This window comes from Lytechinus variegatus, chromosome 2, assembly GCF_018143015.1.
Source record: "Lytechinus variegatus isolate NC3 chromosome 2, Lvar_3.0, whole genome shotgun sequence".
In the NCBI taxonomy this organism is placed as follows: domain Eukaryota; kingdom Metazoa; phylum Echinodermata; class Echinoidea; order Temnopleuroida; family Toxopneustidae; genus Lytechinus; species Lytechinus variegatus.
The window spans coordinates 52,662,842-52,721,154 of NC_054741.1; the positions used below are offsets into that span (position 1 = coordinate 52,662,842).

The following is a 58,313-nucleotide window of genomic DNA, read 5'->3' on the forward strand; positions in this document are numbered from 1 at the left end:
GAACTCCATCTACGGATAATTGATTATGAATTGTTGAAGATGAAGTAATTCTATATATATATAAGTATAAATTTATCTAAATAATTTAATTTAATCCAATCAGGTTTAACATTGATTTGTGTGTGTCTATTAAAATGCCTTCATGTTAAACATGGATTGTGGGTTTTAAAAGAAATAAAATACAAAAATGTATTGTAGATATTCATTCAAAGCACATTAAAATTTATGTAAAGTATAGGAAATTAATATAGTCTCTTTGTTAATGGGAAGATTTTTTTATAAGGAAAGGGCCATCACGTTGACTTTTATCAACGTAACAAGATTATGAATGGAATATTTTTATCTACAGAAATATCATGCTGCGAATTCTGATATATGTATTAGTCTTCTGATGTAATTTCAATGTCTTGAAGTGGCACAGTATCATAAAATGAGAATTTTTTTCCAATGTCTCAACAATAGACTTGTACACATGCCATATTACAGTTGCTGAATAAATGAAGCTGAAATGACAAAAAAAAATCTTTTTCGCTTTGTTTTATATTCGTAGACTTTATCCAAACTACAAACAATAACATCTTAAGAGTAAACGGCAAACTTGTCAAACACACACACACACACACCAAATACATCGTTATACGTCCACATTCCGAGCTAGGATGCCTGTAGACAAATTCGCATATTTTTAATGGACATTAAACTTGTCCTTCTTTTGGATAATTTTATGCTTGAATATTTCCAATTTGGAAATATAAAACAATTTTTTAGGCTTCCCCATAACTTAAAAAATTAATCCCTTTCCTTAAAAATTACAGAAATTACAGATTTTAGAGTTCTAGAATATGCACATGAAATGGATGTAAGAAGCTTGATTGCATTCCAAACAAATACTTAATTTTTCAGAGGATCAGAATAAATTGTCTTTCAGTGTTAGAATTTCTAATCGTTTTTCCTAAATGGTATGACTTTTCTAAACTCACAAGCAAGTATTTTAAGGTTGCGGAAATCTGAATAAAAATCATTTTTTGCAGAATATGTTCTTCGTCTTGAAAATATTGAGCGAAAAATCCTAACCACATTACGAGAGTTTTTCAAAAAATACCATTTTGTGGGGTAGTCTCATTTTCTTTCATCTCTGATATAGAAATGTCAAATTCAAGTACAATAATGACAGACGCGTATCGAACTTTGCGAGCGCGAAGAGAGAACTGTATTGTCCTACAAAAGACCGTCTGGGCCCCGCTGCATAAAAGTTACCACTATAACTTTGTCACGCAGTGGTAACATCCCTATAAAATCCTTGACTTGATTGGCTGTTGATCAGCCTTACCACTGGATGGCAATAAAGTTACCTTTTAATAGGTCTATAGTAACGTTTATGCAACGGAACCCAGTTACGGACTGTTTGCATTATCTAACAAAGAAGAGGACAATATTCTATCAATAGGCCTACAATAACGCAAGCGCTAGTGCGAGCTGAAAATTGTGAAAATTACGACCCCAAAAATGGACATTGCGAGCACTTTTTGTATCAATTTGTATAGGTATCTTACTACACTTTGATGCTAGTGCGAAACGCGTTCTGAAAATAATTGATATTCCGACCTAAGGGGCAGCAGAGCGAAGTTGAAAACGGGGGGGGGGGGGGGGGGGGGGGAGGGCACTTCATACCAGTCCTGTTGAGGGAAAAGGGCACATTTGCTTTCGAGAAGGGCACTACTTTTCTTGGCTTTTCTTAAAACAAAGAAAAAAAAGACTCAACTTCCCCACTACATGACTCATGAAACTTAAAGCACGTAGGATTATTCTTTACAAGTTTTTTCCTTCACAATAACATAAAAAATGATATTGTTTTCTTGTTTTTTTACCATGATTCTGTTCCTTCATGGTATGGGCATACAGGTGGGGGGGGGGGCTCTTGCTCTCCCCCCCAAAAAAAAAATCCCGACCAAGAAAAAAAAAGAAAAAGAAAGAAAAGGGAGGGGACATGGATAAAATATGATACCATTTTCCGTATTCATGTCAAAATTTATCACAAACTCGGATCAAATAAATAAATGAATAAATAAAAAATAACGCGATACGCCATATTGAGCTTCCTCAAAATTATTGACACATTACGTCACTGCTTCATGAGAATTTGCTAAAAAGTTGCAAACTAAACGCTGGTTGTTCCTCTGCGCAGCGTTTTGTTTCGAATAGCAAGGCGCCTTTTGCATTCTAAATTTAACTAAAATGGGTTTTTCCAGAATCATATGTGAAGAACACTTGTTCGAAAGGAAAATGGCCGCCATCAAACCATTAAAAGACTGAATATTAATTTGAACAAATTCGAAAAGAAAAGGGGCGTTTATCAAAAGTAAATACGGGGATAATAAAATAGGGCCCCCGGATCACCATCCCTGTCCGACCTAAAAAGTTGACTTTCTAGCACTTCTTGTAACCATGAACAGAATGCTTGTCTAACTGATGCGAATACAAAGCGCGAGCTGAAATGTGTATTCGGATAAGGAGATTTTCAAACTAGAATTCACACCGAGAGGAGACCTTATACATGTATAGGCCTACGCTATCTCATGATCGAGTGCGTAGTGATCGAGAGCTAGAAAAAAAATAACTTTAGCACTTTTTTGTAACCATGAACACGACGTGTATCTCGCTAAAACAATGTAATGAAACAAATTATGCATATTGACTTGAAAAAAAGTTAGATCTACGGCACGGATTAACAAATTAAGTATGAGTGAAAAAAAACCCAGCGATTTATAGCATTATCAAACTGACTAGACTGTCACTGCCTATATTCAACTTCGGGATTCTTCATGAGAAGTCAACAAGAGGCAAATGATTATTTTTTTCTCAAACTATAAATGCCTTCATCCAAGGTAGTATCCAAAATATTATCCGGGGATATTATTAAAATTCCCGGTAAAATTTCAACAACAGCAGAAATGCAGCAAATTGGTGTATGCGCTGTAGACTATCGATTAATTAAAGGTCCGATCACGTGACCAAATACCCCGCGCCAGTCCAAAACACAAAGCTGACGACTCGTTTACCGAACTAACGCAATCTATTTTCATTTTCAAGAGCAGTTGGTTTACTGAAAATCGCATCTTTGGACTGGATCATGGCACAGTCTAAAGTGACGGATTACTACAGTAGACGGAAGCTTAATTCTTCAATTAAAACAACAAAAAGGAGTGCTGGACGTCTGAAATCTGGCGACATCGAGATCACCCCGACAAAACGCCCGAGAAGGACGGCTGCCCTCCCAGACACTCTCCCGGTGAAAACTGCAGCGTTCGGATCTCGCCGCGGCACGGGTGAAGTTGATCTCTCTTGTCAACTTCGTGCATTCAATAAGTCCAAATCAGAATCAAATGCTGCTTTAGTAAGTAATATACTGACACGCACTTTCACAGGAACGACTGTTCAAGACAAGGAGAGAAAAGACAATGTTGTTTCTCCTAAATCTTCCTTCCCCGAAACGAGAAGAGAGTTGGAGAAGACGCCTCTCAAACGACAAGTATCGGATCCGGAGAGAGGAAACCCACCTCGAAGAAAAAGAACTAAAATTAATCTTGAGCAAGGTTCTGACAAAGGAGATGTTTCAAGATCAAGTACGAAAAGGGCAACTGCTGCAGTTCGATCTAGCAGGAGGCGTCTTGAAACAACATCAACAACAGATTCTACTTCAAAATCAGTCTCAGAAAAAATTGTGAGTGGCCTCGCCATTCATCGGCAATCTATTCAATAACAATAGTAATATAGGCTCTAACATTAGTAGCCTAAATGTTAATGATAATATCAAGAGTGTAAACAGGAAAAATGTTTTGAATTGAGTTTTTATCGTTAAACTTTTTTTTTTACTTCTTTGTTGCAAAAATTTGTCCTAACATTTATAGATCTAGTCCGAGACCTCTAATAATTATTCCAATATGTTTTTAATAAAAAAGAATGTCAAACTCTTTCATCATGAAATGTTGCAAGGGGAAAAGGAGCTTGCAGTATGTCTCATCATCCTGGTAATTCTATTGTTAAACGAAAGTTTGATGACACAAAGAGTAGCAGTACATGTAGTAGATCTAATAATAATAATAGGCATTTATAAAGCGCCATCTATCTAGAAATATTCTATTTCAAGGCGCACGCGAAAAGACAGAATGAGAAAGTTTGGATGAGTGTCAAAGTGCCAATATTTAATACTGTTAGAAAAGATGAGATTTCAGTTTCGATCTAGATCTAATTTTTAAAATAAATTTCCAGTGCACACATAAAAACAGTGCCACAAAATTATAGATTTGCCTCAGGCCTCCTAATGATTAATGGATTAGGCCTATATATATATATTTCTTCCTGCCTTTTTGTTACATGTAGTGAGTAAAACCAATTTTACCATATAGATACATGTATAGTATGTATGATGGGGGGACGTAAAGCTACGCACTTTGTTTTCAAACAATAAAAACTGTCCCAATTTTTATATTTCAACAAATTATATTTCACTAATTTGTGGCAAACATTCTAAAGATCATTAACCAAGAGGAAAATATCGCAAAACTCACTAATACGAAAATCCCGCCGTGTTTTCCGAACACCTCTTGATTTTGCCGCCCGATGTAGAAGGGGTCCTAAAGCTACGCACTCGGTTTATCATGCAAAAAATGGTATTTCCTGTGCCTCAATTTCTAAAATATATTCAAATTATTATAGGATAAAATGAAATTAAAGTGAATATAACTCCAAAATTCCAAACAGTTGTTGGTTTTCTCTGCATTTAAAGATTTACGGCAGCCTCTGTAGAAAAAATTGAATAGGAATCGTTCGCCACTGCAGTCACAGTTCCACACACAGAGTGCGCATTTGCCATAAAAACTGCATGCGCGATGAGTGGTGCGTAGCTTTAGGACCCGCATAGCTTTAGGAACCCCTACCATACAGGTTTATCCATGAAGCCTGGCATTTGAAAGGTCCATGTAATTGTGTCAGAAATCAGGTGTCGCCTTTTTACAACTGGAAAATGACTTTTTTTCAGTGGTTAAATGGACGGGTATAATCTATCTTGCCATGTACATATAACTCACTTCAGCTGTTTTGACATGACAAATTTTATTTGATTTTTGAAAAAATACATTTCATTTCAGGAGGATAATGACCCAACTCAGATGAAGGAAATGCTAAGTGGATGTGGAAAGTTAGCAGACCTTCAGGCGCGCCTTGCCCTTGTTAAGGATACAGCAGCAGACATCAGGAGACTCAAAGCCTCAAAACCTTTGCCAAAAGCAGTTCCAACGATCGCAAAGTAGGTTGATCTTTTTTAAAAGATTTATTTATCATTAGACGGAAGTCAATAAAATATTTGTAATTTTGGCCGCAAAATTGGCATAATTCTGTTTAATATTGTATATAGAGAAATGATACTACAGAGTTAACAGTAAATTAACAATGATTTTGCTTAGAAATAAAAGAAATTTCAATAATGTATCTGAGCTACAAGTGTTAGTGTAGATATGTAAAATACAATCTTATTTTTGTAACATATTCAAGAACTGCTACAGTAAAGGTTCCTAAAGGGGAATTCCATAAAATTTGTATGTCCAACCCCCTACTGTATATGTGGGATGTTCATGATATTTTCAGTCTCTGATTTCTTGTTCTTTTGACATATTGGAATGTTCTCAAAGGACCATGACTTGGTCAGTGTATAAAGTTAAGTAATACTTGACAAAAATGGGGGGCGGACATACAAAAAAGGGTTGATCATTTTATACAATTGCCCTCAACACTCGGGCCCAATCAGAAGGAATTTTAAAGTGGTACAGTATGATTCTGGTGTTGACTACAAGTGAGATTTGCCCCTCTAGTTGCAATGGGGCTTGTTTCATTGAACTGTCTGTGCAATTGATTAAGAAAAATACAAATTTTACAGAAAATAAGTTATGTGACTGCTGTAATGAGTTACATGTAAGACAGAACATATATGTAGCATACTGAGGAAATTTTCTGAATATGTGCAAGCAAAGCGAGCAAGCAATGAGTTAGACCTTTTTGATATTATGATCTTTTCAATGTCTTGATTGATACGCTTTTTGCTTTTATATTTTGCAAAAATTTAGTTTAAAAATGCTTTTGCTTTTTATTTGATAAGATTCATTTTATGTAAACCCAAACAACCTTTAATTCTAGTGATTTATGTGTGATTTAAATTCTGGGTGTTCAAATTTTTCTTTTTATGATATTATTCTCAAATTTACTTTTGTAGGAAAGAGCAGGAGAGTGTTCCAACAGTAGTTCCTGCATTTGAACGTTACCGGCACCTGATCCAGGCTGGTCCGTCAAGTCTTGCTCTTCCGTTCAGGTACAGATCATTAGAGGAAGTCTTCCGTTGCTCAGACACTGTTGTCAGCATGCTGCATAACCGGTCAGAGACCTGTACCTTCTCCAAGCTCAAGAGTGGCGTCCAGGAGATGAGTCGCAAGTAAGTGCTCTTGTAGAGTCACCTTCTGAAAATATTGGCCTTAAAGATTAGATGAAATTAAGGAATTGAACCGATAAGTTTAATAATTTGTTAACAAATTTTCGGCATTACTCCTATTTGTTTAAGATCAGTATGCTCGATCTGTAATGAAAATCATAAGATCAGTATGCTCGATCTGTATGAAAATCATAAATCATAAGTCAGAAAAAATTGGAACCAGTGGGATTCGAACCTGCCATCTACTGTTTTCCGGGCAGCGACTCAACCACCAGGCTATTCTGGTTCACGGCTAAGCCACGATGAACTGGAATTCAAATACCCTCAATCCTCTTCTTTCTGACTCATTACTATTCAAATGCTGTCCGCCGTGGACAATAGATAGTAAATTAAGAGGCTTTTATTGGAGGAAATTATAATTTGTTTAACAACTTTTCGGCATTACTCCTATTTGTTTAAGATCAGTATGCTCGATCTGTAATGAAAATCATAAGATCAGTATGCTCGATCTGTATGAAAATCATAAATGATAAGTCAGAAAAAATTCGAACCAGTGGGATTCGAACCTGCCATCTACTGCTTTCCGGGCAGCGACTCAACCACCAAGGCTATTCTGGTTCACGGCTAAGCCACGATGAACTGGACTACAAATACCCTCGATCCTCTTCTTTCAAATCCCACTGGTTCCAATTTTTATGATTTATGATTTTCATACAGATCAAGCATACTGATCTTATGATTTTCATTACAGATCGAGCATACTGATCTTAAACAAATAGGAGTAATGCCGAAAATTTGTTAAACAAATTATAATTTCCTCCTATAAAAGCCTCTTAATTTACTAAGTTAAATAATGTATTTAGAACTGCCAATGATTTCATGAGCAAGACTTTAAATTTGAACCAGTGGGATTCGAACCTGCCATCTACTGCTTTCCGGGCAGCGACTCAACCACAGCGACTCAACCACCAAGGCTATTCTGGTTCACGGCTAAGCCACGATGAACTGGACTACAAATACCCTCGATCCTCTTCTTTCAAATCCCACTGGTTCCAATTTTTATGATTTATGATTTTCATACAGATCAAGCATACTGATCTTATGATTTTCATTACAGATCGAGCATACTGATCTTAAACAAATAGGAGTAATGCCGAAAATTTGTTAAACAAATTATAATTTCCTCCTATAAAAGCCTCTTAATTTACTAAGTTAAATAATGTATTTAGAACTGACAATGATTTCATGAGGAAGACTTTAAATTTGAAAATTGTCAGTAGGTCTAGATGTTAAATTGCCATTTGTCCACTGCCAACTCATCCACTCACCACATGGTCTACTTTCATTTAGTCTAAAGCCATTTCGTCTAACAAGCATTTGGTCCAATCATCAATTTGTCTATGACCATTAAGTCTCATAACCAGTTGGTCTAATATTCGTTTAATTTTCATGCATTTTGCCTAATTAACACTTAGTATAATTAGACAAAACGGTATGTGGACTAAATGGCAATTGGACCAACTGGTTATTAGACGAAATGGCAAGTGAACGAATTGGCAATTAGACCATGGGGATATTGGACGAACTGATGTAAGAGCAAATGATATATTAAATGAGCTGGCAATTGGACGAATTAGCATTGGACCAAATGAAAATAAACCATATTTAAATCTAACTTTGTAAAATGATGAAATCTAAAATAAAAAAATGATAACACTGGAGACCACAAGCACAGATAAGTACATGGGACAGTGTATTATTTGTGCTTTGAAAAAAGACCCTACACTTGGCTGGAATGCCATGCTTCTTTTGCAAATTTCTCAACAATTGCAAATTTTTTATCAGAGTCCTTTGGCAAATATCTTTTGTAACATACAAAGACATAAAGTCATCTCTTTATTTTAATCCTGAAGTACTCGGTTTCAGATTGTTTACACAGCTGGCATGTATTTTTAATTTAAGCTTTAGATAAGTTCAATATCAGGTGCTCAAATATAATTTCTATCTGACAGTTTTGATGATTTCTGTAGATTCTAGCCTGAATACAAATGACCTTTTTTTAGAGCCACGTATGTCTACATGTATCTTAAATTATCCAAATACATGTTAAAGCTCTAAGTTTGTGTCAATTGATAATGATTGAATGTTGATCATTTTGTTTGTGGGCATGTTCAAGCAGGAATGTGATTTTTTATGTTGAAAACATTGATCATTTACACTTTTTTTTAAGGAACTTTGAGTTAGATCATCTGAAACAGATTAAGACAGTGTACCCATCTGCATATGACATGCACTGGAGAAAGAGCTTATCACAACAAAAGAGCAACTCTAAAGATGGCAATGTTCATCTTATTCTTGAAGCTAACCTAGCAGACATCCCAGTTGGAGAACCTCAAAACAAAGGTATGACAATGTGGACTAATGGAACCATATATCTTGTATTAGCACATCTCTTTAAACCTAAAAGTCACTGGTGTTCATGATCTAATAAATGTGAGTTCAATCAGAATCAAATACAATGACCAGTCAGTGGAAAATTTAAAATGATAAGGGATATATGTGTGACTGAAATAGTGTTGCCAGTGATTTATATTTAAAAAAATAAATAAATTTTAACAAAAGTAAAAACATACAACAAAGAAATGCGTGATAAATTTTAAAACAATGAAATCTTGGATCTTGAAGTCAAGAAATAAACACAGAAGTGATGTGATATAAATGATTTTTTTTCTTTTGAATTTGATCAGATGAAGCTGGGGGTTCTTTGATGAAAGACTTGATGCAAGGTAATAAGAACGGAAGTGCATTGTTTGAGAAGTTCACTCCTTCGATGCTCATAGCCAGGAAAACACTCTTCCACAATGGTTTAGTGGAGATCGTCAAATCACACCACAAGGTTAGTACATGACCACTGTCTGTCTTATCATGAAAATAGACCTTTATAATGTCATCATGCCACAGCGCCCTCCCTCAGAGGATGGAGGAATACATGTAAATGAAGTTGTCAGAAATGTGCCAGCTGCATGTCACCAATGCATGCAAAGCAATGGCTTCTGACTCTATATTTGGGGGGTTTTATGAAAGGGTATATAGACTATCCTAATGTTCATTGGCCAATGGTAGGAGATCACTCTGTCAGAAAGCTCATGAGAGTTATGTACATTTAAAAGATATCTTCATGCTTCGATGGCAGAATTACAGATTCTCTCAAAGAGTGGCACAATCACATAGTGAAAATTGCATCAATGAATAATAATTCAAAACCTCAAGTCAATATTGACAGTGTTAATTCCTTTAAGTTAAAATCCAAAACCAAAATAATTTTATGTCATGATGGAAATTGAATTGGTAGGCCACAATACTGTACGATTTTATGCTTTATTTAGGGGATTGGAAGCAATAAGCCTTTGTAGATTAATTGGTTCATACACTTAAGTATTTCAAATTCTGTAATGATTTATTATTGCTGTTTTTGTTTGTTTTTTTGCAAAATTTCAAGGAATACCTGGCTAGCCTGACTCCACCAATCACATCAATTCCTGATAATAAGCTTCATCGATGGCATCCTAAGTTTCCATTAGATAAGATCCCAGAGGTCCCAGCCTCAGACCTTCCAGAACCTCCAAAAGTTACGACCTTCAACACTGCAAAGGATGTCCTGGACAAGGCTCGACAAATGATGGTTAACCCGAAGGTAAAGATTAGGTTGGCTTTTAAATAGGCTTGAGCCATTATATTATGTTTTGAATAACTTTTATCCAGACGATTCTAATTAACCGGAAGGGGAATATTCTTAATTTCATATTTTACGTGCATTCGTGAAATGCCTGGCTATTGTCCAAATTGCTATGGAACTATTTTAATTTGGTTGTAAACTACCAGGAAAATATTCCCTTTGTTCATGACAGTGAAAGATACATTTCTAGAAATTTATGTTAGACTACATACTAACACTCAAGTGTAGGAAATAATTTTCATTTTTTAGGGGCTATTCCTTTAATTTGAAGGGCTACTTTTTTGGGGTAAAAAGTATTTGTGCAGTAAAACAAATAATATTCTTTGGCCACAATTTAGAGTATTGCTTTCCAAAAAATCTTGAATATTGTTTGGAACAGATCTTGGGGCGGCTCAAGAAAGAATGGTTGCCCCCAAGCATGCATTTTGGAGGAATTTTAGGGGCTATTTGGGCTGTCATGAGAGCAAATCGCCCTCATGTATTCCCTACACTGCTACTGCCTATACCTAAACTGATATTGAACAGGAAAATCGTCCAAACAAAAATATGCATTTTAATGCTCTGCAATACCCACAGTACGGATATTAATTTCTTTGTTTATTATTTGATGCAGGTGACAAAAGCTCTGGAACATGTCGCCAAGAATTCTGAGCTGAAAGCTGCGGTTGAAGCCAAGCGAGAGGATGATGCGAAGAAGAACAAGACCCCACAACCAAAGAAAGAGAGCAAAGCTCTGAAAGGGGTCTCCATGGATCTTGTGAACAGAGTAAGTACATGTACTATCCTTTGTCTTTCAGGGAGGATAGTTTATGTAGTAGAATATACAGACAATTCTGCCACCACCTGTGTATAGAATGACCAACTGTAAAGACCACAAATTTCATTTCCCATTAATACTTTGTCCCATTTAAATATGTATTACACAAACCTGTCCATAAAGGTCCAACTTTCTTATCGTTTGTAATTCTTGATTTGTAATTATGTTCATGCTTCACTGCAAACCTATTTTATTTTCGACTCTGTTGTCAACACTAGGGTAAAATGCAACAGAACACAAAATGAATCAATTATCCTATGTGGATCCTTGATATACATGTGTGTTTGTAACAGCACAGGGGATCTTGTGGTGTGCATGTAATCGAGGTGGATGGTTCTATAGTTCTTGCAAGGGTCTGGATCAGGGTTTACCAGCATATTTAAACATGTGTAGACTAATGTGAGCTAAGTGATGCAGACCCCAGAAAGTGCAGGCAAAGAGACAATAAGGTTTCATATTCATAAAGAGTATGATAATCATTACTCAAAAAACACAGGTTTTTTTACGATTCATGACCATTTCTTTAATAATCATTCATCTCAAGAAGTTAATGGTGAAAATATTTTCTTATAGTAAAGGCCTGGTCCCACTGGCGGACAGACATAAAACATATTCATAATGGATACATGGGACAAGCAAAATTTTTGGGTGGCTCCATCCGTTTTCATCCGCTCCAGACAATGGGTGAACAATGAAATCACAGTGGACGGATGCTTGATGGAAATAGAGCGTATGAAACATGTATGCAAAGAGTACACAAAGGATACATAAGATTTCCAACAGATTGCAAGATTCTTTTCAGTTTTACATCCTCTCTGCATCCAAAAGTACAGTGGGACCAAGCCTTAACCTTAAAAGCAACCCCTGAAGCCACATATTCTTTAAACTTCATCTTGTTTTTGGATGGTACTATTCATATAAACTTTGTGATAATATTTCTACTGTATTGTTTTAGATCAAAGCTAAAGAAGCCCGTAACACTGAGCTTGCCATGATGAGGAGCCCTGAGGAGGAATCTAGGATAGGAAGGTTGGAACGTCTTCCAGAACTCTGCAAGATTCTTAGAGTGTATCCTTTAAATAATAATGTCTACTCTCACCTTTGAAGGGAAATTTTACAACTATAGGGTGTATTAGTGTTCTCCAGCAATTGGAGTAGAATCAAGTTTTATGGCCATGGGATATTAATGTTGATATGGATGATGATGATATGGATCTGCAATGCAGGGTATATTTCATTCATTGCCTCATTTGTCAAGGTCATTATCAAACTCTCCCCGGCTGACAAAGCTAAAGTCATATCTCTGAATTAATTGAACCCCACACTGGAACTTTACCATTTGAATTAAGTGATTTCTTTGACGTAAATCAAATCAGATTTTTTCTAGCAGAGAAGAAAGCAGCTTTGCCGATTGACAGTATTATCCAGAAACTAATGGAGAGCTATCGATCTGCCCTCTCAAGAGGTAAGTGTCCTATATCTCTATCAATCTGCTTTGTTATTATTTGATATATAAGCAGACAGATAAGAAAAAAAATTGCAGATTAAGAGAGAGAAAATTTTAATCTTCCAAATCGATGGAAATTGTTAAAATCTTTGAGACAAGCTTACAAGGCGGTCAGAAACTGTAATGTCATCCTTCACAATTCCCATATCTTAGTTTCACTAACACCTCAAATCATCACTAACCTGTAGACAAATCCCTGTGTCTGATATGACGTTTAATATTTTAGGCTGAGCAATGTGAAAGGTACTGATCATAAAAAACCTGGGAGGAATGATTAGCCCCAGGGCATCTTGTTTATTGAACAAAATGCTTGATAAATTCACTTCTTTGTTATTCTTTCTCCAGTATCAAACTTATTAATATAACTTATAGTAACAAAACAATCAGTTCTGATTTTGATTGGTTTCTACTATTTTTTTATGTCTACCAGATGATCTTGAGAAGCACATTGCTTTGATGCTTGAGATCCTTCCTGATTGGCTGAAGAAGGTTGTTATCCGCAAGGTAACCTACATCAAGATGGACAGAACAAAGGAACTTGGTCTGGTTATCTCCGCCATCAATAAGGAGCTCAAGGAAGCTAAGAAAATCAAGTAAAGAGATTATACATCATGAAACTATGTACCAAAATTTATGTCTGCCATCTGGCTTTTTTAAGTGGAATATCATTACACGGACTCTATCAAAAAATGCAATTCATAGAAAAAAATATCCCAACCATTTTCCAGACGATATAGATTCTCACCTGTCTGCCACCTGGCTTCTACAAGTAGAAAATGCAATTCATGAAGAAAAATGTCCCAACCATCTTTCAGATGAAAGATTCTCACTTGTCTGCCATTTGGCTTCTTCAAGTGGAATATCATTGCAGGGACTTTATCTTTAAAATGCAATTCATGAAGAAAAATATCCCAACCATATTCCAGATGATAGATTCTCACCTGTGGACAATTTCTATGACACAAGACAAATGCATAAAAAGCTATGCTGCACCAGCAATTTTTATTTTCTTGAATACAAAAGCAGATCACAAACCAGTGCATTCTGGATGCTAACACATTTGTTTGTAATTTACTTTATATTCAAGCCAGAGTTTAGCTGGTTGCTGGCAAAGCACAGATGCTGTGTGCGATGATAATTGTCTTAATCAAAATTAAATTAAAATTAAAATGCAAATCATGCATGGGTATTAAGGTATATACTTCTTATATCACTTGTTACCAATTTTTTTTGTGAGTTGTGATGTTTTTTTTTTCGAAAAGCCCTGACCATGGGTGGTTTGAATCATTCATCCATTTCAGTATGGCTGTTGGATATTCATATTGGTCAATCTGCATATTTTGAAATTTAGCCATTTCATTTAATTATTGATGTTCTTACTTTAAAAAAATGCAAAATCGAGTGAAAGAGGTGTGGATTTTTTTAGCTACCTGAAGAAATGATATATTCATGTAGTATTATCATATTGTAAAGAAATAGAATTAAGAATATCCTAAAAAATATTGTCATCTTTATTAAGACTTTTTAATACTCTATTCATTGAATGCCTCACTGCAATAAATTGTAATTTTAATCATAAGAGAATGATGTACTCTTCCTATAACCATTCATTACATTGATTTGTAGGTCAATTACTTGAAGCTAAAATAATATGATTTTAAACTACACATAAATGTAATTTTCATAGATGGAAAGGTTCTTTCATTACCCACATCATAAAATGAATTCATTGATTAGTAAAGGAATTTACAAATGAATATTGTATATCAGGTAAGATCTTTATAACCATTTGGTCTAATATACAGTAAGTCAAACTTAAAGTAAAATTTAATTTTGTATGAAACCAGTCTGTTTATTTAATTTGGCTAACATAACCATTATTTCCCTTATATCCTGTTTAGTTAATTGTATTTTACATTTTGTGTAATAAATAATGTGCTTTGGCTAATTTTCACCTCAACTAAAATGGAATGATAATTAGACTATTAGAATGTGATAATGATTGAGTCTAAGTGGTCACTAGACGTTATGGCAATAAGACCAAGTTTGAGATAGTAAAAAATAAAGTGTGGAACGAAAGTGTTTAGCCCAAATAGAGGTAACCCATCTCGACCAAGACAAATTACACTAAGCATGAATAGATCCTATATCTGTGTACTACTAATACTATGCTGACTTTCTGGCTTTTTATATAGGGTAATGATTTCATATCTGATAAATTCATTTATTGTGTGGTTAATGCTAAAATCAAATCAGTTGTCTCATTTTTCAAAAGACAGTGAAATGTGCAATGGTAAGAAAAAAAATTGTTCAAGAATATGCTTCAGAATTAATGGCCTTTTTTTTACCCTTTAAATATTACTATGGTTTTATTGCCATCAGAGCATGATTATATTTTAATGCTTTTTGCATGTGTATACTTTCACTAATATATGTTATGTTAGTTTTCCATCATTTAGAAGAATTTCCTTGAACTATCAAATTGACTCTTCTATTCAATACTTGTTTTAAAGTCTGTGTGATGTTTTGGTACAAGTTCAATATTATCCATATTGTACTAGTATTATAACATTCATATCATGTGACAGAAGTGTGTTGTAGATATTTCCATTGTAGATGTTACCCAAAAATATACATTATGTCCTTGCATATTAGATATTTGATTTCCTCTTCACCACATATGAGTTGTGTAATATCTGTCATTTACCTGGCATTGTATTTGATATATGAAAATTGATCTTTAGATCTACTATGCTTAGTAAGTGGTATACGTATGTGTACATTTTTGACTGAAATTATCATATTTTGTAATACATTCAGTATTTTATTATTCATCTCTTTTGACCTTCATTGCTTTTCAATTCTTCCTGTTACTTTATGGTAATTTGTAAACACTGAATTATTCTGAATTGGGGAAAGCATAATGAACCACAATATTGACAAAGTCATGATAAAACTTCAGAATAACAAATATGCTTCACTTTTTCAAAAAATTTTGGAAGATGTCATTGTGCTTAAGTTGTATTGGTAAATTAATTCTTCCTTAAATTAACATATGAGTAATTGGTATCAGTACATTATTAAGTGTAAAATGCGAGTTTTTGGTTAAATGATTGTAGGCAAGAGGGTAATGAAAACATAAACTCAACAAGAAATTGTGCAGTGAATTTCCTATAGCAGTAATAGTTCCTTACATTAACTTCATTTTGTTTTTATGTATTTTTGTCTACAGTGTATTTGTATCATCTTATCCAGTTTATGTATGGGTCAGTTTTAATAATAATAAATACATAAAATTTATATAACACATTTCCAAATTCAAAGTCATGAGATGCTCAAGGTGCTTGAGAGCAAATAAGAGGAAGGAAATACACTACTGGTTCAAACTTCAAGAATGAATACATAAAGTTTTGTCTCAAGAAAAGGTACTCCTGTACAGGTAGTTATTCTGGCATTATGGTAAAGGGGACAAAATTAGACAGAATTAGGGAAATTTTAAAGAAATCAGACATGGAATAGCAAAAGAGCTGTTTATGAGAAAACTAAAAAGACAGATCAAATATCAATATTTACCACATGGTGAGTGGACAGGGACAAATGGTACAACTCCCCTATTGTATTAATTTTCAGGAATTTGTTGGGTTTTTTTAGTTCATGTAAATTATACCTTTCTGTCAAGGGCAGCATGATTAAAATATCACAAACAATATTTTCATATGTCCTAATGAAAGAAATAATATTCTGAGTAAAACTTTTTAAAAGGAAGATATTTCAGTCATTTTGTGTATTGGGGCAATGGGAGTTGTCCTTGCCTATCATAATAACATAGAAGTGGCCAATTTAAAAAGTTCCCAACTTTCTGTTTGTCAATTTCGTTTAAACATACACAAATCTGTTCCTTTTTTTTGTTGCCTTTTTACAATTATTCTTTTTGGTTACTGCCCCCTTCCCTACTTGCAACAACCATTTAGTTGACAATCGCAGGTGCTGATGCGAAGTGGAAATTCTGTGTTGGTAATTACTATAATCATCGACCCTGAAGTTTTTAAATCTTGTATTCATGCATTATTCATGCAAAATTCTTAGGCAAAACTAGCTATTGTAGGTGTATTTTAAGTAATCTTATTCATGCAAATTTCTGAAGCAATATTAACTGTAGTCAATCTATTTTTTTTATGAATCATAAAATTGTCACTGTATATGATCATTTCGCTGTTTTCATAGCCTTTCATTCACAACATGTTAATAATGTTGAGAAATATAGTTACTAGCTGAAAAAAAGTCTTTTATTGATGCTTTTGCTTTTTTGTCTTTGAATCAGTGTTGAACACTTTCCTGTTTTATAGCTGTGTTCTAATTTACTTGGTTGTATTTTTAATAAATGTATTGAGTATCCACCTAATAGTGTTTTATATAATTGTTTTTGTTAGGTGAAAATGAAGTGAATCAAATTCTATGTGAGGAGGGAAGGGGAGAGGCTGTAAAGAAAGAAAGAAAGGGAGAGAGAGAAATAAATACATAAAGAAAGAAAGAAAGAAAGAAAGAAGATAGAAAAAGAGAAAGAAAGATGAAGAGAAAAGAAAAGAATGTGGGTATACTGTTCCCAGGGGTGGCACCACAGGGGGCAGCAAGATGTGAATGCTCCTCTACCTTTTTTTAAGTAGTGACAAAAGCGAAAAAAGGATAGTATATCATTCATTTGAAATGAAAAAAAACCCTGTCTCCTGTGTTCTCTAACATGAATATCAAGTGATAGCACAAAAGAGAGACCAATGCCTATCTATTGAATTTGGTGCATATGAATAAAAATTAGGCCTATGCACTTTGAAAGAGTTTTCCCAATGCAATATTTCCAACATGGAAATATATATTTTCACATATATTCTTGAACTTTAGTCTCTTCTATAATAAAGGACGTTACAATTATTGGCATAATATTATGCTTTGGTGCAAAAATAATACTTTCATGCTATGTTAGGGAAAAAGGTTGATACAAGCTTGTGCCTAACATTACTTAAAATTATTTGCATTTTAGTTTATAAAAATAAAAACTTGATAAAAAACTTGAAAAATTGATAAAACCTAAGGTGAACATAATTTCAGTTTCTTTAAGCCTATTTGTGCCAGAGTGAACTGAGTACATCAAGTAAAAGAAATCAATGTAGGCCCAAATAACATTTTTAGAAAACTACAGCATCATATTTAACAAATCAGAAAGGCCTACATTTATTATTTCATCAAATATCACTGCTAATGAGAGAAGAATTTGAGCATGAAATAATTGCCCTACATCTTTTCAAGTTAGTGGGAAAAGAATTAAAAAGAAGGAAAGGGGCACCTATAAAGAGCAAAATAGCACTTCACAAAATAAAAGTACTAGAAACTGAAATATGTTAAATAATATATAATAAACTATATAGCTAATTCTTGTTGTATATCACTCCTTAAGCTTTTTATTTCACTCCTTTCTATCTCCCTCGCACCGACACGACGACGACGTACATGCCCACCTTACATGTAAATCTGTGCAGTCTTTTGAGGATATACCGGTAACCATTTCTTTCCCTTTTTATTGGTACACTCAGAGATACTCTCATTGAAACTTTTTCGCAATATGGCATCTGTGAAATCAGAAATGTTGCAGTTTTCTGCTACAAACACCACCTCAGATCCCGCAGATCGGTCTGTTTTGATCGTTGGTCAGCTCCCAAACTTGACCAAAGTTCCCTATGACACCGCAAAGACCAAATTGCAGCCACGAGTCAATGAAGAGGTAATGTAATGTATGTTCTAATCGGAATCATAGAGTAGTTCCTGGAACAAAACAATCCGTTCCCACACGTTCATTTTGGTGTATGTTAGGCCTAGTATTAGTATGATGAATGTGAATGACGCAAGTGACTCAGACTTGCTATTCTATTGGCAGTGTTTGTTTCCAAATTTCACGAGTGTCCATGTTTTGTGCATGGTCAGTGGCATAATATGAATTAAAAAATAGAGAAAAGAGATAAAAGGGAAAGAAAGAAAGAAAGGAAGGAAGAAAGGAAAGGGAAAAAGTGGAAAAAAAAGGGACAGAAAGAAAGAACATAAATAAGGAAAATGGAAGGAAAGCGGGAAAAGGAATGAACGAACATGTGGGGAAGTACAAAATATCTTGAAATACATTCGCAAGAGAGGGATATAAAAATTTGACTCAATGGCACAGGCAAGAATGGCAGGAGAAAGAGGCAAAAAGAAAAATGAAGGTAGAGCCAAAAGCCAATAGAAAATGAAGAAAGGGGACAAGAAAAAAAGAAAAGAAATTAATTACATGGCCGAGCTGCCGAGGATTGAAAAATAAAAAGAATGGCAAGAAAGCCTCCTAAATTTTATGCAATCAGGACAAAAAAAATCATTAGTAAAGGGCTAGTTACTTCCCCCTTTGTCCTAACCTACTTACGCTGGCTATAGGGTTAGATTTACTGTAAAATGCCTCTTAATGCTTACTTCGGCTAAATTTCCTAAGCTACTATCGCATATTCAGAATATTTCAAAATCATTTTACAAGCCAATTTTTTGTGGCTCGTGTCGCTCATTGGCGACTTTTGACATTCGCTACGCTGTGCTGCCTCAAAATATTTTGTTTATTTTTCGCAACTGCTTTGAAGTTGTGTCTTGTGTATGTACCTGCGGTTTGAGAAAAAGTGGCCATCTGCAATGACTTTGTTTAAAAATATCACAAGTTTCCGGGGCGTCCGCCCGGGACCAGTTATGGCACCAAAGGGAGAGGCATGGGGGACATTTTTCCCCACTTACTCCCCCCCCCCCCCGAAATTTTGAAAATAAAACAAATGTATAGAAAGTGTTGTCATAAGCATCCTACTAAAGCTGCAAACAGTTTTTTTGTTCTTTAAAGTTTGAAAATTTTCTCATCTATTCACTGTTAGCTCCTAATGATTTTTGTCAACATAAATCTTTCAGGTCATTGTATAAAATTCAAAATTTGTTGAAAAAGATAAGTTCACATGGGGCTTAAAAATCCAGTGTTCAAGTTTATATGCTTCTCGCAATTAGAGTTTTCATTAATCCTTTAAGCGAGAAACACATCCTGCGTATTCATGATTTTCATAAATTAAAAGTTTCCAGCTTGCACTACGCGCTCACATCTATTGTTTAGTTAGATAGCGATTAGGCCTGGGAGTAAATATCGACTGATTGAATTGCTTGCCGCCGATCGCTAATTGATAAGCAAATTTTACACTAATCGAATGTTGGGCAGATCAAGATTAGACAATTGGGATAACTCGAATACTCAAGTAGTCTTTTGCCTCCCCTAGGTTAAAAATCTGGTGCCGCCACTGCCCCGGACCCGATCAACATAGCATTGCCCCCCAAAAGTTCTACCATCGAGAACAAAAAAGAAACGATGAAAGGAAAGGAAGACATAAGGTATAATATTTTCTGAATTGCTTGTCAAAATGAATCTCAAAGTCAGATTTTCATGGAAATGTGATTTTTTTTCTCACTCGCTGGAGACTTTTTGCCACGTCATGCTGTGCCCCCTCTTTTTTGTACTTACCATGCATTGAGCTTCCCTTATAATACTCGGGCACAATCATTAAAAAAATCCTGTTCATATAACAAGGAATTTTTGGGCCCTTGCCCCCCCCCGGCCACCAACCCCTGTTACGCCCCTGCGCATGGTTGTTTATCTAAGAAAGTAGAATATCTTGAAAATGTTGTATTGCCAACATGACCTTTTGCATGTTTTCGTAGTAACTTGAATCTTGTCATGTCACGTGTGGACTTACCTCAGGCGCGGGTTTGGATAGGCTCCACTTCACTACTGCTACCTTCTGCTCCACCTATCTGAACCCTCTGGAGACAAACATGACAAATGCTCGCTCACTAAAAAAAAGACAAACTGTGGCACTTTGTGTTGAGAAAGTTACAACGTGAAAACCTAATCATACATTCAGCTTACTCTACAGTTACTAAACTTACCACCAGACACAGACTTACTCCTTGCCCTTTCTTCAAAACCTCTCAAAACCGGTGATTTGAAGCTGAATCGCGGTAAAATACACGTATTAAATTCTCTGCCGAATTGAAAATGGCAAAGGCGAATTGTGCATGTACGGAGGTCTGCAGCAATTTGTACCTAAAATTGCTGCTGCAGACCAGCTCCGTGCATGCGCAATTTGCCATTTTTGATTCGGCAGAGAATTTGATATGTGTATTTTTCCAGTAGATGCCGTATAAAGGTAGGCTTTATATAATGTAAAGAACATGATTGTTATGCACAATATTAATTTCAATTATTATTCTTATTAATCCATCTATATTTGTTGCTTATGAAAAACTCATTCATAAGTCAGAGTAATATTAAAATCTTCTTTTTTTTTTGATCAGTCCTACAGAATGGCACTTGGCTGTCTTAGCCCATCGCCAACAGATACTGTCTCTCTGTGGTTCAACAATGCAACGTTAGCTGCTCTACCAGTGAAAGCCAGTAGACACAATACACCCTCCCGATCTCACATCCTCACCAAACTGGTCCGTAGCTGTCTCACTGGAAGTGGCAACGAATGCATTGTGGTATGTACTGTGTCACTTAGTGCTACAAAGTGCTTAGTGCTTTTGAATTGATAATCATTTTGAATTTATTTTTTACATCTTAACGAGGAGAATGTAACTGATGACTTGAAATTAACTTTTATCATTTTTTTTTTACTTTCGAATAAAAAAAAAATTAAAAATAATTTTCCTCATTGACAAGTTCCTGCAATCTTCTTAGATTACAGAATATTTTTTTTTCTGTAACTGACAATTTAAGAAAATCTGTGATCATGAGCTAAATTAATTCAGAATTTTGGATAAAAGGCAGTGGTGATGCAATGAGCAATGTGCCCATTTCCCAAAATAGTGAAAATAAGTTGTTTATTACCTGCTTTCATTAGCCAATGGATTTGCCCTTTATGATAGAATTTTTATTTTTTTACTGTACATCAGTCCTCTTAATTCCAACATTATGTTTTTCATTTTCATCATCATTTACTCCCTTTTTTTTTTCATACACGGTCACACAAACTTTCAAAGATCACATATTGTCTGCTCAGAGTCAAACTTAGAACAGATATTGATAAATATTTCAGAAGATTTTGTTTTCCTCTTAAGAATTGAAAAACTAAAATTCTTTGTGAAAAATATAAATTATTATCAAATTCAGTTTTCTTCATGCCTTCTTTTAGTGGACTTTATCCTACCCAGTGACATTGTGGCAGTTGTCTTTTAAGGCATTCAACTTCTTTAAAATGATCTTCCATCTTTTGGTTACATTTTCATCCAAAGAATATCATGATTTATTATTATTGTGTAGTATTCATACATCACCTGTTAATGTATGTGGTGAGGGCTTCATTGATTATTCAGAATAATGAGAATTCTTTTTGAGTTCTGTTAATATTACGAACATCGTCATTTTCTTTTTAATAGGTTGCGTGTGAACATGCCCATGTCTTTGCGCTTGGTTGTGCCATCGCAAGAGCATTTCCCCTCTATTCTCGTAAAGCAGGCTCCCATAAGCAAGTCCAGCGTGTCATCACCGTAGAATTTGTCATCACAGATGAGAATAATTCCTCTTTAACCGATGAAGAGGTTGGAACTCTAAACTTTACTGCTCAGTCTATCCGGGAGTCGGCTCGTATTGTAGACATGCCCTGCAGTGAAATGAACACAATGCACTTTGTACAAGTAAGATAAAAAAAATTATCTAGTTCTATCTATAATTGATAGCCATACGAAAATCCCAATTTAAGAATACTCGGATTGACTTATGTTACAATTATAATGATTCAATTTCAAGTTTTCATTTATTTGTTTGTAATGAACACAGTCCACTTTGTTCCAGTTAGATCACAAATCTTTATACATGTACCTTGTCAGAATGAATTCTCTCAAAAGTCATAATGGTAGTGTAATGGATCATCATGGCAAGCAAATTAGAAATACATGAAATCAAGAATGCTTTAATTTAGGTTTCTAATGACTAATGTTTCTTTTGATAATAATCATAATTATTAAAATTCAAGATAGTAGCCATCCATTTCCACTGTGCAGAGTGTTCTGATATTGCTTGTTGTTAAAACCCTGCTGTATTCTTGGCTCACAAACAAACTGAGGAATAAGTATTGCCCAAAGAGTTAATCAGCTATTCATTTTTCCTGATTTCTCCTTTTCCTCCCTTGACCCTCTTATACAAAGGGATCCATTATCAGTCATTCTCATTCCCTTGACTGACTGCTATTTTTATGTCAATGTTTTATTTTATAACCAATAGGAAGTACAAAGAGTTGGACAAGGCCTTGGCATCACCCCTCTCATCATCCAAGGAGAGGAGCTCCAACGTAAAGGATTTGGAGGTGAGGCCCAGGGGTTGGGATTTTCTAGAGGGAGAGCACTATTTTATAACAAAATTGACCCCTCCCCGTAAAACAAATAACAATAACAAAACAGAATATCACTACTCACAGGAAACATTTTTCTATACAAAATATTTTTACAAGCAAAAAAAATTTAAAAAGAAGGTGCAGTTTGGGGAAGGTTGTCATGGTCCGCGTATACGTTCAAGGTACTCTTTCAGGCGGCTCGGTCCGGGTACTAGCGGGGGAAGATGCCGTTGGGTGACTTGGGTCTCGAATCATGGGAATTTGTGAATGTGGTCGATATGTGCAAATAATTCAGGGTCTAGGTCACCGCTGCCCCTAATAATTTAGGGTTCAAAGGGTTAAGCCGTTTCAGATGATCTAGTTATTTTCATACATTTTCTGATGTTGTTTTCAGGTATCTATGGTGTTGGTAAAGCTGCAGCCAATCCACCAGCCTTTGCTGTTCTTAGCCACACCCCACCAAACGCCTCTCAGACCATCGCTTGGGTTGGTAAAGGTATTGTCTATGATACAGGTGGACTCTCTATCAAGGGGAAGGCAAGTATAGACTGCAACCTGGGAGAAGGATCAGCTTCCCCAAAACAGATTTTGATTAAAGATCTAACACCCTAAGTCCCATATTCAAAAGTCAGGTTTAATTAATAGGTCTAACTCTGTGCTAAAATTTTGGGAAGCCAAAAGTGTCAAAATTTTGATTACGTTGTATGTTTCTTATGTTTACTGTGCTCTTTCCTGATTCATCGATGGTGAAGACAGTCATCTATTCATACTTCCTAGACAATTGTGAATGATTTGAAAGCCAAATGAGTTGAAGTATGATATCTCTACCATTAGTGATTTATGTAACAATTGGTTATCCATACTTAAACCACAACTTTAAACCTGCTATCAGGATACGGGCCCCTAAGTCCCTATCTTTGTGTTTGAATTAAATGCTTTCATTTCTTATTACCTTGTATAAAATTGAAGGGAAAAAAAACTGTTATGACCTGCTTCAGACTTTTAACCGCAAGGTTTGGGGTTCAAATTCCAACACAATATTCGTCTGGCAAGGCATTTATCTGCCATCCCTTTTGTCCACCTAGGTGTAGTACAGGATATCCGGTGAGTGAAGCTGTTCACAAGTTATGATGACCTTATCCGTAGCGCAAAATCAATGCAAATGGTGTGTATTACTTATCACTCTGGTGTGCATCACTTACCACAAGAAACAATCACCAGTCGTTGACAAAGTCCCTCATAATTTATGAACAGCTTTATGAAACACCCAACAGGTAGGAAGAACTTCTTTAATACATTATACCACCAAGAAACGCCACCGCACACCTTACGACTGTTCGCGGTCCGATTTTGGAACAAATCGCATTTTGCTCATATTCTGAAAAAGTGAAGGGAACATATCATTTTATTTGTGGTTAAAATTAATTGAAAGAATACTAATATAACCATTTTAAAAAAGATTGCAAGCCTTTATTTTGGTAGCCAATCGTACGACTGCTATGACGTCATTATGACTAGATATTAAATTTGCTTTTATTCTAAGGAGGATGATAGCATAGTCACAGATTTGAACATAGGTATTTGTATGATGATTTAGAACATTACACAGTAACATATTCCAAGTCTCAATATTAGCATTAAATTCTAATACATTTATTCTGAAATCGGGTCGCAGACCAATCGTAAGGTGTGTGGTTGCCTTAAGAGTGATGTAAAGTCACACTTAAATCTTTGTGAAACACACCCTTGATGCTCTACTTGGAATTCTTATTTTTCTGTTTATTTTATTTTCTTGATAGACTGCCATGCCCGGTATGAAGAGAGACTGTGGTGGGGCAGCGGCTATTCTAGGTGCGTTCGAAGCAGCCGTTAAAGCAGTAAGTCCCATTCGAATTATCTACACCAAGTATGGCAATGTAATTGTAAACCATAATGCCACATCTAATTGAGGGAAAGTAATGCTGCAGTCACATTGCCCCTCTGGTGGTTATTCATTTATTTTTTCAAACCACCTAGATGTAGCTGGTACAAAAAATGTTAAAAACAACCGGTTTTTACTCGCTGTACGGCTTCCGTAGGGCAAATGTGACTGCGCCATATGGGGGCAATTACTGGCAAAAAGGTGATTTTACAATGTATCATCAGGATTTGTACAAAGCTGGAGAGAAGTGTAATCATCCTGAATACAAAGGATGTGTTAATACTCCACATTGCCTGAAATCATCTATTAAAATTTGCTCTATATTCCAAATCCGAAATTTATAGACTTGTAAATGAATAGGATGTATACATCTTCACACACAAAATATAAAACCCGTCATTTTTCAACTTTACAAAAGAATTTTGGAGTGTACATGTTTTCTCTTGGTGGCAATTCCTCCAATAAAGATATGCATTTAAAGTCAAACAAACATGCTAATTTGAGCTTACTAGTATTCATAATCCTCACATTTTAATAGAATAAAAAACACAATACAACCATATTCTCTCCTTAGATATGAAGACAGAACAAGAGCAAATGTCATGTCTCCTGTATTATTAAAGGAGAATGAAAATTAATTGTAAAGAAAAGAAATGGTACAAGCAATTTTTAAAACATTCTATTAATATTGGTTCAAAAATAAGAAACTTATGAAAGTTTGAAAAGTCTCAATGTACTTTTTATATTTTTTTTGTATTCTTCAAGATGACAGGTTTTGTATTGCAACTCTCCATATGTTTTTGCACAAAATTCATATTTCCCCCATTTATCTCAATGTACTGAAGATGGGAATATGCACCTGACACAACATATGTTGAACTCACAATAACATATACAGCACCTTTAGAGAGATAATGGGAAAAATTACATATTTTGCAGGGTTCCCAGCTCATCAGGGAAAATTATTTTACTTTTTTCCAGTCAGGAAATTAAATGAAAAATACCTCAAATCAGGGAAAAATCAAAATTTTGATCGGCCCAAAAGTCGAAAGCACAGTAGTCAGTCAGACTCTGTTAAATTTTGTTGCATATCAAAACAACATCCATTGAATGACTGGTTATGGGTTTTTTAGTGTAGCTACATGTAATTAGTTTTACATTATTGCTTCTATACTGAAAATACTTGTAATTCACTGCAACATCTTAGAAAACATGCAAAATTGAGAATGGGTTAAATGATTATCAGGGAATTTTTAAACTTCATCTGGGAAAAAATTAGGAAATTTGTTTTCTTGAAAAGCTGGGAACCCTGTTTTGTGAACAACATCATTTTGCACGAGTTTATGCAGAGTTATGATTGTTGGTATTGCAGGGCTTTGAAGAAAATCTTCATGCTTTATTCTGCCTTGCTGAGAATGCTGTAGGGCCAGATGCCACGAGACCAGATGATGTGCATATTATGTACTCAGGAAGGTAGGCTCATTAAAGGATTGGATCTGTGTGGAGCTGATTTATAACATGTGTATTATTTCAAAATACAAAAATGGGGACATGAATTGATTCCTCGTATAGAAATCCTAAACAAATTGTATCACTTCAAAGCTGTTACTTCCCCCACCCACATGCTTATCGTCGCTAGTTTGATAAAACCCTGAATCTCAAAATGTATATATCTTGATGAGAGCTCAGAATAAGCTAGATTTTAGAGTTATGACATGGGTGGCAACCATCTTTTGCTTCAAAAGAGTTCTTCACAATTATCAAGAGACTGTTTTAGACAATAAGAGACTGCCACCATTGCTATATTTTTGAAATACAGCCTTTTCTAAGCTGCCCTCAAAATTTTTCAATATTAAGATACAAGGTTTTATCAGCCCAGGGACGTGATGTAATAGCCAAGTTTTATATTAGGGAATATGAAATTAATGTGTTATGAAATAACTGAAGGCAAGAATAAGTGATAAAGCAGGCTGATTCTAAATGCTTGTTCCACTCCGTTGAGCTTTTAAAGAACTTTGGTGGTAGCCCTGTGCATTTGTGCTTGGCTAGTAAACACAAAGTCATGTCTGCGGGTCTCATTTAAGACCAGTTCAAAACTTAATTCATGTGAATACTAAATTTTGTTTCATTACCATTGTTGTTACTATCAGGTCAGTTGAAATCAACAACACGGATGCAGAAGGGAGATTAGTACTAGCAGATGGTGTAAGTAACCAATGATTGTTCTTTTATCGTCCACACATGTCACAAAACTTTTAAATGTAATGATTTAATGAAGGAATTAACTAATTCAGGCAACCCGCTATATAGATAAGTTATTGATACTGATCTGTACTATAGCCATGGCGTGTTTTCCTTCAGCAAGAAATTTATCCATATGTGCTGCATTCGACCCAGGTGAGGTGAATGGGTACCCGGCAGGATGAATTCCCTGCATGCACCGAACGCCGGTGATGGTAGCTTGAGCTAAAGCAGGGGTAATAAAAGCAGCGCTTTGTATCCTCAGGCAAAAAGCACTTTATAAATCCAGCTATTATTAATAGTCATAGTAGTAGTAGTAGTAGTAGTAGTATAAGTATTATTATTATTATTGTCATTATCATCATCATCATTATTATTTTTAGTATTATTATTATTATTGATACTGTCACCAAATTTTATGTGTTCCTGTGCACAGACAGTGTGAGTCCATCAGCCACACATGTATATGTTGAGAGCGGTGTTGGCTCAGTCGGTAACGCGTCTGCCCGTCGAACCAAAGATCGTGGGTTCGAGTCCACCCCGGGCGGATGACTGAAGCCAGTGCGTTGTGTGTAAACGTCTCTCCCATGTTTCATAGATGCAGGCTATGTTACAATGGAAAACACTCTGTCCCTCGGATAGGACGTTAAATGGAGGCCCCGTGTAGAGGAGAGTCACCACCTTTGCACGTTAAGAACCCACTGCACTATTCGTATAAGAGTAGGGGGAAACCCCGGTGTAGTGGTCCACCTGCATTCCCCCAATCAGTTATATCGGGAGGAGAGACCTGCGGGTCATAGTGATTCAGTTCGCTTTTCGCCTCCCAGGCACAGGTGACGCCAAACAAATAATAATAATAATAATGTTGCCATAGTACACTGTGGTACACTGTAACTGCAATCGCCATGTTGTTCCGGGTGTTCATCTAGCTGGCTCTCATCTTTCCTTTATTTCATATTCGCAAAAGACAAGATCAATGTTGCACCAAGCGCCGGCTCTCATCCTTACATGTTTTTTTTACATATTTTTACTTTTATTTTGAGTTTCTTCCTGTTGTTATTTTTTTGTAATTGAGATTTTTTTTAATTAAGAAAACTATTTACATAAAATGTTCTTGAAGAATTAATCTTCCATTGTGAGGATGAAAGAAGGTGAAGAAAAGAAATAAAGATCAGTTTCAATAGGAGACGACAAATGAGTATACAGATAAAACACTTCATTTTTTTGTCAATATCCCAGATTTTTAAAATGGAATTTAAAATGATTGATAATCAATTCTAACTCTGGATTGAATATACATTCACAATTGCTCTTGTATGTTGTAGGTATCCTATGCAGCAAGAGATCTAAAGGCTGATATTATCGTTGACATGGCAACCCTGACCGGTGCCCAAGGAATCTCAACAGGAAAGTACCACGCTGGACTCCTGACCAATAATGAAGACTGGGAGATGGCATCGGTGAAAGCAGGTTGGTCCATCAGGGACTCCTTTCTTTCTTTTTTTTAATATTAAAGCCTGTAATCTTCAAGAGGTTTCAATTGAACCATGGTACAAAAGCATGGACTATGCAGATTTTTGCACATGATTAAGCTTATTCCATCACGTACACGCTTTTTGGAAAGGGTGTTGAAAGGAAACGCCATAATTTGAGAAATCTGCATAAACCATGATTTGTACCATGGTACAGAACCTCTTTTGAGAATACGGGCCTAAGGGATTGTTTAACTTGAATTTGTAGAATTTTTTTGGACGGAATGAGAAATATATTGTTTATCTTCTTAGAATTTTAAGATAAAAAGTCATCTACAATTAGCAAATAACTCAAAGAGCTTTGTCATAATTTGAGACTCAGAGCACCCAGCTGGCAAACCTCTTAGGCGGCCTGGTTGGTGTTTCATGTTAAAGCTGTTCGTGAGATAAAAGTGACTTCATGTACGACTGATGATCCTATCTTGTGATAAATTTGTGCACCAAAATTTAATTGGTGTTTATTAAACTCCTAATAAAGGATCAACAGTTGTTTGTTAAGTCACTAGTAGCTTACAAACATCTTATGAAAGGCCCACTAGGCAGCGGCATGCAACACATGGTGACCATTAGATCAAGAATTATGAACAGGATGATGATACCTTTTCTGCAAAATTGTTGCTACCGTGATAAATGATGGACTACAAACTGGCCTTTGATATACTTACCCATGATTGCATCTCTGTATGAGCAATATTTAGTATACTCACTTTTCAAAGTATCTTTTCCAAGATTTTGCAACACTTTGGTTGCTTACAATATATCAGAACGTACTTAATCTAGATGAGTATGACGATATGGTAATAATGGTCTTTGATTGTCCCAAATTTATGTCAAAATTGTTTCTCACTTCAATTATGTAAGCCTGATTTGAAAGACATTGTTTCATTGTTTTATGTTTCAGGTCGTAACACTGGTGATTTAGTGTTTCCCTTGGTGTATTGTCCAGAGCTTCACTTCAGCGAGTTTGGCAGTGCAGTAGCCGACATGAAGAACTCTGTTGCGGTAAGTCACTATGTTTTACTTAAAGGATAAAAACTCATCAAGATCTTTGAGTTTATTCATTTATTCAAATTTATTTTCCCAGGATGATGAGATTAGTCTAAGAGCTCATTGTAAATAGCTTCATTAGATTAGAAATAACAAGGAATGTCTGTTCGAAATACAACATCGACCCCACCCTTTTTTTAATCAAAAAAATATACAGGAGTGGTGGAGTTGGCTTTGATTTACTGTCATTTCATGACAGTAAGAACTAATTTAAAATGAATTTGTCACCTTGTGTCCAAAGTCTTATTGCAATTTAATTTTTTTTCTTGACAGCAAGGACTTATTTAAACTTTATTCTTCATATAGTATCCCAATTCTAATTGCATCGTATTTCACCAAAGGAATATTTCATTTCCTTTTTTTTTCAGGATCGTGGCAATGCACAGAGTTCTTGTGCAGGTCTCTTCATCGGTTCTCATATCGGCTTTGACTTTGGGGGAGTTTGGATACACTTTGACATTGCCTCTCCCAGTTACTCGGTGAGTCTTTTATTACAAACCCTCCAACACCAACAGTACAAATGGTATCGTGTTTTACAGCTATTTCATGAGAAAATCTTAAAATCCAGATTAATCGTCATCATTTGATTCATTTATCTAACCCTTACTCTCTGAAATCATCAATCTTAGTTGATCTGATCTCTATTAATTTCCGTCATATTCTGTTTATCAACAGGGTGAGAGAGCAACAGGGTTTGGTGTAGGTCTACTGTTGGGTCTGTTCGGACGTGCCACTCAATCCAAACTCCTTCAATCCATCTCACCATGCGGCCTCAATCAAGACGACGAAATGATGGTTGAAAGCGCCACCAAAAAGATACGACTCATATGAATGATAATCCTCTTTCTTTCTATCTAGCATTAGCTTATGTTGTTAGTTGGTTGTCAAACAACACTGATAAATGAAAAAAAATAACATTGCATTTTGTGATACGAATCTATCCTTGGTACTTTGTATGTAATGTACCGATTTATATAATATCATTCAGTCAGTATAGCATAAATCAGTGCTTTTCAACCAATGATCCACTGCTCAGATTGTAAGCTTCTGCTGGTGGGTCATTAAGGCACGGCCAACAATATAAGATACAGGGTTTTTGATTATGTCTAATGTCAAGCAACACATTAGGTTAAATTTGTACTTTTGACTGAAATCAATAGGATAGAATTCAGGGTGCTACTTAACTTTTTAGAAGCACTTGCCCAGTCGGGCAAGTAAATTTTTAAATAGTTCAAATACACTTGCCCAAAATTCTATTTCACTTGCTCGAAAAAATCATTGAAAAAAAGAAGAAAGTGCTGCGGTTTTATAAATCATTGACCTTTTTCTCTCTTTTGACATGAACTGATCTACCTTGTTATTGCCATGACCAAAATTAGGGTCAGTATCATATTATGTTGACCCTAATTTTCGCCATTCTACTGTGAGAATTTTGCTTGCCCAATTCAGGCAAGTAGTTCTGGTCTTTACTTCAAAACACTTGCCCGGCTCTAACTTTTTCTTGCCCTGGGCAATCGGGCAAGTGCTTATGTAGCACCCTGATAGATGCAGTGCCACAGTGTATTGATTATCATCAATGCAGTGTTCGTATCTCTAAAAAAATTATTTAAACCTATGCACGCTGATGTTGCAATTTTGCACATTCCTACGATTAAATTCAACAATAGTAATGATTAGCTTCCTCCCCTAACTTCATATTAGAGAAGCTAATAAATGGCAAATGTTCTTGGACAACATCTGTATGACAATCATCAGGATCAATGGTTCAAAATGGAAATCTTGATTCAAAGAAAATAACATGGAAACAATTGTCATTGTTATTCCCTGAAAGTTAGTTCTGAATGCAAAGAGTTAAATCTATAATAACAATAGTCAATAATTATATTAGTGATATATTAGGACCTGTACCTGCCAGGTTCTGTACCTTGCGATGCTTGCTCATGAAAATTAATAGAAACAAAATTATATAAAAAGTCTTAAACAATATTAGTAAGACAAAAAAAAAAATTTAGTGAGATCTTTCTATATGAAATATGTGAGGGGCATGGTGGGGGAGTCCATGTATTAGTTCTCAGTTGTGATTTTTTAAGTTGCCTCTTTTTTTGGGGGAAAATGAGTTATGGTTTGCAGCACAGCTACCCGATCCAGCTTCCATGTCAGGGGTCTATTTGTATGAATAATGCAATAATAATTTGGTATATTTCACATTAAGGTACTTTGCACCTTATAGTGTGCAATATTTATCATCGAACGTAAGAAGTCTGTATCCTTCGTCACATAACTTGTTATCATAGAAAAGGTTATCTGTATTCTTGGTACCAGTAAATCGCAAAAAGTAGTTTTCACTATTCCAATTCGTTACTGGATTAGGGAAGAGCTGTGGTGTAGTGGTTCTGACTCTCGCCTTGTAAACAGAGGGTCGTGTGTTCAAATCCCACCGGGGTCTCGCGTCCTTTGGCAGGGTGTTAATCCACACTCTGCCACTCTCGACCCAGGTGCTAAATGAGTACTCAGTAGGATGCAAGAGTTATTGTATGTTTGAATCTGTCAGCACCATTTTGAGGCTGGGATGAATGCAAGGAATGCTCCCCAGGGAGTGGAAATTGTGCACTTTTCGTGCGAGATTGAAATGAATCCAATGACCGGGATAATAATATGCAGTAAAACCCTTTGAGCCATTTTGGGAAAAGCACTGTATAAAAACTTGCTATTATTATTGTTATATGACTGCGTATGTCTGAAAATGGTAATGATGTGAAGACTATAAAGTAGATTTTGTGATTTTACGTCAAAATTTATTCTTAATTGTGTGTCTGACCAAAATAAAATATTTGCATATTTGGAGTTGGGCTGTACATGAATATAAAACCACTCTTCGAACACGAAATGGGCTGAAAATGTCTGGATACATGTATAATCTTTGTCTAGAGCATTTTAATAGTCTATAAATTTGCAAGGTAAGTGCTCAAAGCGCCGTTTACAAAGGAAAATAAAGACATTAGTAGGAGAGGGTGCGAGATGCTGAATAATTATAAATTTGAATTCTAGTAGTTGAAAAAAAATTCAATGGCCACAACACTTTGTAAGATTGAATGGTACTCGAGTGTTCTTCTCTATATTCATGTTACACATTGTTTAATACTGTAGAGAAGAACTGGATATTTTGAATTCTTAATTTTTTGAAAAATTTGCTCATCTAATTTCATTTTTTTCTCTCAAATGATGTCCAAAGTAAACAAATAAACCATGATTCAAATGTTTAATCTACTGTTTGGTCAGTGACGTAACCATCAGACCATCACCTGGTCCATGGCTTAGTCATGATGGTATGAGACCAAATACCTCATTACCTCTGATTTTTAATCCGACTTGCATTCTTAATCTGCCATGGACAAAGGAAAGGAGTGTTAAAGGGTGTGACCTATTTGCATCACAGTCGTGCAACAGGAATAAACATACCTGTCTAAATAACTCAAAATGAGAGGGACCAACTGGTTAAGAGGCATGTATATTGCTACATTGCTTGAATTTTGCATTATGCATCTCTAGGTATATCATAATAACATTGTCTTGCTCTCTTTTGGTGGATCATAAAGTTAAAAAGATACATATTGCCCTCATCTTGTCGTGTTGGTGCAAGAATGCCCTTTCGCAATGCCTTTATGCATGCTGCTAAGGGCATTTTTGTGCATGTGCGATGTGCGAAAGTGTGGTGTTCAGGACGTTCTTGTACCGACACAACAATCTAATGGCCTGTGACAGTATGATTTTGTTTTGGGCAGTGACTCATTTTATGTTTTCCTCTAGCCCAGCTAATAATCGAGAGTCAATATATTGATCAATGTATTGGAGTTGTATATATTTAGCCACATCCTTACTATAGTTAACATATCTTTTGTATATTAGTACTTACTTTTCTTTCTTGAATGTGTAGAAAGAAGCTATTTCCTCTATATTTTCTTAGCCAAGGTACTATTCAATGCAGTTTTTGTATGGTTTTAAGATTTTATGCAGATCTGGGTGTATTGAACAATGAAATACAAAAGTGTAAAATGCTAATCCTTTATTTTTTCTTGTTTTCTCACAAAGTATGAGAGTTCTTATATTCAAACTTGAATTCAATACTCTACATTAGTATTGCATATTGATGGGACAGACTTAAATTTAACTTACAAGTAATCCAACTTACCCATGTTTGTACAAAGAGCATACTCTGGTATGAAATACCCCCCTTATTTCTCCTTTATTCTTTATTTATTTTGGGGGAAATGGAGATTGAAAATAAGTACCTTTTCGCAGTGAATATTTTTTTTGGGGGGGAGGATGATGAATGGACAAATTTTCAAATAGATTTTAATATTACTTTTCTGTAAAGTTAGCTTTCCATATCTACCAGTCATTTTGTGAAATATGCTCTGTGTAATTTTACGAAACACCATTTAAAAAAATCCTCTATCACTGCTCAAATAAATTGGGACAAAGTGCTGTGTTTGAAATTTCAAGTACAGTGTCATTGTTTGTTGCTTTATTGAAAACATAGTTATTATACCTATATGAATAAACAGGGACTGTGTTGTCATACGAAATTGGAAGTAGTATACATATTGTGAGAAAGTTTTTAACTTTGATATGAAGAAGTACATCAAAAATAAGAAATGAAACCATGAAAGAATAATTGTGATGATCACAGTCATTGTCATTTGGGTGATATATAATTCATTTTGAGATGACGTTTGTGAAAAGATTACATTAAATGTTGTCTCCACATATATATATTTTTTTGTAGTCAAGAGATCTGTTTTCTAACATGTTCATATTTTTTGTTGGAACTTTATTTACAAATGGTCCTGTGGCGGATTGTAAGAAAGCCATTGTTTAATATTTAAAAAAAATGACTGCATGAGTTAATGCTGACGAGGTAACGATAATAGCTTACTCTGAATAGATACGAACCAATAGCGCCATCTCTAGTCCTCAACTACTCATACTTGGCGAGTTTCCTGACCCATATTAATGCTAGTGTAGTCTAGTAATATAGACTCACTTAAATGATAACATGCTAATTAACTACTCAATACATTTATAATTATGTAACAAAGAAATAAAAACAATTACTTTTCCTCTCAAAACATTTAAGTTTCTCTAAACAATTATAGGTCAATTTATTCTCTATAGTATTGGTAGATATCTGAAAAACATACATTTTAATAGTCATTCCCAGTAGCAGGTATTACAAAAAGCATAGTAAGCAGGCCTTTATTACACTGACTTATCCAAATAAGAATGTGGGGAGCTCTCATGTTTATTGTTTATATTAAGGAGATTTTTAAAAAAATATAAAGAAATAAAGGAATGTGTTTATTCAATGATGTGAAAATAATGTAGGAGGGATTAACGGATCATTCGTGTAGATTTTCCTGAAAAAGAACTGTTGGATTGTGGAGTGGTGGAGATGACAATTGAAAGGCGAGAAAGATTAAAATGAGAAGTATCTTGTTTCACTCGCGGATCCAGGGGGGCACATCTAATTAGTGCCCCCCCTTTTGAGAGTCATAATAAAAAAATGTTAATGTAAATATGCCATTTATACCAAAGTGTGCCCCCCCCCCCCTTCAAAGTGAGGAACTTTTTTTTTTGCTTATCATTTTTTGCAGACAAAATGAACTTAGATTTTAGGTGAAAACCTTTTCTACCTTTTTTTTTCATTTTTTTTGGGGGGTGGTGTGGGGGAATGTGCCTCCCCCCCCCTTGGAAAATTCTCAATCTGCCCCTGTCTTGTGTGATACATTGTACGAAGTGTAGACCCTGAAGGACTGTATAAATGCAGATGGGATTGATGACTTTGAGCAGAATGGTTGATGAGTTGAGAGTGGATGAGGCGTCCGGGTATAGTGAGTAGTCGAAGGGATGGTTTGTTTCCGATTCCTCTAATGCCAATACGTCCAATTGCAAACTCGTCTACTATCATTTGGTCTACCATCAGTTCGCCCACTCACCACATGGTCTACTTTCATTTTGTCTAATGCCATAGCCATTTAGTCCATGTACCATTTGGTCTAATTAAATTGTGCAAAATGAATCAAAATAAAATAGGTTTTAGACCTGGTTATTAGAAGAAATGGTAATAGATGAACTGGTGATTAGACGAAGTGTTGATTGGACCAAATTGTTAAACAAAATGTTTATGGACAGATTGGCATTAGACTAAATGAAGGTAGACCATGTGGTGAGTGAACGAGTTGACAGTGGACGAATTGGCAATTTACCAAAGTGATGAGGCGTCATCAGGATAAGAAAACAAATAGGTGGTGATATCGAAAGATAAAAGGTGGAATGAATATAGGCCTACATCCTATCAAATGTACCCCATCCTCTCAACTATACCTTGTATCAACGTAAATAGTATGATTGTCAAGATGGGCTCATAAACCCTATGCTTGAAGCCTCAACAACCAAGTAAACAAACTAACCAAGAAAGTTTGACCACTTGGCACTATAAAACACTATGTTTCTACGATTATCGGAGAAATAATAAACAAGACATTCACACTAATAATGGGGAAGCAACAGAACAGGGGAGGGGGCACAAATATTTTGCCTATTTCTCAAAATCGAGCAAGAAGTGCGAGCTATTTTTTTTATAATGTAGACCCCACTGACTTGTAAAGGAACCTGTTAAGGACTAGCTGTTTGCATTATTGGGCCATGGAAATTATATCTAACCAAATCAATATTGCGAGCGCGAAGGGCGAGCTGACAATTTTTTGAGATGATAACTGGACGTTCTATGCACTGTTTGTAATCATGAACTGGATGGCTATCTAATTAAACAATGAGAATTGAATTTTTAAGCCCCATGAGAACAGATAATTATCTCAGTCAACAGTTACTGCGAGCGCGTAGCGCGACCTACATTTTAAATTTTGAATAATGACCAGAAAGATTTATTTTAGTGACAAGAAATGTTGGGAGCTAACAGTGAATGGTTGAGAAAGTTTTCAAAATTTAAAGAACGAAAAAGCTGTTTTGGAGCACTTTGCAGCTTTAGTAGGATGCTTATGACAACATTACATTTTTTTATATTTCAGTATTTCGGGGGTATGGGGCCAACTCACTTTGGGCAAATCCCCCCCCCCCCCTTGGTGTCGCCACTGGTCTGAGGCGGAGCCCCCGGATATTTTTTTGAACATTGCAGATGGCCACTGTTTTATCAAATCGCGGGTACATACACAACATATATTCAATTCAACGCAGTTGTGGATAATGATAAACGAAATGTTTTGAGGCAGCAAGTACAATTTAGCAAATATGGGGGGAAAATATGTAAAAGTTGCGGCAAGCGAGCGAAGCAAGTCAGAAAATTTTGGCCTTTTAGCATGATTTTGAAATTCAATTCTACCTTTGTGATAGTATAGCTTTCGAAATTTAGCCAAAGTCAACACTGAGAGGCTTTTTACGGTAAATCTAGCCAGAAAAAAAAAACCTTTTTAGGTTAGGACATAGTATAAATAAATCGGCTAGCTATTCGCGCACGCATTTATTGTTAAAATATATTAACCCATGCATCATATTCATAATTGCAAAATTGATTAATGTTCAGTTTCAGGCTTTTATATAAACAAGATTCGCGCTCTCAGGCTCAATAGATAATATCATTTTTATGAATTCTTAATCACTAAAGTATTTTTCAGAATGGAATATCGACAAGTTTCATATCGCGCTTAGGAAGAGAAATAGGAAGATAGTCATTTTCATTTGATGACAAAATGTCCTTAGGATGTCCTGGTCCTAGGTAAAAATAATAAACAATATCAGCTCGAGCAAGTTTGCGCTCGCATCTTTTATTAAGGTCCACTTCACAAAAAATATAGGCCTATACACAGTGCTTGAAGTTTTTGAAGTCTTTAACAGGATATTGTTTAAACTTTAACAAGTTGTTATAAAAGTTTCAACAATTTTTTTTACTGCACTTCCTTGATCCGCACCTCCCCGGCGACGCCCCTGATTAAAGTGCATGAAAGCACCCATCATTCTTCCGACTCGCAATGAATCCCCAATGATTATCACAATGACCAAGATCAATCCAGATTAAAAAGGCCGTATAGGCCTACCACTTTGCCATTTCACACACAAAATATTCATTTAAAGGGGTACTCCGGGCTAAAAATAATAATAGGGCCCCTCTGAAAGAGTAAAAATTTTAATCAGCAAAACGCTGACATTTTCATCAAAATCTATAGTGAAAAAAAAGAGTTTATTTGGCAATATATATTGGCATATGCAATAGGTGAACTCATGATTTAATGTCCCGACTTTACTTTTCTTATATTAACATGAAATAAAAATGAGTTCTTATTTTCACACTTGTGTGTAAAACGTGTTTTCCTTGTAACAAAATACGTTTTAATGAACATCTTACACAGCAAATAATCACTCTTGTTTTCAAAAGTCTTGGAGGAGAAATTTAGAATAAACATGATTTTATAATTAAATACCCGATGGGGTATGACATCTTCGGCTCGCTCACTTAATTCATGAGGAGATTAGTGAAGCAAAATATAAAATTGTCATCCATTTGTTTTTCATGATGTTTCAATGTTTTGTCAGTCAAATTCTACTCAACTCATGTTCAAATCAAGCATCAGAGGACATGAAATGTTACTATGTACAGATACATGCTCTATCTCTCAAACATATCATTTTTTGTGTTTCGTAGCATGTGGTTGAAATGTTTCATGCATATAAGTTTGTAAATCAGTCCTGTATCATGTTGAGTAAATTTTGAACTTGATTTGTTTCTGAGAACCATGCGAATGTGCATGCCTATATAGGTCCTTTAGTTCTTTTATCAAACCTTTTATCGAGTTTTAAACTGATCATTATTGCATTACTTTTTATTTTTGTATCATGCTTAAATTTATATATTTTGAACTTTCCTCCAATTAATCTCTAAGAGAACAAATTTTTATTCATTTCAGTAAAGGTAAGTAGTGGTTAGAATAACTCTTCGTATTCATCTAATTAATAGTATGAGTGTCATGATTATATGAACATGACCCCTGGGAAGGATCAGCCGGCAAGCTTTTGGCGGAAATCTGTGAATTCCAAAAGTATGATTTCGATGCGACAAAAGATTACGATATAGCGCCATCATAAACTTCACTTACCGGTACGTAACTTTGTTATTGTTTTGATAGATATGCAAATTAGCCAGTCCGCATTGTATGGTGAGGAGTAATAATCCTCAAGACAACTATGATTAGGGCACGGAATTCCCTGATTCGGGCAACTGGACGAACCTACAGTTCAGTTAACCTAAATAGATGTCTTTCTCATCAGTTTTACTACCACCACCACTGGCAACAAGATGTAACTGGGAGAAGTCGCAATTGTGGAGCGGGAGGCGGAGCTGGAGGTGTACTTGGGACGAGTTCTCGGCAGGACAACTCCGGGAGCTCCCCGGCCTTCTGCGCCCTGCGGCTTCGGAGCTCTCCGAGTTACAGGCAGTATAGCAGCGGCCGTCTCATGAATGGATTTATAGAAGACGATCTACTAAAGAAAGAAATATTGGTTCAGGGAGCAGATGGTAAATCGCCTCCTGTGATTGACTTCAGTAAAGCAGAAATTATTTTTAAACAGAAGGCAACTGAGGAGCTAGCAAGGAGTCTGGTGGTGCTGCAAATGTGCAGCTTCAACTTTTTTGTTGATAATAGTTTGAAGGTAAGACTAAGACCATGCAAGTCGTCTGCTGATGAGGTCTGGAGGGGGGCGGGGCAGGAGGGTGGTATAGGTGGATGGAATGGGGACTATCTCCCTTGAGACTCGACTGACCAGGCTAGAGCTATAATTGAAATTAAATGCATCATTCTTGCTTAGAAATTTATATCTTGATGTTTAATTAAGATTTTCATATTTTAATTAGATAATTATCTACAAAAATAGGCCTACTCAGCACATTTCTTTGTTATGAAAGTTGTCATATAGGTTTACATAATTATAAACATGATCTAGTGTGTTAGACAAGAAAAAGAAAATAGAGTTTCTCTTTCAAAATGTTATACATGTTTTTTCTTTCCTTAAATTTAAGTTTGATTTTGTATGTAGGCCTTATTGTTGTAATATGACTCATAATTGTTGTATATATCATGATTTTGTTGATTCAATAATGAATGAATATAATTTATATGTATTAAATACTAGTAAGTCTTATTTCAGATGTTCTGACACTGATATTGCTCATCTAATATTGTCTTACCAGTTAGTGGTCAGATCATAAATTGTAGTTTGAGTGACAGGTCATTTGAAAGTTGGAACTCTGAGTTGAGGCTGAAAATGATGGATTTGATAAAGTAAAATCAGGCAAAAAAAAAACCCAAAAACAAAACTGAAATTTTATCAAAGTTGGACAAGAAATAACATATTTTGTATGAAATTTTAGAGTTTTGCATTAATATTCAGTTAAAACAGGTTTAATTATCATCTCCCATCTTATTCTTTTTTTTGGCCTAAATATAGGATTGACTGCTACTTTAGTGTTTAAGACATTAATTGCTAGAGCTTTGTTATAAATACACATATATTTGTTGCTAAACTTTAAAATTCAACAACTTTATTATTTCAATTAGATTTTGTTGAGATTTTCAGCATTTAGCTCACTTTGTTTTACACTTTTACTCACTGTGTATTGTTATTATTTCTGCTTGGCGGAATATTTAAAGAATTTCAAAAATATTTGTAATTAAGATACTGTTTGATAAATGAATTTTGGCATCGTTTTTTTTCTTCCAAATGCTTACTCATTATTTGATGCAAGTAGATATTTAAAAATGGAAAATCTGATAAACTTTCAATATAAATTCATTCTAGCATAAATCTTAGGGATTATGTCAGTTATGTTAATCAAGCTTTTGATGAATACTTGTAATTTATGTTATACAAACACTGATAGAGCCGTCCTGCTCTCAAAAATTGATGCTTGATTATGCCATTTGAGGTGATTATTCTACCCAGCAGTAGTCCCAGATGCAATTAAATACACCAAACCAAGTGAACATTCATGTTCAGTTTGTTTTTGTCTCACCTGCGAAGCAAAGTGAGACTATAGGCGCCGCTTTTCCGACGGCGACGGCGGCGGCGGCGTCAACATCAAATCTTAACCTGAGGTTAAGTTTTTGAAATGACGTCATAACTTAGAAAGTATATGGACCTAGTTAATAAAACTTGGCCATAAGGTTAATCAAGTATTACTGAACATCCTATTAGAGTTTCATGTCACATGACCAAGGTCAAAGGTCATTTAGGGTCAATGAACTTAGACCATGTTGGAGGATTCAACATCGAAATCTTAACCTGAGGTTAAGTTTTTGAAATGTCATCATAACTTAGAAAATATATGGACCTAGTCCATGAAACTTGGACATAAGGTTAATCAAGTATCACTGAACATCCTGCCTGAGTTTCACGTCACATGACCAAGGTCAAAGGTCATTTAGGGTCAATGAACTTTGGCCGAATTGGGGATATCTGTTGAATTCCCATCATAACTTTGAAAGTTTATGGATCTGATTCATGAAACTTAGACATAATAGTAATCAAGCATCACTGAAAATTTTGTGCAAGTTTCAGGTCTCATGATTAAGGTCAAAGGTCATTTAGGGTCAATGAACTTTGGCCGAATCGGGGGGTATCTGTTGAATTACCATCATAACTGAAAGTTTATTGGTCTAGTTCGTTAAACTTGGACATTAGAGTAATCAAGTCCTGTGCGCGTTTCAGGTCACATGACCAAGGTCAAAGGTCAATGAACTTTGGCCGAATTGGGTGTATCTGTTGAATTACCATCATAACTTTGAAAGTTTATGGATCTGATTCATGAAACTTGTACATAAGAGTAATCAAGTATCACTGAACATCCTGTTTGAGTTTCAGGTCACATGATCAAGGTCAAAGGTCATTTAGGGTCAATGAACTTTGGCCGAATCGGGGTATCTGTTGAATAACCATCATATCTCTGTAAGTTTATTGGTCTAGTTCATAAAAAGTGGACATAAGAGTAACCATGTATCACTGAACATCTTGTGCAAGTTAGAGTAGTATTCAAAGTCAGCACTGCTGCTATATTGAACTGCGTGATGCAGGTGAGACGGCCAGAGGCATTCCACTTGTTTTTAATTATTGTCCGAATTCTTAAATATTAGGATTATTAGGTAATTTATTTTCTTGCCTGAATAAAGTTTGGCTGAGACCCAGTGATCCTGTTAGTCTGTCTGTTATTTATGTTAGGTTTAGGGTTAGCTTCAGCATAGGGAATATTGTTAAACCCAGGGTTGAGGTTGGTCATTTCATTTAGTGTGTGGAAATTAGAGTGGAGCAAATGTTGTACCCCTCGATAACAACCGTGCTGTCAATTCCAGGGATTGAAAACTATTTGTTTCTTTTTTTTTTTGCATGCTCTCAGCTGATGAGCTTAGGCCTTCGGGTCTTGGGTGATACCCTCTTTTCAGCACTCATGAGAGCGTCCTTCTATGGCCAGTTTGCTGCAAGTCCGCAGTCCGTCACCCAGGTAGCCAAAAAATTCAGCGATGCCGATATTGCCCCTATGCTTGCCACAACCGCTGAAGAGAAAGTGGGAGACAACCCAGATACGTGAGTACACAAATCTTATCAAGGCATAGACTATGTGACTTGAGAGAATGGCAAATATGTATAAATTCTGTGGTGCTATCTGCATAGGTCGAACTTGTCGAAGTTATATTAATTCAAAGATGAGGTAATCGTATAAGAGACATATTCAAATTATGTCTGATATTCTGATAGGGCTTTAGCAGAAAATGTTGCATTAGTGAATGAAACAATTAAATTACAAGGCAGTGCAGAAAGGAAAGAGAGATGGAGAGAGTAGAGAAAGAGTAAATAAAGAAAGGCATGCAGGAGACAGAAGAAACAAAAGAGGGAATCGTGGCCAGTAATAAAGAGGAGTGCTGAAGGCCGTGGTTTTGTTGACCTTTGGCTATTTCAAATTAAAGGCCTGCTTTCACCGTACATCACCTGTCCATGAAGAAAAATCCCTTTTTCGTGTTTGACATCCAATGATATATCCCCTCCCCCTCTTTCAGCATAAATGAGGCAAAGTACGATAGGAATGTAGAAACAATGCTTCTGTGTCTGGATATGCAGCTTGAAGTTGCTCGACCCAATCAACCAATCCTCTCTCAACTCAGAGTCACATCGTATATCAAGGCAGATCTTTTGGTAGGTAGCTGTAACCTCGACCTTTCCTTTTTTGGGGGGTGATGTCATATGTGAGCTGTTTCTTATCGTGAATATGAAAAGTCAATAAAATGTCATTTTCTCAAAAAATTAGAATTGAGTTTTATTATACCTTCAGTATACCAACAGACAAATTATTTCACATCCACTCCTGAAAGAAGAAAATTTGTAGTCATCATAAACAATTAAAAAATTGGAATTTATGCATTTTATATAGCAGCTGCTCATATATGATGCCACAAATAAAAAAAAATCAAATTCCAATTACAACTTTCTTAATCTTTACAACAGTCTTTTCATCAGGGTGAACTTCCCCTTTAATAAAGTTAAATTTAGGATTGCTCTTTGTTTAAATTATAGATAGCAATTAATTTGACTTTTGTATATGTTTTGCTAGAGATTACATATCATAGTATGTATCCACCCAGTTAATTCTATCTTATTGGCCCAAATCTAGACCCCCCCCCTTTCAATTGAAATTCATTGTATTTCCTTCAAAGAACTTCTGTACTTGATTGAATCTAAAACTTAGGAGTAAAATTAGCTCCCTTGAAGGGAGATCCAAATGATGTGGAAGTTGAATAGTAAGATGAATAAAATGGTGACAGTTTGAAAGAAATAAGATGTTGAATGAGAAGTTTTATTCCAATTCCCGATCCGATCCGATTTTCCCCTTTTTTCTACATTTTCCGAACTCCGATTTTTGACCAGTGGGGAAAAAATCGGATCGGAAAAACCAAAACATAACAAGACAAAAAAAAAAAACACGTGGCGACATGTTTGCCGTCAAAATGCGCTGGTGATTTGTTGTGATCTCAGACAAAAGCGGTGGGAGGAAAAGAAGATAAAGGGGAAGAAAATTATGATTTGTTTTTATCTCCGATATTAGCGGAAAGGCAGGTGGAGAAGATTATGATTTGTTTAGATCTCCTACATAATCGGGGAAGAACAAAACGATGATGATGATAATTGGTGATAATTTGTTTTGATCTCCGACAAGAATGGAGGAAGAAAAACAGCGAAAAGACGATATGTTTTGATCTTAAGCGGAGGCAAATAAGATTTAGTTGAACACGCTGACATGCGCGGTAATATTTACGACTATCTGACTATACGTCCTCTAAGAGTTTACGATTACCTCCGCTATCACTACGATGTTGTAGAGAAGGTGAAAATCATGGTAAACAACTCTGGGTAATAATGCGTCTTTTTCGGGAGGTCATGCGACCTTTCAGAGTTTACGATTACCTCCGCCATACGATGTTGTAGAGAAGGTGAATATCATGGTAACCAACTCTGGGTAATAATGCGTCTTTTTCGGAAGGTCATGCGACCTTTCAGAGTTTACGATTACCTCCGCCATCACTACGATGTTGTAGAGAAGGTGAATATCATGGTTAACCACTCTGGATAATAATGCGTCTTTTTCGGGAGGTCATGCGACCTTTATGAGATTATGATTACCTCCGCCATCACTACGATGTTGTAGAGAAGGTGAATATCATGGTTAACCACTCTGGATAATAATGCGTCTTTTTCGGGAGGTCATGCGACCTTTAAGAGTTTAGATTACCTCCGCCATCACTACGATGTTGTAGAGAAGGTGAATATCATGGTAAACAACTCTGGATAATAATGCGTCCTTTTTGGGAGGTCATGCGACCTTTAAGAGTTTATGATTACCTCCGCCATCACTACGATGTTGTAGAGAAGGTGATTATCACGGCAAACAACTCTTGATAATAATGCGTCTTTTTCGGGAGGTCATGCGACCTTTATGAGATTATGATTACCTCCGCCATCACTACGATGTTGTAGAGAAGGTGAATATCATGGTTAACCACTCTGGATAATAATGCGTCTTTTTCGGGAGGTCATGCGACCTTTAAGAGTTTAGATTACCTCCGCCATCACTACGATGTTGTAGAGAAGGTGAATATCATGGTAAACAACTCTGGATAATAATGCGTCCTTTTTGGGAGGTCATGCGACCTTTAAGAGTTTATGATTACCTCCGCCATCACTACGATGTTGTAGAGAAGGTGATTATCACGGCAAACAACTCTTGATAATAATGCGTCTTTTTCGGGAGGTCATGCGACCTTTAAGAGTTTATGATTACCTCCGCCATCACTACGATGTTGTAGAGAAGGTGAATATCATGGTAAACAACTCTGGATAATAATGCGTCTTTTTCGGGAGGTCATGCGACCTTTATGAGATTACGATTACCTCCGCAATCACTACGATGTGTTAGAGAAGGTGAATATCACGGTAAACAACTCTTGATAATAATGCGTCTTTTTCGGGAGGTCGTGCGACCTTTAAGAGTTTACGATTACCTCCGCCATACGATGTTGTAGAGAAAGTGAATATCATGGTAAACAACTCTGGATAATAATGCGTCTTTTTCGGAAGGTCATGCGACCTTTATGAGTTTACGATTACCTCCGCTATCACTACGATGTTGTAGAGAAGGTGAAAATCATCTCTAACAACTTTGGATAATAGTGCGTCTTTTTCGGGAGGTCATGCGACCTTTATGAGATTACGATTACCTCCGCCATCACTACGATGTTGTAGAGAAGGTGAATATCATGGTAAACAACTCTGGATAATAATGCGTCTTTTTCGGGAGGTCATGCGACCTTTAAGAGTTTACGATTACCTCCGCCATCACTACGATGTTGTAGAGAAGGTGAATATCATCGTAAACAACTTTGGATAATAGTGCGTCTTTTTCGGTAAGTAATGCGGCCTCTAAAAGTTCACGACGGACTCCGCCATCACCACGATGTTATAGAGAAGAGGCCTATCGTTGATCGGCGGTAGTGTCGCGCGCTGGAATGTCATTATCTTATTTTCCTTCCTCCGATTATGTAGGGAGATCAAAACAACTCATCATCTTCTTCCTCCGCTTTTGTCGGAGATCAAAACAAATTCTGCCATCAGTGTAGCGTGCCGCATTTGTCCACGCGCCGGCCACATACAAATTTTAATGTATTTTTTTGTTTTTGAATATCTTCCGATCCGATATCCGAACCGATTCCGATTTTAGGAGCAAAACTTCCGAACCGAACTCCGATTTTAGGAGCAAAACTTCCGAACCGAACTCCGATCCCGTAATTGCTCTAACTTACAACATTAGTTTGATGTCCCTTTATGAGTTAATAAATCTAAGAGAGGTTTCAAACAACTGTTACATTTTCAACATGTATTGTAAATCTAGGCCAATATTATTTTGGAGAAAACATAGATTTTAAAAAGTCATGAATACATTTGAAAAGGAATAATATGCATTGATTTTTTGTGTGTCCAACCTTTATAGGCCAAACTGTCTGATATTCTTGCAACCATGGATAACAACTTCTTGATGGACAGCCCTGTTTGTGTCGCTAACTTTAAGAATGGTCTAGATGGCAACTTAATGGTATGATATAATATTTTACTTTAAATTTTTCTTGAAAAATCATGAAGTACCTATATGAACACAAACACACACACACAAAAAAAAGCCGATCAAATCATAATGCAACAAATCAAAATCATAACATAATAAATGTACATCTTGTCACTTTGAGCTCAGTAGATGCATTCATCACTGATTAGATTGTAAGCCAGACTACATTTCATTTTCATTCTCTCATTATTATTTACATATTTACACTAATTAAAAAGAGGAAGTAATCAGTTTTTCGTCAAATTTTGTAATAAATCTCAAAACCAGGTCCTAATTAAAACAAGCGCTGTAATGTGTCAAATGTTTTTCTGTACTGTTTTATGTTCACTTTCATTTTCTGCTTTCAATTGTAAAATTGTACAACATGAAATTGATGACTTGTTCCATTTGCATACGTACATTGATATTCATTTTATTACGTACATGTACATTTAGCATTTGGTGTTTTTCTCTATGTGTTGACAATGTTGGGTGATTCGATTTGTTATTATTACCTCCTATTTCTCCTATGCACATTTTCCCACATTCGTTAAAATGTAAACAATGAATCAAGTTACTAGATGTGCAGTGCAGTCCTTCGGTCTTTCAATCAGAGTTCTGCCTGTTTCTCCAACAACAGGCAGAACTCTGAACAACCCACTGAAGGAACATAAAAGAGGCCGCAGATTGAACAATCCATTCGTTTCAACTGACATACATATAGCACAACACGCCCTCAATATAGGTCACAACATTGCATGGATGATGCCCCCAAATTTGACTGAGAGTAGCTTCAAGAAAAGAAAGGTGAAAAAATCACTGTGGATTAAAAGGATTAACCCATTCAATAGAGGCTCTTCATAGCTATTGTCACCCATCTTTGGTCCAGTAATCAAGAGACTTGTACATGATTTTTCATCATTTATCGTTACATTTTCAGATCCTCCTTTTTAGAAATATAATGGTGCTTTTATCAAAATTTCTTTTTTATTTGTAACCTAATTGGTTTGGGGTTCTGTTTCAAAGTACTTTTCAGGTTGGCATCATTATTATCAACTGAATATACATTATTGTTTATATTTTGTAGGATATTCCAGAGTTAACTGATGCTGAGTTAATCCATCTCAGGAATGCTCTTAAAAGAATGGATGTTGTTTTACAGGTAAAGCACACATGTTCCTCTTTTCTCCATCACCTCTTGAAAAGCCAAATTGAAGACTAGTTTTGTTTGACCTGAAAAGGATTTGTTAAAGATTATGTAAAAATGTATATGTACGTGTATGTTGATATTAATAATAAACAAAAAAGCAGAATCACATTACACATATGTACTTGCACAATTTTATTACCTGGAATACCTATAAAGATATATGTCTGATAGGGGAAAAATTACACAACAAGCACTGGAAACCAAAAAAAAAGGATCCCAGGGAAATCTCCATTTGTTGCAGTGTTAATGCTTATCCAATGTCACAGATTCGGGTAGTAAGTTATGAAAGGTAGCCCTAAAAAATTACTACTTTGGGTTTTTTGTCTGCTGTCTGAAGATTATCTAGATGCTTTATTGGCATTCTTCTCTTTTTACTATGCCATGAAGCAGTCAGACAGAAGCATATTAATATATGTATTATATATGTAGAAGAGGGTGCTGTGAAACTGCAGTGCTTCCACTCTTCCTGGAATCCAGGAAATTCCAGGAAGTTTTGCTATTTTCCAGGATCATTCCAGGAAGTTTTCCAGGAAGTATATTATTTTCGAATATTATGTCAAAATCTATCACAAAATTTGATCATTTTGATTAAAATCTTAAAATTTTTGCTCGCTTGCTTCGCTCGCTTGCAACTCTTTATAAACTTTGCCCGTTACGTCATGTTTCGCCCCTCAAAATTTTTGGACCAATTACGGCACTTGGCCATATACATGTAGGCCTAGCCTATTTCATTTTTTTGTGTGTATAGAAGAGAATTATAACTTACGGAAAACAGGAGAACTACTCAGAAAATTCCAGGATATTTTGTAAAATTCCAAGAACTTTCAGAGTAAATTCCAGGAAGTTCCGTTTTGAAAAGTGGATGCACTGTGTGAAAGAGTGTTTGAAATTTTTTGATATTATTATATTATACTTGAATTCCTGACCATCACATACCGGTACTCTTTTTTTTAACAGAGAGCTATAAAGAATGGAATAAAGACTCTGGTAGATGCTGAGTATGTGTCTGTCAATCAAGCAATGTCACTGATAACACTAGCTATGATGAAGAAATACAACAGCAAAGAGCCTCTGGTGTGGAATACATACCAGTGCTACCTAAAGGTAAGGGTCACATATAGGGCTAGATTTCAAGACAGCTGTCAAGAATTATCTATTTTCATTGTTGTGGCATAATATAGTTTCATTCAATGATATAATACCATGCAACTATGTGACATAAATATACTCTAGAAATGTAATTTCATTTTATTTAAAAGTAGAATGCAATATGCACTATATATAGTGTAGTGTATAGTATAATGTGGCATGATAATGCAGAATAACATTGTAATTTAATGAAAGTCAAATTAATGATTTGTCTGATTTCTTATAATATAATGTACATGTATATGTAGTAGTTCAGAAATTCTGAATCCTACATTTTGGTTTTAACATTAATTACAGTATCAAATTTTGACAGTACATGGAAAAGAGTTGGGTTTGGTTAGAATAAACAAAACTGTAATAGTGTTCATACATCATGCAAGTACACATTGTTTTGCATTTGATGTAGTCCAATAAATATCAAATTGGTGAATAAAATCAGAATATGTAAAAGAAAATTAGGATTTAATTCCTCACTGTATAAAGACAATTGAGACCACTAGGCCTACATGACATTCATTTTCGCAAGTTGAATATTGCTCTTTCTATTTCTAATCAGACATTCCGTTCCCTATCTGATTTCTGGTCTACCCTAATGGGATATTTGATACAATACAGATGCTTTGAACCTGCATAGACTTTTGAACTCCCTACTTGGGTATCCTTATTCTTACATGGACATTTACTAACCTACATGGACGATTGGTTCCAATCAATAGACATTTGACCTAGAAAACTTGTACATTGACCAGAAACCTATTACATGTACGTGTCAACAGAATGCTTGATTGAATTCTAGAGAATTGTAATCCGATTTCAATTTATTGAAAAAAATCAAGCAAGCACAATGTAATATATATCGAAATCAGAGCAATGATAAAGATCAATGGCATTTAACTTTTGCTATATACTGCTATATACTGACTGCAATTTTTGTTTTAATGTAGGAGGCTATGGCGAACATGAAGAAGGGCTTGGAAGTCGCAGATGCAGAAGGGTTTAAGTTTGGAGTGAAGGTGGTCAGAGGGGCGTACATGGAGTATGAAAGGACTACTGCCAGATTAGAAGGCAAGCCAGGTCAGTAGTGTGCAGACCTGCTAGAGACATCTAGTAGTAATGGTGATGATGATGATGAGTATAGGAAAAGGAGGAGGAGAATAGGGGAGGATGTTTGGTATTGGTATTTGAGGTTAATAACAAACAGTGGAATTAAAATAAATATAATGATATTAGAGTAAATGAGGACTTATAATTTATACTTATACTTACAACCATTACTAGAGGACATTATTCACTGTGGATAATAATGGAGATGGTGGTCCTGATGATGGAAGTGAAGAAGGAGCAGAAAAAGGAGGAGAAGATAAAGGAGAAGAAGGGAGGAGGATGTCGGTAGCAAACAGTAACCAAGGCAATGTTAGAGAAGGGGGGAATGAAGATACATCCCAAAAGTGATAATATTCGATGTTGTTCATGGTTATAAGACATTATTCACTATTGTAACAATGGGAATAGTAGTGGTCGGAATAGTGGTGGTGGTGGTGATGATGATGATGATGATGATGATGGTGATAGTGGTTGTGGTAGTGGTTGTGATGATGAGGATGATGATGATGGTGATGATGATGGTGATAATGATGATGATGATGATGATGGTGGTGGTGGTGATGATGTTGATGATGATGATGAGGATGATAATGATGATGATGATGATGATGAAGATGATGATGGTGATGACAATGATGATGATGATGGTGATGATGATGATAATGGTAGTGATGGTGATGATGATGGTGATGATGGTGATAATAATGATGATGATGGTGATGATGGTGATGATGATGATGATGGTGGTGGTAGTGGTTGTGATGAGGAGGAGGATGATGATAATGATGATGATGAGGATGATGATGATGATAGGATGATGATGATGATGATGAGGATGATGATGATGGTGATGACTGTAAAACTGATTAAGTTTAGAGAAAGGAGGAAAGGGGGAGGTGGGGGCTTCCTTGAGGAGAATTAACATGATGTAGAAAAAATATAAATTGCCTATCTTCCAACTGTATCATTATTTCCCAAAACTGATCCACAGATCCTGTGAATGCTACCTATGAATATACCAATAACATGTACAATGACGTGGTGGCCCATCTTCTAGAGCGTATCCATGAACGTGGCAGCAACTCTATCAACCTGATCATTGCAACACACAACATAGATTCAGTCAGCAAGGCAATGAAAAGGTATGAGAACATCATCATGTTGGACAAGAAATTTCTTTTATTGAAAAAAAATTGAATTAAAAAAAAAACACAATTACCATAAAAATTGTGTTTTATTTTGTGTACATTTATTGCTCTGATTTCTCAACTTGTTTTAAACGTGCTTCATTTCACTTTTGATGTTTAATGTATAGATACTTGATTTGAAAGAAAAATAACTTGAAAGAAAAATAAACAATTGAAATTGCATCAAAAATGAATTTTGACAATACTGTCTTACAAACACTTGATAAGGCTTACAATGATTTGAAAACACTAGCAACTGTTTATAGAAAAAAGATTTTAAAAGAAATTTTGAACATGTTTGAATTTACTTTTCAACAAGAACTACCATCTGTGACAATGAGAACTGTTTGAGAATTGCAACCATTTATAAACCCTGGCAAAATCCCATCCTAATTCACAACAGTAACAAGCATTCGATGATTACCGAGATAACCCCATAGTGTTTTGCCATTATAAGATTCAAATCCATTATTCAATTCTGGGCAATTCCATAAAATAATCAACCTTTTTATACATCCGACCCCCATTTTTTTTCAAGTTTTACTTCACTTCAGAAACTGACCAAGTCATGGTCATTTGAGAGCATTACAGACTGTCAAAACAACAAGAAATCAGAGACGGAGAATTTCATGAAGGTTCCACGTATAGGGGGTTGGACGTACATATTTTATGGAATTGTATAAACCATTAACTTAGACTCTCGCAATTTTTTATTTAAGAGTATATTTTGTAGAAATTTTAAGACCTCTATTTGATTCTCTGCACCTGATTTAGGATGTGGGAACTAGGCCTAGCACCAAGAGAAGGTAGTGTAGTCTTTGGTCAGCTAATGGGAATGTGTGATCACGTATCGTATGGACTAGGTAAGCTTCATTTAGTTTAATATTTAAGTAATTCTTTTGTAAATCTATTATCAACAAGAAATCATCTATGTTAATAGTGACCATTATAAATAGCGGTCCATATGAATAGTGGTCATTATGAATAGAAGTCATTATGAATAGTGGTCATTTTAAATAGCGGTCCATATGAATAGTGGTCATTATGAATAGAAGTCAATATGAATAGTGGTCATTATGAATAGACGTACTTATGAATAGTGGTCATTATGAATAGCAGTCATTATGAATAGTGATCATTATGAATAGCGGTCATTATGAATAGTGGTCATTATGAATAGCAGTCATTATGAATAGCAGTCATTATGAATAGCGGTCATTATGAATAGCGGTCATTATGAATAGTGGTCATAGCGGTCATTATGAATGCGTTAATTATGAATGGGGGTCATTATGAATAGCGATCATTATGAATAGCGGTCATTATGAATAGCGGTCATTATGAATAGCGGTCATTATGAATAGTGGTCATTATGAATAGCGGTCATTATGAATAGTGGTCATAATGAATATAACAGGCATGATGAATAGTGGTCATTATAAATAGCGATCATTATGAATAGCGGTCATTATGAATAGCGGTCATTATGAATAGCAGTCATTATGAATAGCGGTCATTATGAATAGCGGTCATTATGAATAGCGGTCATTATAGTCGATTTGACAGTCTCATTGGCTCAATACAACCTAGAAATGTTTTTTCCGATGAAGTTTTTTTCTTGATTCGTGTTCCTAAGGGGTCCTAGAACAAATTCAGCTTGGTTGCCAAAAGTTGCCGTTTGGGCAATTTTGCTAATTTGCATAAATCCAAAATGGCCGCCAGATGCCATCTTGAAAACCTAACTTTTGAACCCCTGTCCACAAAATGAGTAATGACTCGTTTTAGGGGTTTATGAGATGTGTAGAACTGAATTCTGTAATCATTTTTGCAATATAAGGTCATCTTTAGGTCAAATCCAATATGGCCGCCATATGCAATCTTGAAAAATTGACTTTTGTTCCCCTTGCCCAAGAATGACGAGTAATACCTCTACTTAGGGGTTTTGGGGTGTGCAGAATCCATTTCTGCTTTCTATTTTGCAATATAATGTCATCTTCAGGTCAAATCCAAGATGGCCGCCATATGACACCATCTTGAAATATCAATTTTTGAACCCTTTGCCCCAGAATCATGCATAATAACTCTATTCATGAGTCATTAGGTATGTTGATTATATTCATGTAGTTATTTTGCACAAAGGATAATCTTCAGATAAAATCCAAGATGGCCGCCAACCGCCATCTTGAAAAATTACTGTCTGAGGCTTATACGTGTTAGAACTAATGTAAAGGGATTTCAGTAAGATACTCATTTCTTTTATTAATTCTCAAGTTTTTGTCCCAGAATCATGAATAATATCCCTCTTTTCGTGAGTTATCATTTGGTATGTTTATTCAATTTCTGTTCATAATTTTGCAATGTAGGATCATCTCCAGGTCAAAATAATCCAACATGACCACTAAACGCCATATTAAGAAATAAAAAAAAACTACTTCCGAGACTATTGAACCTTGAAGAAGTGCTGTCCCTAATAAGGTTGTTGTTATGTATTGGAGCTCAAGTAAGGGGATTTCAGTGAGAATGATTCATTTCTTTTAACCACTCCATTTTTAGTTCGAGGTCAAGTCATGTCTAAGATGGTCAGATGGTTGATAGATTTCGTCATTAACCAATTACTTTAGAATTAAACCATTCAAGGTTTGGGCTATGATTTCGGGAGTTTTGATCCCTTTTTTATTTCTGTGCAACCATACTTTTCCAGTGAAATGACTTTAAAGTATTATTTGAATTAAAAAGTGATTTCTCCGTATTTTTTTTTCAAAAAAATTAATTTAATTATTAACTTCCTTTATAAGTATTATTGGACTTTTCCTCCTGACAAGAGCCATTGACTTGGTCAGCAGGAGTGCACTCTTTAGCCTCCTGCAGAAGATAGGCTCCCCAAGACTGTTCCACGGTCAGGATTGTTCTCATTCGTGAAATGTTTTACGGAAACGATGTCGCCCCTGCCTCTCAAGAAGTGGGAGTACAAGACCTAGTCATACATAACAGCTGCCTGTCTTGTGCATGTAAGGGGTTTGGACCATCCATCAGACTTTGAGACAGTCAGAAATCCTGATAGACTCAAAACACCGACTGTCCTCCAGATATGTATATCAATAGCACACACTCGTCTGGTTATAGTGGACTCCTCACCTACCTTGGACCGACTATATGTCTCTTGTCCCCTTTCACAGGACAAGCATATAAGCATCAGGATTGTAAGATCTGTCACAGTCATGGCCAAGCTCCTGCACGGAAGTAAGTCCTGGAAAACGTACGCCGACCAAGAAAAGTGGCTAAACACCTTCCATGTCAGCTGCCTCGGACGTATCATGCACGTTAAATGGCAGGACAAAGTGAAAAATACAGAGGCCCTTCAGCGTACGTGCTAGCATCAAAAGCTTCTTCTCGCTCCTTAGTCAAAGGCACCTCAGGTGGTTGGGGCATGTTTGCCCCATGAAACCTTGGCGAATCCCTTCTTGGATTCGCCAAGTTAAGGTAAGCTGTGTGATTGGTCTCACCCCATCGATAGATCACACCTCCGTTTTAAAGACACATGCAAGTATAACATAACACTTGCCGGCATAGACACTAACACTTATGAAGGTGTAGATGATAGTCGCCGTCCATTCTATGGAGAGCTACTAAGTAAAGGGGTCAAGACGTCAGAAAATAATCGGAATGCTAAATTGGCAGACCAAAGGCATAGGAGGAAGGCTAGGGCAGCATCTCTATATAAACGTGTCTCAGCGCCATCCTCCTTCATCTGTAAAAATTTGCTCTAGAGACTGCCACTCTAGAGTGGAGCTCTATAGTCACTCTCGAAAATGTAAGGCCTAGCGCTACACCATCGTCTTTTAAGGCGAACTGATGCCTACCAATCATTGGACACATTGATTTAGAAAAATAATATTGATAAAACACTTTCAAATTGAAATAAGACCCTAAAAGCCTCTTCAGTACAAAGGTATGAATGGACCTTAAAAAAATACACTCGAAATGGATAGCCCAAACCTAAAGAGGATTCATTCTAAGTTGAGCAATTAATGTTGAAATGAACTTGAGAATTAATAAAAGAAATGAGCATTCTTACTGAAATCCCTTTATATTAGTTCTAACACGTAAAAGCCTCAGACAGTAATTTTTCAAGATGGCGGTTGGTGGCCATCTTGGATTTGATCTGAAGATTATCTTTTGTGCAAAATAACTACATGAATTGAATCAACATACCTAATGACTCATGAATAGAGTTATTATTCATGATTCTGGGGCAAAGGGTTCAAAAATTGATATTTCAAGATGGCGTCATATGGCGGCCATCTTGGATTTGACCTGAAGATGACATTATATTGCAAAATAGAAAGCAGAAATGGATTCTGCACACCCCAAAACCGCTAAATAGAGGTATTACTCGTCATTCTGGGGCAAGGGGAACACAAGTCAATTTTTCAAGATTGCATATGGCGGCCATCTTGGATTTGACCTAAAGATGACCTTATATTGCAAAAATGATTACAGAAATCAGTTCTACACATCTCTAAACCCCTAAAACGAGTCATTACTCATCATTTTGTGGACAGGGGTTCAAAAGTTAGGTTTTCAAGATGGCATCTGGCGGCCATTTTGGATTTATGCAAATTAGCAAAATTGCCCAAACGGCAACTTTTGGCAACCAAGCTGAATTTGTTCTAGGACCCCATAGGAACACGAATCAAGAAAAAAACTTCATCGGAAAGAACATTTCTAGGTTCGGAAAATGTCAAATCGACTATTATGGATAGTGGTCATTATGAATAGTGGTCATTATGAATAGCGGTCATTATGAATAGCAGGCATTATGAATAGCGGTCATTATGAACAGTGGTCATTATGAATAGCAGTCATTACGAATAGCGTTATAGCGGTCATTATGAATAGTGATCATTATGAATAGCTGCCCTTATGAATAGCGGCCCTTATGAAAAGCTTTCCCTATGACTAGCAGCCTTTATGTATACCCGTCTGTACCCGGGGGGGCCACTTCCATTCACAAGTGGATACCATGCGCGACCATGAGGTCTCGAAAAGCACCCTAAACACGTAATTTCCATATTCTGAAAATGCACCCCTTAACAAGTATTGGCATGTGAAACCCTACCCTTAACAAGTATTGGAAACAAAACGATACTCTTGGCAAATTTCCCTGAAATGAACCCCTAAACAAAATTATTGTTACGGGTCCTTCGGTCGTCGGCTTTACCTTATTTGGTTTAGTACGACCCCACCTTTTACACATCGCGCAAACCGGACTCTAAACACGTAGTGCTGGGGCAAAAAGGACATCCTTTATAAAACATTTTAATTTTGTTTTATCATCTCTTAAAATTAGACCCTAAACACGTAATTTTCCTAGTGAAATAGATACCCTTTTTTCATTATTTTTGTGTTTTTACACCCTTATCACGTTACGTACGTAACATGCCCTATCGTGAAAAAGACATCCTTTTTACGTGTTTTTTTGGTCGCGCATGGTATCCACTCGCCAATGTAAGTGCCCCCCCCCCCGGGCGTCTGTATGACTATCAGGTGGACACCTATAGGCCACCACACACCTTATAACTGGTCTACAATGTTATTTTGGAACAAATCACTATTTGCTCATTTTCTGAAAATGTGAATGACAAAAATCTTTTTATTTTTAGGGCCAAATTAACTGAAAGAATACTGATATAACAAGTTTGGATGATTGAAGGCCTTCTTTGAAATAAAAAAAAGTTTTACATCATCGCCAATTGTTCGATTGCTATGATGTCATTACGACTAGATATGAAATATGCTTTTAATTTGTTTAACAAATTTTCGGCATTACTCCTATTTGTTTAAGATCAGTATGCTCGATCTGTAATGAAAATCATAAGGTCAGTATGCTCGATCTGTATGAAAATCATAAGTCAAAAAAATTTTTCTGACTTATGATTTATGAATGATTATGATTTTCATTACAGATCGAGCATACTGATCTTAAACAAATAGGAGTAATGCCGAAAATTTGTTAAACAAATTATAATTTCCTCCTTTAAAAGCCTCTTAATTTACTAAATATGCTTTTATTCTAATAAGGATGATAGCATAGCCACAGATTTGAACATAGGCATTGGTACGATGAATGAGAACGTTACACAGTAAGATATTCCATGTCTCAATAATAGCGTCAAATTCAGTGGCCTTTATAAATATCCCTTTATTTTTTGTAGGGCAAGCTGGTTACCTGACATACAAGTCCATTCCATTTGGAAGCATAGAAGATGTGTTAGCCAACATGTCCAGACGAGCGCAAGAGAATAAAACTGTCTTCCATCGGTTGGAACAAGAGAAGAAAATGCTCCGAAAAGAGATCAGCCGTAGAACTTTTTCCTTTGCTAATAAATGAGGTTGATATGATTTCATGTTACATGGCCTTTTTGTAATACATTTTTCTAACAGTAACACAGGTTAAGGTTTAGTAGCAGTATATATATATATTTTTTTTGAAATTCTTATGAAAATGCTACAATATTGATCAAATATGGAACAAATAACAAACAAAATTTATTGAAATTATTTGTGCTATTTTCATTTACAGGTAAACAGATCATAGACTAATGAAAATGATAAATAACTTACATTATCTTGAAGCATCAGTCCTGGTTAATCCTGTATTCAATCCATGATTCCTTAGATTAAAGTCCACTATCCTGGTGATGTCAAAAGTGATGTTGAAAGGCGATGGATATTACAGTCACTGTAGTGAGTTGAAATGTGTGGAGTGGATGATGCCCGGGGGGGGGGGGGGCCACTTTTATTCACGGGTGGATACCATGCGCGACCATGGGGTCTCAAAAAGCACCCTAAAGTAAACACGTAATTTCCATAATCTGAAAATGCACCCCTTAACAAGTATATTGCGTGTGAAACCCTACCCTTAACAAGTATTGTAAACAAAACGATACTCTTTGCAAATATTCCCTGAAATGAACCCCTAAACTACAGGAATGTTTTATTGTTACGGGTCCTTCGGCCGTCAGCTTACCTTATTTGGTTTAGTACGACCCACATACACCTCGCGCAAATCGGACTCTAAACACGAATTGTTGGGGCAAAAAGGACATCCTTTATAAAACATTTTAATTTTGTTTTATCATCCCTGCAAATTCGACCCTAAACACGTAATTTTCCTAGTAAAATGGATACCCTTTTTTCATTATTTTTGTGTTTTTGACACCCTTATCACGTTACGTACGTAACGTGT

General features: G+C 35.8%; 3 protein-coding genes across 3 annotated transcripts; all 3 read left to right on the forward strand.

Annotated features, from left to right (window-relative positions):
* The first annotated feature begins 3,002 nt into the window (after window positions 1-3,002).
* LOC121408344 (DNA replication factor Cdt1-like) lies at window positions 3,003-13,431 on the forward strand. The gene is made up of 10 exons (XM_041599783.1): window positions 3,003-3,721; window positions 5,148-5,305; window positions 6,266-6,481; window positions 8,709-8,881; window positions 9,226-9,374; window positions 9,978-10,172; window positions 10,828-10,980; window positions 11,987-12,099; window positions 12,408-12,496; window positions 12,969-13,431. The coding sequence occupies exons 1-10, from the start codon at window positions 3,131-3,133 to the stop codon at window positions 13,133-13,135; spliced, it is 2,004 nt and encodes a 667-aa protein (XP_041455717.1). The 5' UTR covers window positions 3,003-3,130; the 3' UTR covers window positions 13,136-13,431.
* A 4,690-nt stretch (window positions 13,432-18,121) lies between these two features.
* On the forward strand, window positions 18,122-34,475 carry LOC121408346 (probable aminopeptidase NPEPL1). Its single transcript, XM_041599784.1, has 12 exons — window positions 18,122-18,311; window positions 20,930-21,115; window positions 22,013-22,270; window positions 22,857-22,938; window positions 23,360-23,502; window positions 24,765-24,842; window positions 26,259-26,359; window positions 27,037-27,091; window positions 28,453-28,597; window positions 29,561-29,661; window positions 30,075-30,185; window positions 30,382-34,475. Exons 1-12 carry the CDS (start codon window positions 18,153-18,155, stop codon window positions 30,535-30,537), a joined length of 1,575 nt encoding a protein of 524 aa, XP_041455718.1. The 5' UTR covers window positions 18,122-18,152; the 3' UTR covers window positions 30,538-34,475.
* A 4,424-nt stretch (window positions 34,476-38,899) lies between these two features.
* Window positions 38,900-57,843, forward strand: LOC121408347 (hydroxyproline dehydrogenase-like). The gene is made up of 10 exons (XM_041599785.1): window positions 38,900-39,426; window positions 42,164-42,351; window positions 42,822-42,957; window positions 46,304-46,405; window positions 47,502-47,576; window positions 48,582-48,728; window positions 49,718-49,847; window positions 50,869-51,019; window positions 51,839-51,927; window positions 57,280-57,843. Exons 1-10 carry the CDS (start codon window positions 38,962-38,964, stop codon window positions 57,453-57,455), a joined length of 1,659 nt encoding a protein of 552 aa, XP_041455719.1. The 5' UTR covers window positions 38,900-38,961; the 3' UTR covers window positions 57,456-57,843.
* Window positions 57,844-58,313: the final 470 nt, after the last annotated feature.

Coding starts and splice junctions, on each gene's coding strand:
- LOC121408347 (XM_041599785.1), top strand. CDS start 38,962: ATGATTAGGGCACGGAATTCCCTGATTCGGGCAACTGGACGAACCTAC. Junction 47,577..48,581: donor GAATGGATGTTGTTTTACAG/GTAAAGCACACA, acceptor TTTTTTTAACAG/AGAGCTATAAAGAATGGAAT. Junction 49,848..50,868: donor CAGATTAGAAGGCAAGCCAG/GTCAGTAGTGTG, acceptor ACTGATCCACAG/ATCCTGTGAATGCTACCTAT.
- LOC121408346 (XM_041599784.1), top strand. CDS start 18,153: ATGGCATCTGTGAAATCAGAAATGTTGCAGTTTTCTGCTACAAACACC. Junction 21,116..22,012: donor GTGGCAACGAATGCATTGTG/GTATGTACTGTG, acceptor TCTTTTTAATAG/GTTGCGTGTGAACATGCCCA. Junction 26,360..27,036: donor CATATTATGTACTCAGGAAG/GTAGGCTCATTA, acceptor TGTTACTATCAG/GTCAGTTGAAATCAACAACA.
- LOC121408344 (XM_041599783.1), top strand. CDS start 3,131: ATGGCACAGTCTAAAGTGACGGATTACTACAGTAGACGGAAGCTTAAT. Junction 5,306..6,265: donor GCAGTTCCAACGATCGCAAA/GTAGGTTGATCT, acceptor TTACTTTTGTAG/GAAAGAGCAGGAGAGTGTTC. Junction 10,173..10,827: donor AAATGATGGTTAACCCGAAG/GTAAAGATTAGG, acceptor TATTTGATGCAG/GTGACAAAAGCTCTGGAACA.